The following is a 72,089-nucleotide window of genomic DNA, read 5'->3' on the forward strand; positions in this document are numbered from 1 at the left end:
ATGGCATGATACAGCATGTTCAGACTTATTCAGTGTGTAGATGTGAGATTCTGATCTTATAGATAATTTCGAAAGTGGAAAATTGGTTCTAAGGTTATGGGCTAGTGTGAATTGTGAAATTTCAATTATGTTGTGTTATCGGACCAATATGGGATAGGGTGACGTGGGATCACCCCCGAGTATGTGCATGGTAAGGTTACACAGCGATTTGATGGTTTTCGGAACAACTCTGGGCACGTTTGAGGACGAACGTATGTTTAAGTGGTGGAGGATGTAACGACCCAATCAGTCGTTTTGAGCATTTGCATTTCGCTCGGTTGTTTGAGGGCATGAGTATCCCCGTATGATGTATTATGACTTACATAAATCGTCGGTTTTGGTTTTCAGGATAATTGGAATAGATTTGGAAGAACAATTCTCAGCTTGAAGCTTTAAAAAATTTGAAAGGTTTGACCAAGTTTTGACTTTTTAGTATTCGATCTCGGATTTGGATTTTTATGATTTGGTTAGCTCCGTTAGGTGATTTTGGACTTAGGAGCGCGTCCGGAATGTGATTTGGAGGTCTGTAGTAGAATTAGGCTTGAATTGGTGAAATTGGAAATTTGGCGTTTCTCGGTCGGCAGTGAAAATTTTGATATCGTGGTCGGAATGAAATTCTGGAAATTGGAGTGGGTCCGTAGTGTCATTTGTGACGTGTGTACAAAATTTCAGGTCATTCGGACGAGGTTTGATAGGTTTCGGCATCATTTGTGGAATTCGGAAGTTTAGGAGTTCTTAGGCTTGAATCCGAGGGTGATTTGGTGTTGTGATGTTGTTTTGGGTGTTCCGAAGGTTTGAATAAGTTTGAATAGTGGTATATGACTTGTTGATATTTTTGATGGAGGTCCCGAGGGCCTCAGAATGATTTCAGATGGTTAACGGAAAGCTTGGAAATTGGTTTGAGCAGCTGAAGCTGTTGTTTCTGTCATTTCCGGACCTGCGGATTGGGGGCCGCAGGTGCGAGGTCTACAGAAGTGGAAATGGACCGCAGAAGCGGAGAAGGACCGCAGGAGAAGAAGTTGGACCGCATCTACGAGGCCGTAGGTGCGAGGCCTGGGGCGCAGGTGCGGAAGCTAGGGATTCTAAGTGAAAGGCACAGATGCGGCGTTTGGACCGCAGGTGCATGATTTTGGCCGCGGATGTGGAAGTGCTGGGCAGAATGTATTTAAAGGCTCCTTCGCGAATTTTTGGTCATTCTTCACCATTTTTGGCCGGGATTTGAGCTTTGGGCAGTGATTTTCAAGAGGAAACAAGGATTTTCAGTGGGGTAAGTTACTTAAACTTTATTACTTGTGTTTATGATGATTTTCTCATTGTTTAATCATGGTATTAGTGGGAATTAGGAGTGAGATTGAGGGGATTAGGGCTTGAGTTTTGGAGAGTTTTGATCGAGGATTTGAAGGACCATTTGAGGTCGGATTTTGATGATTTTGGTATGTATAGACTCGGGAGTGAAAGGAATTCCTAGTTTTGTAACTTTTATCAGATTCCGAGACGTGGGCCCGGGGGCCGGGTTTGAGCAAATTCGGGAATTTGGGTCTAATTTGATAATTTTCGTGTGGGTTTCATCCCTTTGCATATATTGATGTTAATATACTGATTTTTGGTAAGATTCGGAGCATTTGGAGGCAGAATCAAGAGGCAAGGGCATCGCGGGTTAGAATTTTGGCTTGGTTTGAGGTAAGTAACACTTCCAAACTTGGTTCTGAGGGTTCTAAACCCCGAACGTTGTGCTATATGATTCGTATTGAGGTGACGCAAATGCTAAGTGACGCGCGTGTGAGCGTGTACCGTGAGAATTGTGGCCTGGTTTATTTCATGGCACCACTTAGTGACTCTTTCTTGCTGATATCTGTGTTGTGATGATGTGATTAGGTAAAAGAAACTGTAAATCATGCTAATTATCATGTTAGGGTTTCACGCCAATACTGTTGAGACCCGAGTGGTCGTTTCTTGCTGTCATCTCATTAGTTTCATTGATATGTACTCAGTCTTGTTCATCCATATCATATATGTCTCAGTCTCGGTTGTTATCATTTGGCACATCATATTATTGTTTCGGGCTAGTATTATGGCATTGTGAGCCAGTGTGTGTGAGAGACTGGAGAGTGATGACTGAGTGAGGCCGAGAGCCTGGTTATGAGTGACAGTTATGAGATCGGGCTGCACGCCGCAGCAGACTATTGATTATGCCTTCGTTGGCTTGTTATAGCGCTTGGGATGTAGGAGCCCTTCCGGAGTCTGCAAACCCACAGTGGGCGCGGTTGATTATATTCAGGGATGGATCTTCCCTTGGTATGGAGATGGATCTTCCCTTGGTATGGAGATGGATCTTCTCCATGAGGCTGGATTGGCATGTTCCTCGGTACTGGAGACTGATGGCCTGTGATGTGTATATATATATTTCGGGATGGATCTTCCCTGGACCTTGTGAGCCATATACAGTACCGAGTGATTGTGAGGTTGTTATTATTATTATCTGGAGATGGATCTTCTCCATAGGTTGGATTGGCCTTCCCCGTACTGAGTGACTGCTGTCAGAGATGTATATATATTCTGAGATGGATCTTTCATGGTCTGTATGAGCCATATACAGTACTGAGTGGACAAGCATTTGAGATTGTGGGCACATGAGGCACTCATCATGGTGCATTTTATACAGCATGTGCATTGGCATGTAGATGTAGCAGAGTTTTACTTCTTTACCTTGCTCATACATGCTCTGTTTTACTGTTTGAGTTGTGTATTTAACTGAAAGCATGCCTGCGGTTCTGTACGTTATTTCTGCTAACTTTAATGAGGTTGAGTTCATCACTACCTATCAGTCCATAGGTTGAACTTGTTACTTAGTGAGTTGGTGTACTCACGTTACCCCTGCACCTTGTGTGCAGATCCAGGTGCTTTCAGTCCCGGTAGCAGTCACTGATTGAGGTTGCAGGCTTGGGAGATTGTTGAGGTATCTTCATGGCGCTCGCAGATCTTGACCCTCCTTCTCTATTCTAGTTGTGTTTCAGTTGTATTCAGTGAACTTTGTAGTAGACTATATTATTTCTCTAGACGCTCATGTACTCCGTGACACCCTGGTTTTGGGCTGGTTGAATTGTGTTATGGATTTTGCTTATGTTATGAACAGTTTGTTTTCTTATATGATAAAAGTATTCTTCCGCAAATATTCTAAATTTTGGTATTTTGGTTGGTTTTTTTCGTTGAGTTGAGGCTCGCCTAGTTCCACGGTAGGCGCCATCACGACGGGTTGGGCTTGGGTCGTGATATTTATGTATTTATAAAAACTTATCATTAAAGAAATATAAAAATATGATATTCTTTTTTAGGTGAACTAATAAAAATATAGTATTAACTAAAGTGAATTCTTTTATTTAATTCTAAAATTGAATTAAATATTAGTGGTTTCTCGCTCTTCTATCTCGGCGTAAGATAGTGTGTTACTAACATGCGGAACTGCCAGAAATGTCGAGAGGACGGCCAGGAGGAACGCAAATAAGATTGCAGTGTAACATAGGGGAAACCACAGGCCGAAAAATGGATACCAAAATGCTGGGAGTGGGAAACATTTCAATGGAACAATGGCCGATTTTGAGCAAAGAGGTGATGTTTACCACACCGAATCAGCTAGTCAATCACGCTTCCACGAACAAGGGGGACAGGATAATGGAGGCAATTCATCTAGAACAAGACCTGGGGTTACTGAGATCAGAAAAATCCCAAAGAATGCACCCTAGGGTATGGGTGAGGGGGGGAAAGCGCAAAGCAGTACTGCTGGTTCTGCTGATAAATTGAAAAATGCAAACCCTAAGAATGGTGAAAATGAGCTAGTAATGGGTGATACTGTCAATCACCAACAAAATCAGATCAATATTGAGGCGATGAGGCAGAAGAAGTGGGCAAATTTGTTCACTAGGAATAGGCTAGCAGCAAAGGGAATGACGTTGAGCTTCATTGCACAAACAATTAGGAATGGGGAGACAATAGTTGAACTTTGCAAAGAGGAAATAGAACAAGAGACTCAAAAATGGAGACAAGTTGTAATTATGTACGTGGTGGGGGAATCCCCTACTATTGAATCTATGGAAAGGTTCATCGCATCGCAATGGAATTTTGCAGCAAAGCCTAAGGTATATTTCCATAACGATGAGTACTTTATTGTCAAATTCAATAGTATAGATGACCGAGATTAGTTTATGTACTCTGGACCTTACATGATGAACAATAAGCATGTTATTGTGAAAGTCTGGACTGCTGATTTCGACTTTAATAAAGAGGTTCTCCAAACTATTCCAGTGTGGGTGAAGTTCCCAAACCTACCTTTGAATTGTTGGGGAGCCAAATCGCTAAGTAGAATCAATAGTAGACTGAGTGTGCCAATGTATGCAGATAAATGTACATCAGAAGTGGATAGAATTTCATATGCAAGAGTTCTAGTTGAGGTTGATGTTACAAGAGAGCTGCCAAAATCCATAAAGGTAGCTGACCAAATGGAAAAGAATTTACACAAGTAGTCGTTTATGATTGGATACCAATTTTTTGCTCTAAATGGATGCTAATAGGGCATAAATGCACCACTGATGAACATCAAGCACCAAAGCCAAGACCAAAAAATCAGAAGTAGAAGCAAGAATGGCCACAAAAGCCAATAGTTATTGGGAGGGAAGTGCAATCAGCTAGAACCAATGAAGGTAAAGGGATGGAGAAAGTCACTGCTTCCCAAGCTACAAAATCAGTGGAACTACCAGATAGCCGAGGAAATAGTGATGAATGGCAAAAAGTTAAAGGGAAATCAGCTGCTAAAGGACCCCAAAAAGGCATGCAAGATGCACACGTACTCAGTACTGCCAATGGCTTTACCATACTAAATGAAGCAAAATCAAGTATGGCAATTCAAGGTGCAACAGCAGAAAGGGGACAATGTAGTTATGTAGTGGAACCAGGGTCCTCCCAATCACTCTTTATACTAGTATGAAACTAGTTACTTGGAACATTCGGGGCCTAAACAAAGTCTATAAGCAAAAGGAGATGAAGTTGTTTATTAAGAAGAATAAAGTAAGCCTAATGACTATCTTAGAGCATAAAGTAAAAGAATGCAATATAGTGCAGGTTATGAATAAAATAGCTCATGGCTGGTGGTGGGAAGCTAATTATTTACATAGCAATAGAGGTAGAATTCTACTACTATGAGATGGTAAAGATGTCGCCTGCAATTTATTGGGAATGTCCAGTCAATGCATACATACCTCAGTTGCTATCAAATCTCTGAATATAAGATTTACTCTTACATCTGTCTATGGGTTACACACAGTGGAAGAGAGGAGGTAACTTTGGAGTGAGTTGAGAAGTTGGCATAGTGGACAATAAGATCCATGGATATGTATAGGAGATTATAATGCAATAGACACTTAGATTGATAGAGTAATTGGAAGTCTTGTTCAAGAATGAGAAATCAGAGACTTTAATAGCTTTATGGAAGAAACTGGGATGTCTCAAATGAAGTCAACAGGACAAAATTATACCCGGACTAATGGGCACACTTATAGTAAACTAAATAGAGCTCTAGTCAAAACTGAATGGATGCTATGTATGCCTCATTTAGAAGCATTAGTAATGGAGCCTGCTTGTTCTGATCACTCTACTCTTAGTATCAAGTTGGAAGTTGAAGAGGACATAAGATCTAAACCTTTTAAGTTTTTGAATCACTTGGGTGAACACAAGGATTTCCTAGAAATACTAGTTGGGGCTTGGAATGGTAATTCAGGATATCAAACTATGAAAGCAGTCTGGATCAAACGTAAAAAGGTAAAGCAGGCAATGAAGGCTTTGAATAAAGCTAAATATAATGGAGTGGGAGATCTGGTGAAACAATGCAGGCAATAGCTCATAGAGCTACAAGCAGTGGCGGATCTACATGTTATTTTTGGGTGCTCAAGCATCCATTATCTTTGACAAGATTTAGTAAATTTGTATAGGTAATTATAAAAATATTTAGATAAATATTGAGTGAGCACCCATAATTAAATTCCTTTTCCCTCTTCTTTCAATATTTTTTATCAGTGAGCACCCACGACTTTAAAATTCTGAATCCGCCACTGGTTACAAGAACAAATGGGAGAACCAGGCCAACCTGAGAATATGATTGAAGCTGAAAAGGAGATGAAATTGCAGCTCGAAAAATGGGTGAACATTGAAGAAAGCATATTGAAAGAGAAATCTCGAGTTCAATAGTTGAAGCTGGGGGATACTAATTTTGCCTATTTTCTTGCAAGCTTAAAGCAAAAAAATGCCTAAAATAAGATAAAGAGTCTCGTTAATAGTAACGGGAAAGTACTACAAACGAATGAGGCCATTGAAGGGTAATTGGCTTCTATAAGAAATTATTAGGCTCAACTACAGAACTATTACCTGCAATCAATCCAACTATCATGAGGGATGGTCCAGTCTTGAATAGAGAACAACAACTGTAGTTGATTGGCCCTATAACAAGTGAGGAAATATATCAAGGCTTGAAAGACATCAGTGATCTCAAAGCACCTGGGTGTGATGGATTTAATAACTTGTTCTTTAAGAAAGCAGACCAATCTCTTGTTGTACATTGTTATACAAAATTATCTCAAAGGTGCTTACTAAGAGGCTGCAGAAAGTTATGGACTGGGTAGTGGATAAAATCAATTTGCATTTATCCCTGGTAGAGTGATTAATGACAATATTATCCTGAGCCATGAATTGGTCAAAGGATATTGTGGGAAGGGAGTGTCGCTAAGATGCATGCTAAAAATAGACATGAAGAAAGCTTATGACTCACTTGGGATTACCTGGAGCCAGATTTTAGTATGCTTACAATTTCCAGCTAAATTTGTTGAGTGGATCATGAAATGTATCAGGACAGTGTCATATTCCATAATAATCAATGGACATCCAACTGCTCCTTTCCCGGCCAAGAAAGGATTGAGGCAAGGAAATCCCCTCTCACCTTTCTTATTTGTTCTGGTAATGGAATACCTCACAAGGCTCTTGAAGCAACTAAGGAAGAACCCTGACTTCAACTATCACCCAAAATGCTCTAAGATGAACATTGTGCAATTAAGCTTTGCTGACGATCTTCTTTTGTTCTGCAGAGGAGACACAATCTCAGTACAGATGTAGTATGCTAACTTTCAGGAGTTCTCTCGAGCATCTGGTTTGGTGGCAAATGCAAAAAAAAGTTCTATATATTTTGGAGGAGTAAGTAGTGAAATTCAACAACAGATACTGCACTTGCTAAGATTCTCGCAAGGCTCACTCCCTATCAAATACTTAGGGGTACCCCTCAACACTAAATGAGTATCAATATTGTTGATACCCAATTTTTCCCTCATATTTTTAAATTGTATATATATACTTTCAAAATAGTATATTTTTATCATCGTTTAGTTCATAAACCTATACAGGTATTTTCTATAATTTTTAGAGCTTTAAATTGATTTTTCTGCATTTTAATTACTTGAATAATTATTAATTATTCCTTCAAATTATGTTGTGATGACTTAATCATTTAAATTACTATTGTGCATCCTCATATATGTTTTATAATTTTTTTTACTTTATTTCGTATAATTATGTTTCCCTTTTTTAGCTATTTACCTAATTTTGCAATAATAGCCTATATTCATATATAATTGTTTTTTATCTATATTATTTGTATCAAAATAGCCTTCTATATTTTTATAATGCTAAATTATTATTTTTAATCATTTTATTACATAAATAACATTTTTATTTATTTATTAAAGCATTTTTATAAATTATTTTGTTAAATTTTGTGTATTTAAACAATAACCCATTTTTTAAAATCAAATTCGGACCTTAAACTACCCACCACTTAATACCCTAGCCCAAATAACCCCCAGCCCAAATCAATTAGCCCAATCCCACAACCCGGTCGGTACCCATTTTATTTTAACCCGCCCCGTCCATTTTTAAATCCCAGCCGTTGATCTTTCAACGGCCCACATCCCTTCTTCCCTTTTTAATTAACCAACCCCCCCCCCCCCAAAACCCTAACCATTTCATCCAACCGGCCGCCTCATATGCTCTCATCCTTCTTCTTCTTCAACTAAACCCAAGTCGTCTTCCACTCAAATCCTTCTCCTAATCCCACCAAACATAGGATTCGACTGTTATTGCTTGCCATATACGGCTTCCTCTTGGTACTGGTTCTCTTATGGTGCTTTCCTAAACATGGCAAGAAAATCTCATCAAAATTGAACCGTAATCGGTTCAAATCCTTGACCTTTCTGCTATTCCGTCTGTATTCATCCTTTGTTCTATTATGGGTATGAATCTCTGTGTATTTTGTTGATTCTTACTTACCCTAAAACTAGGGTTTTCAGATCTCTTTAGATCGAACCAAAATTGATTCGATTCTTTGATTTTGGGTAATATTTTGTCTATATTCGTCCTATTCTGTTTGGTGTTTGATTTTTATTTTAGATCTGCTGATTTTTTCACTTCCCCTAAAATTAGGGTTTGAAATTTTTCCCTTTTCCTTACTGATTTTCGATTGCATGTGATATCCTTTCCTTTCTCGTGTTTGATTGATGATTTTCCTTGTTTGGGTGTTTAATTTCTACTACTATATAAACCCCTCTCCATTCCCCTTTTTGAACAGACCTTAATTGATATAATCTCACTAAAAACTTGAGGTTTTGTTCTGTGAATTCCTTATTATCTCGCTCTTTTTTTTGTGGTGGCCGGCTGAAAGCCAAGGCCACAGAGAATCTACTGTTCGAACTCTTCTGGACTCTTGTGGATCTTTTGTTTTTGTTTGTTGTTCGTTTAATTGGTAAGCTACTAGACTCTTGCAGTTTCATCCCTATGTGTTCTTGATTTGCGTATGTTCTCACCTCTGAAATTCTTGGCTTAATATGTTTTCTGGATTACTTTTGCAAGTGATTCTATTAATTCTACCTTGTTCTAAGTCTTTTAGCATCTGACTCCCCTTCTAATGCTACTAGTTTTGTGTTTACCCAAGCCCAATTTGGGTAATCTGAGTGCAAGGGTGTTTGGATGTCTCCCTAATCATGCTTGTTTGTTAGAATGTCTGTGTTAATTACGACATGTTCACTTGTTATTTTGTCACTCAGCATGCTCACTTGAACCCCATACCCCATTAGTAACTGATTGAGATCTTAACAGTTACCTCAACCTATTTTTCCCTGCCCTGCTTGAACCTTTTGTGACATGATTTAGATCTTCTCTAGTTGTTTAGTATATTATGACAATCCCAGAATACCCATATGTGATATGAGTTTGCTATCTTACATTGTTCTAAGTCCTTGAATTATTTGTTCTGCATATACAATGTGTTGCAATTTGTATTAAAACTATTTGCTATCGACTATGATCCTGCTTCTATACTAATATGTTTTCTAGTTTGTCCCTTGTTCATTTGATACCTTGTTTCTTCCAGTGTTTATCACAAAATATGTTCTCCACCATGCCCAAATACTGATTAGCATGGCCCTAGAATGCATGTTTAGCTTAATCTGAACCTCTTAAGTCTCAATTGGTTTAGTGTCATGACTGCTAATCCTGCAAACTTGTTTCTTTCCCCAACTCTTTAAATGTGTGGCTATCTATGTGGTGTTTTCCTATGTGTTGAAATCCTGCTGAATCTGCTGGCCCGTTTGATTAGTTGCTCTATATGGCTATGTCTGCTTTAGGTTATAAGTGTGTTCCCCACTTCTGTCCCTCAGCTATTGTCCATTCTCCCTCATTATCACTTATGTTATTCTGAAATCCTTATTCTTAGCCGGCTGAAAGCCAAGGCTATCAAGGCTCTTGCTACTGACCTCCCTAGTGTGAGCACTGCTCGGGGTCCATTTGAGGCCCTTGTGAACTCTAACACACTAGGATTTGGGTCTTTGATCATTCCCCCTGATACTGAAACCTGCACTATCCCTGAATCTCCTCTAATAAGCTCCCTAGTGTGAGCACTGCCCTGGGTTCTTGAAGCCCTTGCGAACTCTAACGCACTAGGGTCCAAGGTTCTTTGCCATTTTTTCCTCATTGCTCAACTTTGCCCCTTTCTACTTAATAAATAAGCCAATGGGCTTGTGTTCATGGATGTTTTCTTAATCTTTCATGGCTACTGGATCCTGACTATTTTCTGGGCTGGTGTGAAACTATGTGGATTTGAAATTGAAGGCCTGGCCTAGCCGGTATACTTTGGGCCCGTCTAAGGCCTACTATAGTCATTTTATAACTTTGTAATTTATTTCATTCATTAGGCCTGTAATAATTCTGTAATAACAATTTGGGTGTTAGTGAAATTGGAAAAATGGGTTTACTTTAATATTTAACGGGTAGAAATCCTGCCTATAGGTGTTTAATTTGCTCGAACATATTCTGCTTCTATGTGTGTTAGGTAACCTGCCTATAGGACTTCAATGTTCAATTCGTTCAACATATTCTGCTTCTACATGATTGCTAGATATCATGCCTATAGGAAATAAAATTATCAATCTTTCGATTGCAGCATATTCACTAGATACCATGATCATAGGATTATATTAGTGCTACAAATCTGCATTTTTAGAAATCATGCCTATAGGGTCTTAATTGTTTGATGTGTTGTTATTATAATTACTCTTTTAGGAGATATGCCTATAGGAGATAAAACCAGTTTTAATCGCTAATTGTAGAAATCCTACCCATAGGAGAATCCCACTCGCTTTTAAGTGTTAATATTGAACTTTCAAACACTATTTCGTTGCTACTGTTAGAAAGCATGCCATAGGATCAAACTAAGTAATTCTGAAAATCTTCCATGGTTATCACTGCCAACTACTGCAACTAGATATCACATCTATAGGTTTAAACACTTATAATCTGTAATTTTAGTAATCAGTACGCAATACTAAACTCCCTGAAATATATAGTTATTCAGAAAGCATGCCTCTAAAATAGCACCTTACATCTGAAACTGCCAGCATGTTTGAATTCCAAGTTCACATAGAAACCATGTCTATAGGGCTTAATAACTTTAACTCGTCTCAATTCTGGAATTGTCAAACACTTAATTTTTTTCGTGCATTTGTTGTCTAAGTGTGGAGGCTAACTTGAGCCCTTAACTGCTTTTATGTGAGGTCCAACTTGTTTTGTATGTCGCTTAGTTTTCTCATTTTGAGTAACCTAAGTTAGGTCTAGAACCACCCAAAATAGAGGTCCAAAAGCCTCCTGGACCATAGGCATGGGATGGGTAGTGCACGCATAAGGCACGATTTAGAATCAACTAGTGCGCTTTATGTAATAACTTAAAGATAATAATCAGGTAGCAGGAGATGATAGTTTGTGCCCGCTGAATAATACGAGTAACACCCCATCTTGAGGGAGTTACGAAGTATTATTTATGTTGCACAGGGTGATCCTTTAGGCTAAAAAAGTTAGGACACCCCACCCCCATCCCACCCCATCTTGTCTTTAAATCAATTATTTGTGTTTAATAATGAACTTCCCAAACTCCTTGTTTTCTTTGTCTTTGATCCCATAGACTAATTTATATAATTCTAGTTCGGCCGGGACCCACAATTGTGGACCTCAAAAGTGCCTAACACCTTCTCTTCGAGGTAATTTCGAGCCTTTACCCGATCTTTGGGGACGCAAACTGGTTAAACCTGAGTAATTTGCAAATAGGTGCCCTAACGCACCTCAAACCCGTTAGGTGGTGACTCTCTCTTTTAACACCTTCCTTAAAAGAGTTGTCACGTGTCGAAACCCAATTTCACGAGAAAAAGGGGTGCGACAAATATCACAATGCAAACCTCTGATTGATAAGATGCTAGGGAGGATTCAATCATGGACTATAAGGTTCCTACCGTCTGCTGGTAGAATCCAATTGATCAAAAATGTTTTGTTCTCCATCCAAGTTTACTGTTCTCGGATCTTTACTCTACCAAAGAAGATCACTAAACCGATTGAGTCTGTGAGTAGAAGATTTTTATGGACAAGAGGTGTTGAACTGTCAAAAAAGGCATTAATTGCATGGGACAAATTGTGTTTTCCTAGATCAGCAGGGGCCTTAACATTCTTGATGTAATCACATGGAACAAGGCAGCTACATGTAAACTCTTGTGGAACTTATATAAGAAGAAAGATAAGATGTGGGTGCAGTGGGTTCATATTTACTATGGGAAACAAGGCACAGTGTGGGGAGCATAACCAAAGCAAGCCTCCTAGATAGTACAAAAGATTCTAAAGGCATGAAAATACTTTAAGGCGCTTGGCTGGACAGAGGAAGAGGTACAAAGAATTGAGATGTTTTCCATTAAAGATATCTACTTGAAGTTAAGGGGAGAATTTCAGAAGGTCAACGGAGAAGGTAAGTATGCAACAATGCTGCCCCTCCAAAATGGATTTTCAGTCTGTATCTGGCCTCCTGGGGCAGGTTGCTTACCAAGGAGAGGCTAGTAAAGTGGGGATGCTTAGATGATATGAGCTGCTCTTTATGTGATGCTTTAGTAGAAAACACTGATCATTTATTTTTCAACTGTACCTTTTCTGCACAAGTTTGGAGAGCAATGTTACAATGGCAAGGCATACAAAAACAACCTATGAGCTTGCAACAGGAGATAGAATGGGCAATCACACATTATAGGGGAACGAATGCAGCAGCTGAAGTCTACAGAATGAGCCTAGCAGGATCCATCTATCATATATGGCAGGAGAGGAACCTCACGATCTTTCAAGCTAAGAGTAGAAATGCAACAGTGTTGATCAGAGCTATTGTTCAAGAAATACACTGTAGAGGAGAACTGAAGCAAAAGCTAGCAAGACGACTGCAAGAGTTAGATTACTATCCGTGTGCTTAACTGATGTATGCTAGTATTTGAGCTACTCCTGATAGTTAAGGTAGGGAAGTGAAGTCGATACACCTGGGGTTGTATGTCTAGAGTGTGTTCTCTATATTTTTCTTCTGGTTTGTAAATAAAATCTTTACTTAACCCAAAAAAAAAAGTGAAACGAACGGATAATTTAGCATAAGCATTTGTATTTGATCTAGCTTAGTGATCTTTTCTTTCACCCCCTAGTCTCCAAAATCACATTTTGCTCCTCAGCATAATTTTTGGCCTCAAGAATCCAAACCACACTAAACATCAAATGCAATCCAAGAAAATCGAACTTACAAGACTTAATAAAAAGGAAACACATTCGACCACTATCCTATTTAAAAAATAATTAAAAAAAAACTGAGAAAGATTACAAAAAAATAACAATAAAAAAGTTAAACTGAAATTTAGTATAACGAATCCTCCGCGACAAACTATTTTGAAAGTTCACAGTTTTTTTCTGAATAACTTGCCTTCCAATTGAAAGAGATGTATTTTGAAGTTAAACAACAAACATAATATTAACTAGTAAAAGCACATGTAGTCTGCTGCTGTTGCCCTCACTCCTCACAGACAACAATATATTCATTTCCTTTCACAAAAACCATCACAAAATAATAAAATTTACAACCGAATACATGAGAGTTTCAAGAATGACTATCAGTAAAAATTTGAAATTTTAATACCCCGGAAAATTGTCGCCTAAAAAGTGAAACAAACGTCGGATCCCGATATATCAAGAACTACAACATGCTTTCTTTTCTGGGATAACTTGTCCAGGACCAGGTACAAGAATCTTCTTTCCAGTTAAAGATGCAGGATTGCCATTGGATTGATTCTCATCTGCAGCAAGATTCTTCTTGTTCACAATGTTGAAGATCTCTGTCAAAACAGTCAAGAATGCATCCTCCACGTTTGTCGCTTCCATCGCAGAAGTCTCCAAGAAGAATAATCCTTCTTTCTGGGCAAATTCTTTAGCATCCTCGGTAGGGACAGCTCGTTGGTCTTCAAGATCTGTTTTGTTTCCGATCAGCATGATCACGATATTCCTATCGGCATGTGCACGCAATTCTTCCAGCCAACGGGGTATGTGATCAAAGGTTTGGCGTTTCGTTATGTCATAAACCAACATAGCTCCAACAGCTCCCCTGTAGTATGCACTTGTAACAGCTCTATATCTGATAATGACAAGTAAATGACTAAAGCAGTTACACAATTGTTAAGTTTCTACTCCATTTATCGAGTCTAAAAGATATCTTACACAAGGAAAAGCCTTAAATGCGGAAATCAAGCTATTCGGATCCGTAATGTGATATCAATATGACAGGAATGTAAGATCTGGTAAGAAGTAAGATTTGGTAAAACGTATGTATTAGAGCTTCGGAGAATCTAGAAGGGCATACTCTAAATCCTAACTCCAATAGATCATTTGGCAGTGCACTTGCACATAATAACAATTTGATAGTTGTGTAGATGTTTCCTCGGAATAAATACAATGTCGGATCCATAGCAGGCATACTTTGCATATTAGTAAAAAGGAAGCAACAAGCAACCAAAAACACCATAGTTTATCCAAATCTCAAGTGGCATTGATGTTTTTAGAATGTTACCATTCATCCACTCTAATATTAACCAATTTCATTTTAAAGAAGCATCTCAATGTGGCATTTTCGCCCCAAAACTTGGGTTCTTAAATACAATAGAGGAACCTGTAACGTAGGAGTAATTTTAAGAAGCTGAACAAAAACAAGAAGCAGAGGAAAGCTGGCAAAAAAAACTGGATATCTCCTCCAATGCTACACTCGACAATGTGGCTGCTGGTGTGAATTCATAATGTAAATGCTAATGCCCACCCTGGACATAACTTGGTGCAAGGGACAGATGCACCACCAAAACCAAGAATTCAAGCCGCATCAGTGAGCACATACTGAGAACTCTCAACATGATGCTTTCATCTCCGTGTTCATCTTATGAAATGAAGCTGTTTATTAAATAAGAGTTGTGAAATGAAGTTGTTGGTGTGGTCAATTGACTAATTAGGACAGACCTGCATGCAATAACTTGAATGGAAACGACGACGTTTTCAGTGAAAAAATGACACAACACTAAGATCTTTAGGTGAAGTACACGAGAGTGCAGTAGAACTGGGTTAAAAAGAAGGAGAAGATCAAAGATGGGTGCGTAAGGCCCATCATTCTAAACCTGAGATAGATCAGGATGAAATACTACTAGCAAAGAAACTAAAGATGGTTGGATCAATAACGGAGATTCTGGTGACAATAAAAGTTGGTAATACTTTATTTCTTTAAAAACTGAGTGGCCACCGAACATCTTTAAGCAGTTTGTCAGTGAGCCAAAAAACCTTGACTATCCACTGGGGTTGCAATGGTCATGATACTATATGAAGAACCAGTTACAGATAACCAAATAAAGAATTTCTTTTTGGTAATTGAGAGAGAACCAAAATTTTGAGATTGCGCACGATTGCATCAGAGCAATGTCTCAACCTTGCACATCTATATCCATGTTTTATTTACAATGACTTCCACTCCTGTTGACTATGGGATACAATCACTAAAAATGGGGCCTAATTTATGGATAATATCCCATTTATGTTGCACCAGTTAAGTAGTTGTCCAATACGAGTTGTTACCTTAAAAACCCAGACATACTCTACAATCTTGTCCTAGTTTCGTCCTTGGTCCTAGCTTAGATGCAAATGACTTGGCAGTTCCATCAAGACTCATAAGGGCAAAAAAGTATATATATATATATATAGTGGGGGGGGGGGGGGGAGGGGGGGGGGATTTGTGTGATAGGAATCCTTTGGGATACTACAAACATTCGGGATACTACAAACATTTAAAATATATAATGCAACAACTTGAAATAGACTAATTTTTATCACCTATCCAATTTAGGACCAAATAGAGCAGATGAACCTATAGCCTTTTTGTCCAATGATATGATACTTAGAAAATTATAGTTCATGGTCATCTACAAATTCATCAATATACACTTTTCAATAGGTAATCTTAAAAAGGTTGAATGAGAAAAATACTAAATTTTCACATTATAGTGAACAGAAAAGTGACCTAGCGGTTCAAGGAATATTAGTGGATAAAGACAAGAACTACTCTACAAGAAAGACTAGTGAAAACCAAAAACAAGAAAGGCAATCTGTCAACCTAATCTACAATATTCAGGGCAGGTATCTTTATATTATACTATATCAAACTATTGCTAGACAAGAGAATACATTTAATAAACAAAGAGCAATAGAAAGCAGGACCCCACCCGCATAAGGAAAAAGTTCAACAAGAAAACAAGAGGTTGACATGCACACAGCAATCCCTGGGTTGCTAGAGGAACCAAATAAAAAGAACTTGGCTCCTTAAGTTTTGAAATTCAACTATCAATACCAAGATATTTGAGACTTGGGCCAGTACTAAATTTTGTTTATGGTGCATAAGCTTGAAGATGAATTTTTCCTACTACTTGGTAGAGTCTTCTCTGGTCAATGCTGAAAACATGATTAAACTAGGCAAACTAGAACTGAGCACACTGCACTTATCAATTAGAAAAGCAAATAAGCAAACTGCGACAAAGTCAACCCGACTCAGTCAGTTCAACTGAGTTGTCAAAAATTTAGGCCTGAGCCTACTCAACATGGTCAACTCAATTGATTTGTCAAGTTTAAATGATATTTCACGATATGATTCCACTCAAGCACATGACTGTTTTCAGTTTGAGTAACTATTTGAAATCAATTTGAAAAGAGCAAAATTTCATTACAATTATATCTATGTAAAAGATAAGTATTTAATGCCAATTGACAACCAAATGTAATACTCATAACAACCCCCCACCCCTGGTTTCAGTTAATATGTCTTACTTTCTTTGTTAGTTTGTTTCAAAAAGAATGTCACCCTTCTATTTTTTTATAATATATCTCACCCTACTATATTTAGTAAGTTTTGAATTCCAACATATCCATTTTACCCTTAACGACATCCCTTATGAATGACATGACATGTTTACCACAAGATTTAAAGGGTATTTTGGTATGTCATTCACACCATTACTTTAAGGCCACAAGATTCAAAAGTCTTCTCTATATTTTTAAACTTCGTGTCCAATCAAACTAAGACATATAAATAAAATGAAATAGAAGAATAAAATTAGTCATGTATAATATATGGTTATAAAAAGAGTAGTGATGATTAACACGTATCTTCTATAATACATGACTAAGTCTTTGTTTTTGTTCGTAAATTTTCGAGTCAATTGAGTCTTTGCCTTAGATAGCCTTCTCTTATCAATTTGAGTGTGAGTTTGAAGTTCACACAAAACTTCCTACTTTATCCAAAACTTCCAAATATCCCATCTAATTCTTAATTGATAATCGCTCTCCAACAACCAAACTAAATCACTGAAAGAAGCTTTTCCGGATTATTTAAGAAACAGAATAATTACAACCTTTTCACCAATTAAGTACTATATCCCAAGTCTCCTACTACATAGAACACTCCTAAGACAGCTGCATGAAAGAGCATAAACTTAATGAATAAACAATTATACAAAAGTTTTATTAGTCGTTATACAAACGGAGAGATCTATATAAAAGGGAAACAATTCAAGCTCCAAATTTCAAGAATATCCCATCCAAATAGCAAATGCAAACTTCTGCATTGTGTATTCAAATACATGTTGGATATTCCCTTCATAATCCCCTTTGAAAATTCAAGTTGCCTCATAAACTCGCAAGAAATTATGACACAGAGGGTAAAATAAAAGGAGCTAACAAACTACAGAATGATCAAAGATTATCACCAACATTTGCTGAACTCAGCTTAAGAATTACTGGTAACCTTATCAAACGAAGAATTACTGAAAAGTATCAAAATAGTTAAAATGCAAAGAAAGCAGCACCCCACAACCATTGGTAACCATACACAGAAGAAATCTTGGAGTAAACCAATAATATACTCTCTGTGCCATTTTCACAACACACATATTATTTCAAGATTCAAACAGTTTTTCTCCTATGACTAAACAGGCAGCCCGGTGCACTAAGCTTCCACTATGCGCAGGATCTGAGGAAGGGCCGCACCACAAATATACCCTGCATTTCTGCAAGAGGCTGTTTCCACAAGGGTCTATAGTTTTTCTCCTATGACTATTAATTTTAAACATTTTATATTATACTTAAAAGCAAAATGAAAATATTTCAATGCACCCAAGAGTACGGCTCAGTGGTCAATGAAGCAAATACAAACTTTAGAGCAGGGTTCGAATATCAATAGAAATAGAAAAGACACTAGGTGATTTTTTTTCCATCTACCTAAGCCTTAGAGGGCTAAGTTATCAGTAAATGTGTTATGATGTAGCAGGTATCCAGTGTGCTTGTGAGAGATAGCAGGAGAATAGTCGCCGCAAGCTGCCTCTGGCACTACCATCATTAAAAATATATATAAAAATATTATACTACTTTTATAGCACTCCTATATTGAATCATCCCTAAAATTAGCAGGAAAGGTGTGACCTTCTACTCTCAACCCCTTCATTCCTTTTGGATTGAGGAATTACTAATAAGATTTAAGTTATATACATTGATGACAGTGTAGTAAATTTTTTACAACATCAGTGTAATTTAACCAATTAAAGCAGGTTACTTATCATTTATTAAAGGTTATCAATCAACCTTATTAATAGATTGTCTAAATACCATCAGTGCTACGGGCAGATGTAACCTTTCAGCTACGGGTTGAACCCATAAATTTTGACACGGGCTATAGATTTGTACGTACAAAACTACTAAAATCATAACAGTACAATAAGTTATCTTAAAAGTTGAACCCATTAAATTTAAATCATGGATTCTGATTATTCAGTGCATGCAACTTAAACTCATATACAACAACAACAACAACAACAACAACAACAACAACAAAAGGAGAAATGGAGTTTGCTGTAATTCAAAAGAAGAATTGAAGAGTCAAAAATATTGATACCGTTCTTGACCAGCAGTATCCCAGATCTGAGCTTTAACAGACTTGTGTTGAATGACTAGGGTTCGTGTCTGGAACTCAACCCCAATTGTGGCCTTAGAATCCAGGCTAAATTCATTACGAGCAAATCGAGCCAGTATCTGTGACTTGCCTACAGCTGAGTCACCGATTAACACCACTTTGAATACATAATCTATCTTCTGGCTCGCATCCCCATACCCACTCGCCATTTTTTTTTAAAACCAGAAAATTAAGCTTCTGTATAGTCAATCAGCAGCTGAAATTTAGAGAGAGAGAGAGAGAGAGAGATTGGAAAGAGAGGAGACGCGGATCTTGGCTAGTCTTTGCTGGGATATTGCTGTCTGAAAATTGGTTTACATACTTTTCCTTTGGACTGCTGTCAAAGAATTAAAAGAAATATTAATAGAAGGGATCAAGGAAAAAGGTTATTTTTCTTTATTTAATTTTTGGGGTCAAATTTTTTCTTTAAAAAAAATGAGATTTTTGATAAAGGGAAGAGGATTGTGAGGTTTAAAGTAAGTAATTTATGTATAATAATGTTATTATTACTAATCATTGTATGATAATTTTTTTATTATTAATATCGATATAAATAACTCATATATGCATAATTAACAAAACAATCTGTTAGAGATATGAGCGGAGCTAGGTTGGCGGAAGGGGAATCCCCTTGATTTCTTTGTATGTTTACTTTTTTATTTTCTGAAATCTCTGTGGTAAAAATCCCGACTTCGCCGTCGATTATATAAAAAAGGATTTAAATTTTCAAGGATGTCAATAATTGTAATAATGTGCTGACATAGACTTTTATCGGTCCAAAAAATGTTGTATGGCTTTGTTGTTTTCCTTTTTTCTTTTTTTGTATGATCATTATGGTGCATGTTAATTTGTTAGCAAGCATAATTACCCAACTATTTTTGCGTTTGCTTTAATTTGAATGCATAAATGCCTAAGGTGTAATGTCATTTAGAGAGTAATGAATATCTACCTGAGTGTTATAAATAGAATTTTATTTATGGTGAATGTAGAGAGATTCTAGGGATTATTACTTGGTGGCTAAGTCACTCTTTCCCTATAAATAGAGGGTTTTATTCCATTGTAATTCATCTCCAAAACAATAAGAATTTTCTCTCTCTTTTTTTGTAATATTCTTCTTTTATTATTTTATAACACGTTATCAGCACGACTCTAACCAATCGAGTAGAAGCTTTGGGATTGAGCATAATGATTGTCAATTGTTCCATGAACTTACTTCGTGATTACGTTCTGGATTTAAGGTATGTATTTTACCGTATTTTTCTCTTTTATTCTATAAAATAATTTTAAATACAAGCAAAGATAATAAATTTTGATTATAACTCTAATGGACTTAGTAAGAAATTATAACCACTCGAAGTGGTAAAATTTCTATGTCTTGCCATGATCAAAGTCATGTATGATCGTGAGCACAAGAAGTCCCGTCCCATTGAATTTGCTTCATTCTCATTCCCTTAAGAGAATGTGGTAGCAATATGTAATAAGTGTGAAAGAAGACAAAATTATTATCGTGAAGGTATCAATGGATGTGGACGTGACAATAGACAAAATTATAATCATCATCATTATGGTAATGAGATTCTCAAAATAATCCTTCACTCTGTGAAAATAATATTTGTCATCGATTTGACATGAGATTTTGTAAAGCACATATCAATGATTATGGTCCATTCATAATGTGATGTGACAACATGTGATTTATGAATACATATTCATTTTTGGAAGAATATGAGTGTGGTAGTGGTATATACCACACTCACCTCTAGATGGAGGTTTGAGAAGAAATAAGAAAATAATGTCATTATTGTGGCATAAATGGTCATTGGTCACGTACTTATTGTACGCCAAAATATTTTGGCATTGTGATTATTAAAAGACAACGGTAATGTAAGAAACAGATCTTGCATATAATTTTGACCATAACCATAATGGTATGACTTTCTCTTTAAAAGAGATATTCACCATATGGATGTTGATGAATATGTGGTACTACAAAATTAATTGAGAACTCTACAAGAGTCAATTATACTATTTTGGAGAAACACAATTGATTACCAATAAGGTATTGTGCTGTAGTAAGTCTCAAAGAAACTTATTCAGTTTCCAAAGTATACGTGAAAGCGGTTGATTATATTGAGACTATAAATAAATAAAAGATTTAATCTTCTATTACTACAACTTGTAGAGGGGTAATATGTATGTGAAAAGCTACCCGCTTTATTTTCCAATTTGTACTACATAAATAAAAGAATGCCACAATAAAGTAGAAGTTTATTGATATAGAAACCATATCATAATAGATTTGGAGTTTATTGATAATTGCACATGTCATGTGTAAACCTGAAGTTTATCAATATTGATAATTTATCTAGTCGGCATAATTGATTTAGCCATATCAATTTAAGTATGATGTGCAAAAATAAATGAGAATTCACATGGGTAAATATTAAAGAACTAGGAAGTTATTTACCAATTCTCTTATGTTGCTTGTTCTTATTAATTAATAGACCAACTAAAATTGGGATTGAATCCCATGAATGCTGAAAATATCAAAGGTGAATATGGGCCCATTCATATGCCATGTATACCACATAACATGCATCTATGAGATGGTTACATGTGTGATTATTATAAACCCGCAACCTAGCCGGTGTTTGCGAGGTAACTTGTTCAGTAATTTAATTTCGAGCATAATTTCCAGATTTTCTATTTAAGAAGTTCATCTTGATAAGTTGGTTTGCATCACAGTTGGTTTAGCAAAATAATTTATTGAGTGCCTCCACTTAATAGCTAAACTATTGCTTATGAGAACAAAGTTATCTATATCAGTATGATATAGGTTATATACGAAAGTACATTACATTCTCCCCTCACAAGTGGTTCAGGATATGGAACCAAATAATTTCATCTTATTATTATTGATGTGCGGTGCATGTTTTGATTAACACCATAGCGCATAAAGATGGGTTCTCAGAGTTGAGGAAACAAGTTAGTTTTTCTAACATGAAGGGGAGAGATAAACAGTTGAGAAAAAGTTACGTGGAATGAATTATCATTTGTACATCTAGATCCTCGAATAAGATAATATGAACTTGAGGTTCATAAAAAAGATAATTCATTTGCAATATATTGCAAAGCATGCCAGACGCATTTGATGACCCAAAGAAGGTAATTATATTCTTATTGAAAATGTTCATATTAACTCCTAGAAGGACTAAGTTTATGGTACGCCTAAAGTGTATAGACAAATTGGTTTCAAATAAACTTCTTGATAAAGAAGATGAGCAATTGATCTAGATGATCATAATAAAGGAGGCAAGTTATCTAGAATGTCACATGACATAACACTTCATAAAATCTCATGAGAGATTCAGGTACCTGAATATATGAATGAAGAGATCTCTATGTTATGTCTTATGAAAAATAATGAGGTTGGAACCGATATAAAATGTATGTCGATAACATCTATGATAGCACTAAATATATATGAGCATCTTAAGTCTAGAGAAACGATTCAAGTAGAATTGGTTTCATATGAAAGACATGTTGTTTTGGACATGCAGTTCAAACACTTGAAAGTATAAAGTCAATGGTGTGTGCAAGCACTTTTATTTATCTTATATGTCTAGCATCACATGAAAAGTTGATATGCATCTAAAGTCTATTTAAATGACTTATTTGACTATACTTATATGACAATCCCCAAAGGATTTAAATTGCTTAAAGCATATACAATTCTTGATCTTAAAGTACCACATCCTTAGTGCAATTTGTGCACAAATGTATCCTGCTATAATTATACGCATGATAATATGATCACATGAGTTTTTGCCTCTATGTGATGATATTGAAATGACGATTCTAACAAGATCATATGAAGACAATACATCTCTATCAAGAATGATGATTTCAAGGTGAAACAAATTCATTCAAGTTAATATGGCTGATTTATTTATCAAGTCTCTACCAACGATCTTTTGAAGATGGTGCACAAGATTGGAATGCGAAGGCTCAAGGATGTGAATTGATGCTCTCATCAGAGGGAGTTAATACACATTGTACTCTTTTCCCTTACAAGGTTTGTCCCACTGGGTTTTCCTTGCAAGGTTTTTAACGAGGCAAACAAAAGGCGTATTGTAGATATGTGTACTCTTTTCCTTCTCTAGAATTTTTTTCCCACTGGGTATTATTTTAGTTAAGGTTTTAAGATCACGCCCAACTATGCCTTATAAAAAGGACTAAGCGGTCGTTGCAAATATAATCCGGTTTACAAGTCCCGAGTCGAATCCCACAGAGAACTAAGGCTTAGCTACAGCTGTTCACTATCACCAAGAAGACAAGCTTGAATAATTCCTAACTTATAGATATTAAGGTTCTTGTGTTTAACTAATTAACTAATAAATTAAAATAGTAAATTAACAACTAAAGATACTAAGTATTAGAGACAAGACAAAGGAGGTCTAGAGTTATGATTTTCCCAATTGTCGGAATCCTTCCCACTATATCTTCTATAATTTCGCCTAAGTGTTCTCTACCGATCATGAGGGCTCTGCGTGTTGTAATTCTCTCCCGAGTAATTACGACAATTTACTAGACATACTCTCCCAATCTACGCTAGCTGGCTTTAATTACAGCTCACTTAGATCGCACCCAAGGTTTCGTTATCACTAATCCCACCTTTAAACCCTTGGTTATTGATTCCTCACATACGTCAGGAGTGATGTTGTTCAACAACTACCTAAATATGCACTCTCTCCCGAGTAATATATACTAAATAGGCACAGCTAATTGAGGGCCCTTCAATCAACCACAAGAATAATATAGTTGAACAAATAGAGAAAATACTACGACTCAATTATATAAAAACATAACAAGAATTTATCCTACAAAAGGTTCCATCAAAACTCTAGATAACAAATTAGCTATTCATAATAGTATATAAATCTACAATACTAAAAGTCATAACCAACAATGAAAAATAGGAAGAGGAAGGAAAAACTCGTAGAAGAATTTCCCGCCTTGCTCCTCTTGTGTCTCTGCCTCCTTAGGTTGAATCTGTGTCAAAAATTGGTCTCCTCCCCTCAAAATACCATTTTTCCATGTATATATGCCAAGTAGGGTCGGGCCCAAACTATTATACCTTCTCCTACGCGAAAAAGGATAATTTTTTCAGGTCTGGACGCCGCGGTCTCGGTCAACCGCGGTACGAACGCGGTATGTGGCAAGTATACTGCCTCAGCCCGCCTCAGGTCCGTGGTCGCGGTTTCGACCGCGTTTTTCGCTCTGTTCCGTTTGGAAATCGGAAAAACGTAAAACATGAAAGTTGTAGCCCTTAGAGTTAGCTTTCCAATAATATATTGTGGAGCCCAAATGGAGTTCTGAGAGAAAAGTTATGTAGATTTTACTAAACAGTGCGCAATATGCCTCCTCGATTCTTCGTTTTGTTGCTCTATCATCCGTTGCTCCCCGAATACGATCCTGGCTTAATTCCTTGGGCTTTTACTCGAACTTCAAAGCTCCAAATCACTTGAATTTATTCCATAACATCTATGTAGCTCGGAATCACTCCTACAAGGCATAAAACACACAATTAGTGCAAGACACTATCGATTAAAGCTCAAACTCAATTAAAGTGCAGTAAATTTGAGTGTAATAAGCGAATAAAATACGTAATTATAGCCTATCATCACGAGACACATTATCTATTGAATAGACATTCTAGGGGGAGTGTTATAAATAGAATTTTATTTATGGTGAATGTAAAGAGATTCTAGGGATTATTACATGGTGGCTAAGTCACTTTTTCCCTATAAATAGAAGGTTCTAATTCATTTCCAAATCAATGTAAATTTTCTCTCTCTTTCTTTGCAATATTTTTTTTTATTATTTTATAACACTAAGCATATTTTAATATTTCTCTCGCATTGTATGTCCTATCTACCCTTTCTTTAGTTAATAACTCTCGTACCTAAGCATACTTTAATATTTCTTTCGAAAGTTGATGTAATATCTACGCTTTCTTTAGTTAACTCTCATATTGTTACTCACTCTTTTTTAGAATCATTAACAGGAATTTCTTGCAACAGCAGAAACTGAAAATATATGGGACAACAAGCGAGGACCAGAATGAAGGTAGCGGAAATGAGGATGTTGAAATGGATGTGTGGGCATACTAGGTTGAATAGAATTAGGAATGAAGTTATTCGAGATAAGGTGGGAGTGGCCCCTGTGAAGGCAAAGATGCTAGAGGCAAGGTTGAGATGGTTCGGACATGTTAAGAGGAGAAGAGCAGATGCCCCTGGGAGATGTGAGAGGTTGGCCTTAGGAGGTGAGAGGTGAGAGGAGGAGTAGAGGTAGGCCAAAGAAGTCTCGGGGAGAGGTGATCAGGCGGGACATGGCGCAACTTGAGCTAACCGAGGACATGACTCTAGATAGAAGGGTGTGGAGGTTGAAGATTAGAGTAGAAGGTTAGTAGGTAGTCGTGCGTCTCCCATTGTCTTCTCTAGCTCGATAGTATTAGCACTAGTACGATACTCTTTTTTCCTTAGTTTGATATATTCGCATGTCTCGTTTCGTTGTTACTTGCCATTGATATTTCCGTAGTTTGCTAGCAGTTCTTCGTTCATATTCTCGTCAGCTGCCTTGGGATTAGTTTTCTAAATATGTTATCTTGCTACTACTTGTTATCAGTGCCCCTTTCATATTATATGTTGCTATCTTCGATTTAGTTTTCTAATTATTGTCTTGCTATTACTTGCTATCGGGGCTTCTCTCACCTTCTTTAGCCGAGGGTCTGTCGGAAATAGTCTCTCTGCCCTTCCAGGGTAGGGGTAAGATTGCGTACATCCTACCCTCCCCAGACCCCACTTGTGGAACCACACTGGGTTGTTGTTGTTGTTGTAAGCGAGGACCAGAATATGAAAAATGCATCTAATTTAACATTCAATGACAGGGCAGCCTGGTGTACTAAGCTTCCGCTTGCTTGTGGTCTGGGGAAGGGCGGACCACAATGATCTATCGTACGCAATCTTACCCTTTATTTCTACAAGAGGCTATTTCCATGGCTCGAACTGTGACCGTCTGGTCACATGGTAGCAACTTTATCACTTACGCTATAAAGTTGCGCCAAGCCTCCCCTTCCCTAATCTAACAGTTAATGGAATTTTTTTCACATATGTGAGCAGACTGAACCAATTCAAGCTTCGACTGGTATTTTTTTTCACATATGTATAGAATGTTTGATATTGGGAACTAACAGAAAACAGTGGTTAAAAGGTTATTGAGATTCAAACTCGTGACATTACCGTTCGAATTGTAACCTCTTATTTTATAAATTATTCTTTGGAACATTTACATATCTATGTGAAAACTATAGGTGGCTAATGTTTTTTTTACGTTTGTTTTAGTAATTTATCATTTCTCTATATATATATATATATATATGTATATATATACTTTAAAAGCAGGAAGCCCTTATTTGAAAGTTAAATTACTTTTTTACCCTTCTTATTTTAAAAACATAATTATGTACTTACTGAAAAAGATCGGGCGTGCAAAAATCCCCCAATTAGATCCGAATCGATGTGTTCATTCAGACTTCAGAGAATTCGTTACATATCCATGTGATGGGATACGCTCCTTCAGAATACCATAACATAAATTGCTCATGGAAAGCAACTTTACTCGGTCTAGAAGGTCGCCCCTGTTATTTGCTTCTTCAACCCGATACGTTGCACTATTGCCGACTTACTGGAGAAATGGGAATAAGGATGCACCAGTAACGATTTGTTGATAACAAAGGCGGACATTATATTCCAGCGCCACTTCAATCTAACCATATCAGTTATCTCTCCACCACTACTTGGCTTTCACTGCAAAGAGACTTTCGGCGCATACAAATTTCTTATGCTTCTCCTTTGCTTGGCTGTGTTTCTCAACTGATTTACTAATCTACTTTTACATTTTGTTATTGAGTTGACATATGTGCTGCGAAATGGTTATATATTTTGGAGATGATTACAGGAGTAACAATTATTTGCTACTTTAACGATGTACTGCTTGAATACATAATACTTCTAATTAAGCCTACACTTGTGTTCGTCCTCCTGTAATTTTTGGAGACTGACTGTAGTCATCGCTTTGTGTTTGTAAGTGCTTTGTAAGGTTATATATTGCGAGTATGGTTGCAAGTTCTTAATATGTTTCCTGTAATTTTTCTTCTGATTAATAAGTTCAGTATGTGCATACCTGAAAATTATTTATGATCTGAATGTGTACATAATAATATTGTATCCTAACAAGAACTTTAGAAGTGATTATTCCACCAATAAGTATTTATCAAAGGAAACTGACCCGTGGCACATGAGCAGTACATGAGATTCTAATAGCTTGTTGAGTTCGTGTTAAATACCCATATTGTTTGATGGGCTTGCTAGAAGTTTAGGGTGTTCTAGGTGAAGATAGTTGCTTTTAATGTTATGCATTGGCTACAGAGATGAGGAAACATATAGTACTTGCAATCCTAGGAACTCCCAGAAAACTGAGATTAGATCAAAGACAAATGAACTTTTCATCCATTATATGAGATGCACAAGCATATAGCTTAGAGCCTAGTGAGCATCATCATAATAAAATAAATTTTCTCTATGTCATCTAAGTATCTAATTCACAAAGATATGAAGTGGGCAACATTTAGGCACACGTTTCTTAATATTACACTAGCTCTTCCCATCTCTGATAGTTTTATCAACTAGAAATTAGAGTAATATTATCAAATTCTACGGTATTATAGGAAGAAAAAATGTTTAGAATATAGTAAACTTGTGTGGCAGAATGACTCCTAAACAGAAATCTTGATCATTTTAATGGTACGAAGGAAGATTTCCCAAGGCAAGCTGCATATTGGGCTTTAAGATATGGCTACAGAGCAATTAGACATTAACGAGTAGTAGAGCACTTGAGCAGCAAGTACTTATCAATACGCAAATCAAGAATGAAAGTAGAGAAATCACTTACAATGGGATGCAGTCCAACACGTGGAGGTGCGCAGGGTCAAACAATCCGCAATGTTGGATTACATCTATCACAATATATTTTCTCACAGTCAACTACATTGTACTCTATCAATATCGACAATAAAAGTTCTGGTTCTGACAAAACAATTGAAACACATGAAAGGGAGAAACATCAAGAATAATCTATAAGGAAGTATTAGGTGACATACTTTTAATTACATGTTTGTACCTTATAAAATCATAATAAGTAAAAAGAATGATATGTATCTAACTAAACCTTGATCATTCATCTTAGAAGGTTAGACGATGTCCAATCATCATGTATAATTATTTGCTCAAAATTTTATTTAATAATATTAATATTATTTTATAACAACGTATACTACATGACTTGGTATATATATACACGTGCAACGCACGTGCTGAGAGACTAGTGTGTGTGTGTATATATATATATATATATATCTTGCGCTTTCTATTACTATCATCTTTTCCATCTTTAATAGCATGTTAGAAATTTGTGTTTTCTCTAGAGAAATTAGGGTTTTTTTGCGTAGAAACTTTAACCTGCCAAGAGCTTTTGTTCTGTAGGTGTTTGAAAAAATTCTTCAATGAATTGTGCTTTCTACTACATTTCCTATGTATCTCACTGTATTTTTCTATTGTCTGCTGTAGTTTTTGATTACTGGCTCTGTAGTGTTACATTGAGGCTGAGGTATTAGTTTCTCACCATGTCCAACTCTTTTTCCCTGTGTCTTCATCTCTGCTTTATTGAGTTGCTTCGATTTTCTGCACCTGTTGATATTTGATCTTCTTTCGTCGTTGATTATCTGTTGAGGTGAGCTTCAACTTTGTTCTTTTTGTTTCTTTTTTCACGGTTATTTTTGTTCATCTGAGGTATCTAAGTGTGTGTTTGCTTCTACTGATAGTACTAATTTTGTGAAGGTTTGCGTACACACTACCCTCCCCAGACCCCACTAATGGGATTTTACTGGGTTGTTGTCGTTGTTGTTACTCATTTTGTGAAGTTCTTTATGAGTAAGGTGAACAAACCTTTTATTGGCTCTAAATTCCAACAAGATTGGAACTTTTAACAGAGCATACAGAAGATATCTTTTAGGATAATAATACAGAGTTGTACTTACTTGTAGAACATCGAAAGAACTGAATTCAAATGGGAAAATAAAATAAAAATCAAAAGTCACTATGTTGTCTTAGAATTGAGAAGACTGCAGAAAGAAATAAGGGTGAGAGTTGACTGATACCAAAAGTTTTAGTGTTATAGGACCAACTTCAGATTCACCTGTAAGTTATGCAAAGAGCAAAGTTACTAGGATCTAAGGATACGTAGTTAATTGAAGGAAAAAAAGAGAACTTTACGTCTTTCTGAAGATATCAGCTATGGTGTGTATATTAGTAATTGTTTATCGATATACAATAGTAACAGACATTCATGCATATTGTATGGTATAATAAACCCTGGGGTAGGTTTGGGGGTAATACTTGAAATTGACATCTAGCCTTGAATTTTTGGTATTGATCTAATGCAGATTGTTGAAGATTTACTGCATGACTCTGGGTTTAAAGCATCCACATCCGAAAGATTCATTCTGGGGTTGATTTTGATCTTGGATATGACTTTGAATTGGCTTTGGACTGTCACCAGCACTGGCTTGGGGAGAAGTTGTTTCAAACATCTGCAGCTCAACCATTTCCTTGCCTTCACATATTATCTTGACCTCACAGAATTCAGGTGCATTTAGTAATATCTCATCCGCTGTTCCGCCACCTTTTTTCGACTTTAGTTTCCTTAAAACCCATCAAAAAGAAATAGTTAAGAACAGTGTCGTAGCCAGGAATCTCGACAAGGGAGTTCAAACTCTAAAGAAATTAATTTTTTCGATGAAGGGGTGCACCAAATTTGTTAAATCTAAACAATAAAAACACTTGTACTAGAACTATAAAACTATAGTATTTTCACAAAATTAAAGTTTTAAGAGCTTTATATTGAGAAGTTTTTTAGAGTGAAAAAGAGTCCAATAGATCACATATTGTGGTCTCCGTTTAATGAAAACGTTTAGAATAGGGACTTGAACCCATGAAAAGCACCTCTCTTTGAACACCCTAGACCACTAGACTACCCCACTCAACTATGTTGAATGCATGCAAGATGTAATATATATACTCATATAAAGTAGTATTTAAACTATATACAGCAATATAATTTTTCAACGAACAGTGTTCGCTTGACCACCCTTGAGATAGTGTGACTACGTCACTGCTTAAGTGGGAAGTGAATTAAGATTAACAAGATTCAGAAATGAGGATATATATATAGCTAGGAGGGGACAATGCATTCTAAAATTTAAGTGAATTTCATACTTGAGATTGGCTTTAGAGGTGCCCAAGATCAGCCTTCTTATGTTGCAGATAGGAATAAGGTCCAGTATTGCTTTTCCTTCTGTATCGCTCTCTATAAGTATGGTGTCAACTTTAACCTGTTGTGAATATTGCTTTTTACATGGTTAGCCTCAAGCCTTACATCTATGTTGCGTGGACTCTACAAAATATTGCCGCCTCGTGTTGGATTCTCCAAAAATGCGCTACTTTTGGAGGATCCGACATGCACCCGACAACATCTTCGGAGAGTCTAAGCGACATAGCCTTACATAGCCTCATGCTATCTTTGTTTATCAAAATAATGTGTACCTTTGTAGCAGCACATGCATCAAAAAACTTTTGAAGGAACTGCCTCCTCTTGCCTCTTTCTTGAGCCATGTGGTTCTCCTTCTGCTCAGCACTCACTTGGCTTATTGGAATCATTCCCACTGGTGTAATCATCACAAGTAACAATTTGTCAATGTTGAAGTCTCACCTAGATTACAACAAACTAATCCAATCCAAAATCAGATGTCTGCTCTCCAGCATGAAATGAAAGGAGATTCTGGACTAAGAAGAGCTTTTTTTTACTTTCGGGCACAATTGTCACAAAATCCGCAGGCCTTAGAGCCATGATAACTGGCAGCCCAGTGCATAAATCATCCTGCATGTACTGCGTCCGGGGAAGGGGCCCATCTAGAGGCGGACTCAAGATTTGGATGTCGGGGGTACCATGACATTCAATATTAAATTTATCACTACTCATAAAGATTGTTACGGGGGTCTATGCTAATATTTGACTATTGTATGAAGATATTTGCAAGCATACATGGAGTTTTAGTGGAAATTTTCGGGTGCCAGTGGCCCCTCAACTTATAGTTTGCGATTGCTTCTAGCTGCATCCCTAAGGGTGTAATGTAGACAGTCTAACCTAATGCAGGCATTAGTATCTTGAGTCATGATCTGTGCCAAAATTCTTGCCGGCGGTGCTGTATCATGTGCTCGATTGAGCAAGTGAGTTCATAGGCAGTAACTCATTCCATCAGTTCCTCGGGTTCAATTATGATTTCATTGACAGAATATCAATTTTTAACTAAGCAAAATCATCATTACAAACTTGGCTTTTGCATCAAATATATCAATCTAACAATCGTATAACCATTCCAACCTCAGTTGTTGACTTTACAAGTCAACCCAATGAACATATACAATAGGTAGAGATAGACAAGATAACACAATAACAACAACAATAAACCCAGTGTAATTCCACGAGTAGGGCCTGGGGAGTGTAGTGTTTACGCAGACCTTACCCCTACCTATAAAAAGGCAGAGAAGTTATTTCCGGTAGACCTTCGGTACGGGAACAACAACAAACCCAGTGTAATCCCACAAATGGGGTCTGGGGAGGGTAGTATATACGCAGACCTTACCCCACCTTCAAGAAGGCTGAGAGACTGTTTCCGAAAGACCCTCGGTACAGGAAAGATATGAAAACTAAAGAGAGAAAATGAAGGAGAGGGAGAGAGAGCTTACAAGGAGAAGGGATGTATTTGGTCTGAGGATAGATATGAATGAGGAAAAGAATGGTAGAAGAGGGATCAGCCACAACATGTTTAAGAGTCCAAAGAAGAGCATCCATACTTGACTCTTTGCTAATCTTGTTGTTATCTCCAACAGCAACATAAACAACAGTATGATCAACATAGTTGTGGAAATCAAAGGAATATAAGCTACCTTCTACTTCACCTTCTTTAATGGAGGCTAACCCTCCTCTGTGTTCATTAATCTCCAACAACTCAGTTGCCACAACATAACCACCATTTATATTATCATCTTCTATTTCTTCAATCTCATTCCCTAAACTACTGTTGCTGCTGCTGCTTCCTGGTATATCATAACTCCCATTAATGTTTCTGTTGATGCTGTTGTTGGCAGTGATCATCTTTGTATTTTGTCTTTGAGTTTATTGTATCTTAACTCTAGTAAGGTAGAGGGTTGAAATTTTTCTTATTGATAGAAGAGAGAATCAATAGAGTCGAACCACATAACAACTCACAGTTCGATTTGATACTTGGAAAAGCCACATTACTTGTTTTAAGTAATGTGAAAATTGATTCAGTTCCTCCGGGTGTTAACTAAGCATTCAACCAAGTACATCATTTATTCCCTTTAAAGCATGAGTGCCGGCAAATAATATTAGATCAATTCTAGTAAATATATACATAAAATACCTAGTTTGGCGGAGAGACTATGGGTTCACGTGCCCTATAAAATAGGCTATAAATCCGCCCCTGGAGGATAGGCTTGGAGCAAGGGTAAAGTTATATCCGTGTGACCTATAGGTCATGTTTTCGAGCCATGAAATCAGTCACTATGATTCATTAGGGTATACATTGCCTGCGTCACACTCTTGGGGTGCGGTCCTTCCCGGCTCCTACATGAATACGGGATGCTTCGTGCACTAGGCAGCCCTTTAATCTCGCCTACGGTATAAACATATTGTAATTTCACACACTTTGGCTCCTTTTCGGACATCTCAATGTACCAGCCTAGCCAGCCACTTTGACTTTTCCATCTGCGTCGGTTTCATTAATTCATTATGGTCCACCGATTAGTTTTTTCATTCTCTATATTCTAGTCCAAGACAAGAAAGGAGAGGTACGTGATAAATTAAACAATTCTTGTAAAAGAAAAAAAGTTAAACAACTCTTGCAAACGGTCATATGCAGTTTGTTGGGCTTTGCTAATTTTTTTATTTGTTTCTACTACATTATTTCCTGGCAATAATGGAAATTGGCTTTTGATTCATACATTAACACATGTACAATGATGCATAACGTCGTGAGGATAGTCAGAGGCAGACCCATAATTTTAACGCAATAGGGGCACCAATATTCTGCTTAACCAGTACCCTCTAAATACTTTTAGTGTTCAAATATCAAATTATTTAAATTAACCATTTTTAAGAAATACGCATATAAATATACAAGATTTCTATCGGGGTTTACGGGGTTCGGTAACCCCTCAATATCAGGGGCGGATTTATAGGCAAGATTATGAGGCACCTGAACCCATGCTTTCTCCGCAAAAGTAGATATTTTATGTATATATTTTCTAAAATTGGTATAATATTAACTGACGACACCCATGCTCCAAGAAGATTGAATGATGCAATTGATTAAATATTGAGTTATTTACCAAGAATAATAGGGATCAATTCTCACTTAATATATTTTTTTCTCCCTATATACTAAAAATCGTAAATCCGCTTCGGCTCACTGTTATACATAAGTTCGCCTCTATATGAAATATATATTAAAAGATAGTTTAATGTCGGAAGGTCGTTGTATGGGAGGAGAATATGCGAATACGTGAGAGTATCTCGGCGCCCATCGAGCGACGTAGTCCAAGTCTAAGGTCAAATATTTGAGTACAAGAAAAGTGATCCTATAAAATAATCCTATATATAAACATTTCTGAATTTTATTCACATATCTTTTCTATTAATTTCTTTATTGCTATCTCTGAAAAGTATAGCATAACTAAAACGCCGTTTAAAATAGCTAAAAAAATCAAATCTCCCCAATTTCTCCCACACAAGTCACAATTAGTATTAAATGTAAAATAAGAAGTCTGCCACTTCAATAACGCTTGAACTAACTTTTAACTTTTTTCCTTTTCACATTTCCTTCTTTGATTTTTCGTTGTCTATTTTTGACGGGGTCGTTGCAAAAATAAATAAGCAATAAATACGAGTAAGTTAAACTTATGGATTAAGAAATAGCAACTAAATATGCAAAAAATTTGAAATAGAGTTGGCAATTACTTATAAATATATCTTTATTTCTCTCTTTTATTCAACAAAGAAGTTACAAAATGCAATAGAAAGTTTAGGTTGTTTTAATTTGTTCATTTTCACTTTGGCTTATATTCCATAGACATAAGAGTTCTTCCTCTTTTACTCAAAGCTTAGTTAAGAGTTGATGGACTATTAATACTAATAAAGATGGTGTAGGAGTAATATGCATTTTAGTATTAAAATTATAATATTAAAGTGTATTACAATCAACTTACTATTGAAATAAAATTAGTTTCTTGCTATCAAGGAAAATCAGTGTTACTAATCATCTTTAAGTTTTCATGAAATTGGGAGTTTCTGCACACGAGTTCATTCCAGCTGACATTGTCATTGAATCTCTGTTTACAATTGTTGTTACTACTTAAAAAGGGTGATGACAATGATTTCTAAGGTAATGTGAAGGGATGTAAAGAAAATTTCCTTTTCATTGAATGAATTTTGTATTTGTACAGTGTCCCGTTATATACAACAAAGAGAAGAATCTCTATAACTAATTTTCTCCACGTGTTCTTCTCTTATTCAGCTAAGCCTAACAAACTAATGAAAGAATAATAAATGAAAAATATATTTATAATATTATTATCCAGCTAATCTGGTCTAGAAGGTTGTGGTTTCTTCTTATTGTGGAAAACATCTGTACTCAAATTAACACGTGTAGGTCCCAGATGAAATCCCTTATTTTGTGATGGAGGGCTCTGATTGATTTGTGCATCCATACGTGTGTGATGTCGCCCAAGTTCACGCCTCAAATTGGGGTTATGAAGCGGACGATGCAATTATAATTCCCTAACTAGGAGTCGGGATCGATTCGTCATGGAACGTAGATGGGATTAGGTATATACTCGGACTAAGCGTATAATGTGTCCAAAATGCACTTTCACATGCTTTGTTGTTTTTGTCTACTTCAAAATTAAGCTATTGTTTGCAAATATAAAACTAGAGAATGATATTTTTGGTGTTGTTTTTCAAGTTGTAAAAGATCTAGGGTTGTGACTTCCACCTAGGTGGTTGCCTAGCAGGTTGTGGGCTTTAGAGCGAGTTTCGTTGGTCGGGGCGTAATATAGCAATCAACACACAATTACCCACTCAATACCTCTCGGTAATAGATTAATTTTGCCCAATTTGGCTTTCTCAAGCCCAAATGGGTAATTCACAAATTAGTTGATAGATGCCCCAGTCGGGTTTTACTTCTCTAGATTCAACCATTTAGTTGGGACTATCAATTTCTTGAGTTCACCCCAAATTCTTGTTAGCCAAGTTTTCCTAGACTCGATCTCTCTTTCTCAAGTAGAGACTAAGTCAAGTAGGCATGAATCAATGTTTACAACCATTAATTCTTAAATTAAAGCAAGAACTAGGCTAAATATCACACACCCAACCTTAAACAAGCCCTAAATCAAACACCCATTAGGTACCCATACTAGGGTTGGGTCACAACCCTAGCTAGAAATTTAGCTACTCATAGATAAAAATAAAGAAATTAAAGAGGAAATGATAATTAAACTCATATTGCAAAATTAAAAGACAAAAATCTAATATTTAATCACTAATGTAAGCTAAAGTTACTAAAACCAGTAAAGAAAGATGGCTCTCTACTTTCTGAAGTTCAAACTTAACCTAATTTTGACAAAAAAGACTATTTATTCACAACTGAAAAATTCGGACAAAATTGCCCTTTCGGAGGTTCTGCGGCCGCACAATTCTGTGTGTGGTCCGTACTTTGAAGCTGAGCTTGACAGGAGGGACTTCTGCAGCAACACAATTCTGAATTGCGACCGCACTTCTTCAGGTTCTACGGACCGCACATTTCTGAGTGTGGCCGCACTCTGGACTTCTGCGGCCGCACAATAATAGTGCGGTCCGCACTTCTCGATGGACTTCAAGTTAGAACTCTCTGATCTTTCTCTTCTGCGGCCGCACAATTCAAAGTAGCACTGTCAAAATTCCTTCACATTCTGCGGCCATAGACAAAATTCTGTGGTCCGCACTTTGGCACTTTTTGCTTGGTTTTAGTCCTTGTCCAAAAATACTCCTTCTTGAGTTGAATTTCATCACGTTGGCTCATTTTTCAACACTCCTGCAAGAAAGCACATTTTATCAAATTTTCGGAATATTTTTAAGCATTTTGAGCTAAAACGAAAGTAAAAGGGTGCAAATAAGTAGTCAAAATACCTACTTATCAGTGTGAGAGGCTTAGAGATTGGGTCTTTGTGTCTTTGCTTCATTTCATTTGTTTGGCCTGATAGAATAAGCTTCTCTTCTCTCTCTGAGCCCAATCTTTCCATCTTCTATAAATGGGTCTCTTTAGGATTTTCGGTGCCAACACCCCCCCTCAAGTTGGAGGGGTGAGGAAGCACACCCAACTTGGGAAGAATGGAGTGATGAAGAGGTCCGGAGAGCGGCTTAGTGAAGACATCAACGATCTAAGATTTAGAAGGAACAAAAGTGAGTGAAATCAAGCCGGCCAAGAACTGTTGTCGAACAAAATGGCAGTCCAAATCTACATGCTTAGTCCTTTCGTGAAAATGGGATTTTTGGATATGTGGATTGCAGCTTGGCTATCGGAATGAAGGGAAACGGGCAGTGACGGAGAAATTGATAGATCTGCAAGGAGCCGAACAAGCCATGTAATTTCAGCTACTAAAATACACCCCCCGTAGATCGATATTCGGCCTCAGCGGATGAAAGAGATATCAAAGGTTGTTTCTTGGACTTCCAAGAAATGGGAGAACTACCGAGACTGATGTAGAACTCACTAACTGACCGGCGCGAATCGGGGCAAGAAGCCCAGTCAGAGTCACAAAACGCTAATAATTGTAGTGAAGGATCCGAGTTCAGGAAGAGTCTTATATCAGGAGTAGAAAGTAGATATCGGACACAGTGAAAGGCTGCATCGAAATAAGGTCGGCGAGGACTTTGCATGTACTGACTGAGGTGTTGAACGGCAAATGAAAGATTTGGCCGGGTATTGGTAAAAAAATTAAGCTTTCCCAGTAACCGGCGATATACAGTTGAATCCGGTATAAGCTCACCAACATCTCTCCTAAGATTTGAGGATGGATCGAGTGGAGAAGAAGCCGGCCAGAAATCAAAGCATCCAAATTCAGATAAGAGCTCTAAGGTAAACTTTTTCTGGCTTACAATCATTCCACCTTTTTCTCTGATAATTTCAAGTCCAAGAAATTAACTTGCTTCACCAAGATCTTTAATTCTGAATTCCGAGTTAAGAAAATACTTGAGAGAGTTTTGTTCAATAGGATTATCCCCTGTGAGAAGAATATCATCGACATATACTGCGACAATAGTAATATCAGAATTTGTTTTCTTAAAAAACAAGGAGTAATAATTAAGCGAGCGAGAGTAACCATTGAAATTGAGTGCACCAGTGAGCCTTGTATACCACTGACGTGAAGACTGTTTTAGACCATATAATGATTTTTCAACCTGCAAACATGATTAGGACTAGGTGGAATCATACCAGCTGGAAATCTCACGTAGACTTCCTCATGTAGGTCCCCATGTAAAAATGCGTTATTGACATCTAATTGAAACAGTTTCGAATCCTTTTCATAGCAATTGTGAGAAGACACCTAACCGTGGTCATTTTGACCACTAGGGAGAATGTCTCGGTGAAATCTATTCCTTCTCTCTGAATATCTCCTATAATAACAAGTATGGCTTTAAATCCTACATGGTAGAGGTTTCTTGCCCTTAGGTAATTCAACCACTTTCCAGGTTTGATTGGCCTCTAAAGCTTCAAATTTCTTGCCCACGGCTTCCTGCCAACTGGGATGTACAGATGCTTGAGTGTAACTGGTTAGTTCAATAATATTGAACATAGAATGTAAGTAGCTCTGATTGGTAGATGAAAGAGTTGAAAAAAGTAGAATATTAGGAGTAATGGGATCTGCAAAACAAGAAGATGTTAGATCAGTCAAATGTACATCATTGCATACATAATCTGCCAGATAGGGTGGTTGGTTGTGTTCTCTAGTGGATCTCCTTAAAGCTACTGGTGCAGGAGTTGGAAGAAAAGGTGAAGGTATGTTTGAACTAACTGTAAGTGTAACAAAAGTAGTGGATTTACTAGGGGAATGGAAAGAAGAGGTGGAAAGATTTGTAGGAGTAGGCAAAGGCGAAGAATGATTAGGAATAGGAACAGGATGATCAGAATCTTTAAGTGAAGTAGTTTCAATAGGAAAAATAGGTGTTTTTGGACTATCAGAGTGAAAATGAAAGGTATCCTCATAAAATACTACATCCCTTGAAACAAAAATTTTCCTGGAGGTAAAAGCTTATAACCTTTCTTCCCAAAAGGATAGCCTAGAAAAACACATTTCACTACTCTAGGCTCAAGTTTAGATCTAAGATGAGAAATAGTAGAAGTATAACAAAGGCAACCAAAACATTTAAGAAAATCATAGGATGGAGCTTTCCCAAATAAAATTTCATAGGGAGATTTGAATTTGAGAACCCTAGATGGGAATCTATTGATAAGAAATGTAGCAGTTAACAAACAGTCCCCCAATATTCAATAGGCAATTTGGATTGAAATAATAATGCTCTGTATGTTTCAAGAATGTGCATATGTTTTCGTTCGGACACTCCATTGCGGTGTTGAAATACAAGAAGTTTGATGCAAAATTCCTTGGGAGGATAAAAAATTTGAGGTTGTGATACTGGTACCTAATTCTAAAGCATTGTCTGAACGAATGACCTTTACTCTAATGTTAAACTGCCTTTCTACTAAGGCAAGAAAATATTGCAGAACAGAGAAAGAATTGCTCTTAGTTCTTAACAAATAGGTCCATGTTCCCCTGCTATAATCATCCACTATAGTAAGGAAATACATATACCCTTCATTAGTATCAACCTTATAGGATCCCAAAGTGTCAATGTGAATAAGTTCAAAAATAGATTTAGTGGTAATGCTGCTTGAATGAAATGGCAATTTAGCTTGCCTGCTTGAGAACAAACGTCACAGGGATCATTATAAAAAGACAAAGATTTGAATTGAAATTGTGATATATTTTGCATACTAGATAATGGCATATGCCCCAATCTTCTGCATCATAGGCTTACATTAGAGTTGACTCTAGCTGAACAAGAAACTAAATAGGATACAATGTCTTTCCTAAGATTATTACAAGCAGAATAATATTGAAAAATGGTTGATTCCCTGAATCTAGACCAGAGATGATAGAGGCAGAATTGAGGATGTAGAGACCTTCCTTGACTTCACCAACTACCACTTGCCTCTTCATTGAAGGGGCCTGCAATATTGCACCAAAGGATGAAAAAAGTAAGAGACATTGAAGCTGTTTGGTAAGTTTTTGGACTGATAAAGATTGAATTTGAAATCTAGAACAAACAACACATTATGTATGGTTAAATCTAGCAGAACATGCACACTACATGTTTGACTGACCTTTACTTTATAAGAGTTTGGAAGATTAACATAAACAGATTTAGTTGAAGGTTTGATGTTGAATAAAAGTGAATAATCAAAGGTCATATGCTCTGAGGCTCTTGAGTCTAGAATGCAGGAGTTAGAATTGTTGTGAGAAAAACATGAAAAACAGTTCAAATGAGGAAAGCAAGAGAAACAATTTACAAAGAGTTCAGCTGTACCAGCACAATTGGCAGAAACATTTGCCTCAGAGATTTGTTCACCCTGTTGCCCAATCTTCACATGCTGAAGCAGTTGAAAAAGTTGAGAAAACTGCTCTTGTGTTACTTGTTTTCCTGTTGAATTTCCTTCCATTCCTATGATTGATTGAGTTCCACTATCATCAACTACAGTTGCAGCACTGTTGTGTGTTCCTCCCTAGTACCTGTTGCGGCCAAACGCACACGCAAGTATACGCGGTCGTCAAGTAATAGAGTGACTAAAAGTCGGATGTCGAACCCACTAGGACTTGTGATTAACTATTAACTAAATTAGACTATCCTAATTATCTAAACAAGGATTAAACCAAAAGTAGTGATGCTAAAGTAATTAACCTAAAAAGAAAATAACTAATGAACTTTATAGGAAGAGCAAATTTTTGTATTATCAATGTGATGAAAACGATCTAGGGTTACAGGCTATCTAACATTCCTATTGTATTATTCAATTGAATTAACTAACTAATTTATCTAGTTTATTGGTTGACAGGGTTAATATTGCTCATAAGAATCTATCGAGTTCTTACTTGCATATTCAAGCTAACCTAACGCCTATATGTCTATGGAGTTAGAATCAACAAGAACGCATTTATAATTCCTGTAAATCAACCAAGCAAAGCAATTAGGTATATGTCTATCCTAAACACGAATCCGTTCCCCGATGCCCGGGTTCAACAACTTGCTCTACTCAATCCTATATGGAATCTAGAATTCCCACTTTCGAGTTCAACTCTAGATTCGTAGATAGTATTCAATTGGTGATCAAGCAATCAAATAATTAAATGCAAGATTGAATAAATAAACCAATATGATAAACTAAGAAATCAAAATCAGTATCCTAATAACAATAGTCATGAAAGAACCACAACCCTAGAACGTGAGTTTAGCTCCACATAGACATGGTAGCCAAACAATAAATCATACAAAGAAACATAAAATTACAAAGTTTGGTGAAAGAAAATATGAAACACGGCCTCCACGGCGGCTCTGTGCTTGTATTTTCCTCTCAAAAACATCCTCCTTCAAAATAGGTTTAGGTTGGCTTTTATATCAGTTGGGGGCGTCCTAGGGTTAAAATAACCGAGTCCTAGTCGAAACAGGACAACTTCACGTTCCGAGCGTCCAGGGCAGCGTGGGGCGCTTGTAACGATCCGGCCGGTCGTTTTAAGAATTAACGCCTCGATCCCTTATTAATTGCTTTTCCCGTGCTTATTTCTGCTATTGTGAGTTGTTGGGAGGTTTCGTTTTGAGTTTCGGAGTGTTTTGGGACACTTAGTCCCTAAACGAGAGTTTAAGCTTCAGATTTTGGACCGTAGTCGGAGCAGTGAAAACGCCCTCGGAATGGAATTCTGTTGGTTCCGTTAGCTCCATTGGGTGATTTCGGGCTTAGGGGCGTGTTTTGATTGTATTTTGGAGGTCCGTAGCTTAATTAGGCTTGAAATGCCGAAAGTTGAAATTTTGAAGTTTTCGGTTCGATAGTGAGATTTTGATAAGCGGATCAGAATGGAATTCCGGAAGTTGGAGTAGGTCTGTTGTGTCATTTGGGACGTGTGTGCAAAATTTCAGGTAAATCGGGCAAGGTTTGATAAACGTTTTGATCAAAAGCGGAATTCGGAAGTTTTTAGAGTTCTTAGGCTTAAATCTGTGGCTAATTTGATGTTTCGATGTTGTTTTAGGTAATTTTATGATTAGTACATGTTTGGAAGGTGGTTTATGACTTGCTCGTGCTTTTGGTTGAAGTCCCGGGGGCCTCGGGGTGATTTCAGATGGTTAACGGGAGTTTTTGATTTGAAATTGGCGACCGCAGATGCGGGCCCACAGAAGCGGAAAGGAAGCCGCAAATGCGGTCAAGAGGGAGGTCAGGCGGGAGCCGCAGATGCACGTTTTTGGGCGCACCTGCGATGGCGCAGGTGCGACTATTTGACCGTATGTGCAGTTTTGCTGGGTCAGAACCTATAAATTCCACCCTTTCGCGATTTTGGACCATTTTTTTCACAATATTTCATACGGGAAGAGGCTTTGGAGAGCAATTTCAAGGGAGATTTTCAGAGGGGTTCAATGAGGTAAGGTCCTTGGTCCCTAAACTCATTATTATGGTGATTTTTATCATTGTAAGCATGAAATTTGAAGGAAAATCAGTGGTAAATTGGGGGTTAGGGCTTGGTTAATTGGAGAGCTTTGAGTGGTGATTTGAGGAACCATTTGAGGTCCGATTTTGGTACTTTTGGTATGATTGAACTCGTGAGAGTGTGAGGATTTCGAATTTGTAAATTTTACCCGATTCCGAGGCGTGGGCCCGGGGGGCATTTTGGTCAATTTTCCTAGTTTCGCGTATTAGCTTAGAATTAATTAGTTCAATTAGTTACTTGAGATGATATTTACATTATGCAATTACTTTGAATAGATTTGGGCCATCTGGAGCCGGATACTCGTGGAAAGAACGTGGTATTGAATTGATTTAGCTGGTTCGAGGTAAGTGGCTTGTCTAACCTTGTGTGGGGGAACTCCCCTTAGGATTTGGTACTGTGATATATGAGATGCCTTGTACGTGAGGTGACGAGTGCGTACTTGTGCTGATTGTTGAAAATTCGGTTTTCCATTAAGTAACTACAATTGCGTATTTCTTCCCTGTTTACACTACTTGAGTTTTTAAGCCTACTGTTAGCTTAGGAAAAACATGTCTAAATGACTAAATTGTTTACTTGTTCAAACTATTTTCTGAAATCTGTGCAGCATGCTAGGTTATAATTACCTGTTTACCTTGGCTTGAAATTTGGATTGAATTGATTGTTCTTCCTGTTGCTGATGTGTGTTTACTTGGGACTACGGGCGATATTTCGGTAGATCCCCGACGCACTATGAGTTGGACTAAGAGACGACACCCGAGAGATCCACTGGACATTTACTTTTGGGGGCTACAGGACGGTATCCTGGTAGATCTCCGGTTGTTGGATATTTACATTTGGGAGCTACAGGACGATATCCTGGTAGATCCCCGGTTGCCATCACTATGTCGAGTTGTATTCTTCTGTGATGTTTCTCTCTGTTGTAATTGTTGTAATTATTTTTATTATCCTGTGTTGCTTTAAATACTGCTTCATTTCATTATATATTTATGTATATGACCGGTAGGGCCCTGACCTTCCTCGTCACTACTCGACCGAGATTAGGCTTGGCACTTACTGGGTACCGCTGTGGTGTACTCATGCCCTTTCCTGCACATGTTTTTACGTGTGCAGATCCAGGTACTTCCACTCAGTCTTATCACCCTTGAGGTGAGGCGCTTCTATAGAGACTTTGAGGTATATCTGCCGCGTCCGCAGACCGAGGAGTCCCTTTCTATTCTCTGTACTAGTATAGCCCTTCTGTATCTTCCTTGTTGATAGACATTTCTGGAGTTAGAGCCTTTTATGTACTCTTAGCTTGTGATTCATGGGATTTCGGGTTTTGGGAGTGTTCAGTTGGAAATCTTGTATTGTTATATGCCGGGCGACATCTTAAACACTGTTATATTTTGTTATCTTGGTTTTTATTAGTTTCTTTCCGTAATTATTTCTTTTTTCCGCATTTGTTAGGCTTACCTAGTCGTAGAGACTAGGTGCCATCACGACTGTTCACGGAGGGCGAACTTGGGTCGTGACAAGTTGGTATCAGAGCTCTAGGTTCATAGGAGTCATGAATCACAAGCCGGTTTATTAGTGTCTCGCGGATCGGTACGGAGACGTCTGGGCTTATCCACGAGAGGCTATTTAACCGTTAGGAAAATTTCCATTTTATTAGATTTCCCTGTTGCGAGAGATTTTTGACATCACAATCCTAAACTTCTGCCTTCCATTCTCTCACAGATGGTGAGGACACGTGCTACTGGAGGTGACCAGACACCCGCGCCCCTTGCGAGAGCCGTCATAGGTCGGGGCTGGGGTAGAGGCCGAGGACGCGCACGCGGTGCAGCGAGAGCACCTGTGCAAGCTGCTACAGAGGAGCCGCCAGCAGTTCCAGCTGGAGCCCAGGCGCCTGATAGGCCTACTGCTACTACTACTCCAGCACTTCAGGAGACCTTAATATAGTTCCTGAGCATTTTTGGTACATTGGTTCAGGCAGGATTGATTCAGGTGGTACCAACTACTTCACAGATCGGGGGAGGGACCCAGACTCCCGTCGCCCCCACTCCAGAGCAGCGAGTTTGCATTCGTCAGGTTCTAGGTGTTATGGCGACACAGCCTATGGTCCCAGTTCATCGGGTGGTAAGAATCTCTCGCCGAGTTGAAGGCAGGTGGGTCCAGGAGAGAGAGGACAGGCGAGGTCAGGAGAGACATTATAGGGAGGCGAGGTGACCTTGTAGACCGGAGAGATCCACTGGCCCTTATTTTGGAGGAAGAGTTCGGCATGGTAGAGGTTTTGTGGGTCAGCCAGCTCAATTTGCGTCTCAGACTTCGCACAGTGTTCAGGTGTTTAGGGGTCTCAGAGTACCCGTACTGCACAGTTCCCACTGCCACGTCAGGCGCGAGGTTGTTTTGAGTGTGGTGACAAATGCCATGTGGTGAGGTATTGCCTTAGACTAGGGAGGGGTGCACCTCCACAAACTTCTCAGCCACAGCGTGCTCGCAGAGTTTCCAGGCTATGATTTCAGCACCAGTTGCTACCCCACCAGCCCCGCCAGCTAAAGGTGGAGGTCGGGGAGGTAGAGGTCGCCTTAGAGGGGGAGACTAGGCCAGATACTATGCCCTTCTTGCCCGTACCGAGGCTGTCGCCTCCAATTCTGTCATCACAGGTATTATCCTGGTCTGTCATAGAGATGCATCGGTTCTATTCGATCCAGGCTCCACTTATTCTTATGTGTCCTCTTATTTTGCCCCGTATTTGGGCGTATCTCGGGATTCCTTGAGTTCTCTTGTTTATGTTTCTACTCCTGTTGGAGATTCTCTTGTTGTGGACCGCGTTTATCGATCGTGTTCGATTGCTCTTAGTGGTTTTGAGACCAGAGTCGATTTATTATTGCTCAGCATGGTAGACTTTGATGTTACTCTAGGCATGTATTGGTTGTCGCCCCATTATGCTATTCTTGATTTTCACGCAAAAATCGTGACGCTGGCTATGCCAGGTGTACCGCGAGTAGAGTAGAGGGGTACCTTAGATCATACTTCCAGTAGAGTTATTTCATTCCTTAAGGCTCAGCGTATGGTTGAGAAGGGGTGTGACCCGTATCTAGCTTATGTGAGAGATGTCAGTATTGATACCCCTACAGTTGATTCAGTTCCAGTAGTACGGGATTTCTCTGATGTGTTTCCAGCTGATCTTCTGGGCACGCCGCTCGATAGAGACATTGATTTTGGCATTGATCTGTTGCCGGGCACTCAGCCCATTTCTATTCCTCCGTACCGTATGGCTCCTCCTGAGTTGAAGGAGTTGAAGGAGCAGTTACAGGAATTGCTTGATAAGGGTTTCATTCGACCCAGTTGGGGTGCTCCTATCTTATTTGTGAAGAAGAAGGATGGTTCTATGCGCATGTGTATTGATTATCGCCTGTTGAACAAGGTTACAGTGAAGAACCGTTATCCTTTGCCTCATATTGATGACCAGTTTGATCAGTTACAGGGTGCTTGTGTATTTTCTAAGATTGACCTGCGTTCAAGCTATCATCAGTTGAAGATTCGGGAGCCAGATATCCCGAAGACTGCCTTCAGGACTCGGTATGGTCATTACGAGTTCCTCGTTATGTCATTTGTGCCGACCAATGCCCCAGCAGCCTTTATGCATTTGATGCACAGTGTATTCCGCCCATATCTTGACTCATTCGTCACTGTCTTTATTGATGACATTCTGGTATATTCCTGGAGTCGGGAAGATCATGAGTAGCACCTGAGGACAGGGCTTCAGACTTTGAGAGAGAAGAAATTATATGCTAAGTTCTTGAAATGTGAGTTTGGTTGGATTCCGTGGCATTCTTGGGTCACGTGGTACCTAGGGAGGTGATAAAGGTGTATCCGAAGAAAGTGGAAGCAGTGCAGAGTTGGCCCAGACCATCCTCAGCTACAGAGATCCGTAGTTTTCTTGGCTTGACGGGTTATTACGGTCGATTTGTTGAGGGATTTTCACCCATTGCAACACTTATGACCAGACTGACCCAGAAGGGTGCTCCGTTCTAGTGGACGAAAGAGTGTGAGGAGAGCTTTCAGAAGCTCAAGGCAACATTGACAGCCCCAATTTTGATATTGCCTACCGGTTCGGGGTCTTATACTGTCTATTGTGATGCCTCAAGGATTGGGCTTGGAGCGGTATTATGCAGGACGGTAGGCTTACGCGTCCAAACAGTTGAAGGTTCATGAGAAGAATTATCCTATCCACGATCTTGAGTTAGCTGCTATTGTTCACGTCTTGAAGATTTGGCGTCATTATTTGTACGGTGTGCCTTGTGAGATTTATACTGATCACCGGAGTTTGCAGCATCTGTATAAGCAGAAGGACCTTAATTTGCGTCAGAGGAGGTGGTTAGAGCTGCTAAAGGACTATGATATCACTATTTTGTATCACCCGGGCAAGGCCAATGTGGTGGCCGATGCTTTGAGTCACCGAGCGGAGTGTTTGGGGAGTTTGTCTTATTTACCAGCAGTAGAGAGGCCCATGGCGATGGATGTTCAGGCCTTAGCCAGTCAGTTTGTGAGATTGGATCTTTCGGAGCCTAGTCGGGTCCTTGCTTGTGTGGTTTCTCGGTCTTCCTTGTTCGATCGTATTCGAGAGCGGCAGTTTGATAACCTTCATTTGTGTGCTCTGAGGGACCGGGTTCTGCAGGGTGATGCTAGAGATGTGACCATTGGTGATGACGGGGTATTGAGGATGCAGGGTCGGGTTTGTGTACCCAATGTTGATGGGCTTCGAGACTTGATTCTAGAAGAGGCCCATAGTTTGCGGTATTCCATCCATCCGGGTGTTGCGAAGATGTATCAGGATTTGAGACAGCACTATCGGTGGAGGCGGATGAACAAAGATATAGTTGGTTTTGTAGCTTGGTGCCTCAATTGTCAGCAGGTAAAGTATTAGCACCAGAGACCCGGTGGATTGCTTCAGCAGATAGAGATTCCGGAGTGGAAGTAGGAGCAGATCACCATGGACTTCGTAGTTGGGCTCCCACGGACTTTGATGAAGTTCGATGCCATTTGGGTGATTGTGGATTGGCTGACCAAGTCCGCGCATTTCATTCCTATGTGTACCACCTATTCTTCGGAGCGGTTGGCGGAGATTTATATCCGGGAGATTGTCTGTCTGCATGGTATTCCAGTTTCTATTATTTCAGATAGAGGTACTCAGTTCACATCACGGTTCTAGAGGGCCGTACAATATGAGCTGGGCACTCGGGTAGAGTTGAGCACATCATTTCACCCCCATACGGACGGACAGTCCGAGCGCCCCATTCAGATTCTTGAGGATATGCTCCGTGCGTGTGTGATGGAGTTTGGAGGTTCTTGGGATCAGTTCTTGCCACTGGCTGATTTTGCTTACAACAACAGCTATCACTCCAGCATTCAGATGGCACCGTATGAGGCCTTGTATGGTAGGTTGTGTAGGTCCCGGTGGGTTGGTTCGAGCCGGGCGAGGCTAGATTATTGGGCACAGACTTAGTGCAGGATGCTTTGGAGAAAGTCAAGGTGATTCAGGATAGACTCCGTATAGCCCAGTCCAGATAGAAGAGTTATGCGGACCGAAAGGTTCGTGATGTTTCCTATATGGTTGGAGAGCGGGTTTTGCTGCGGGTTTCGCCTATGAAGGGCATTATGAGATTTGGGAAGAAAAGGAAATTGAGTCCGAGGTTTATTGGCCATTTTGAGATATTGCTACGTGTTGGGGAGGTTGCTTATGAGCTTGCCTTACCTCCCAGTGATCCGGAGGTATCACGGTGATCCGTCGCACGTGTTGGATTTAAGTTCAGTTCAGTTGGACAGGATCTATCTTATGTTGAAGAGCCAATGGCGATACTGGACAGGCAGGTTCGGGAGCCGAGGTCAAAGAACATTGCATCAGTGAAGGTTCAGTGGCGGGGTCAGCCGGTCGAGGAGGCCACTTGGGAGACCGAGAAGGATATGCGCAGCCGTTACCCTCATCTTATCACTACTTCAGGTATGTCTTTATGCTCGTTCGAGGACAAACGAATGTTTTAAGAGGGGGAGGATGTAATGACCCGGCCGGTCGTTTTAAAAATTAACGCCCCGATCCCCTATTAACTGCTTTCCCCGTGCTTATTTCTGCTATTGTGAGTTGCCGGGAGGTTTCGTCTTGAGTTTCAAAGTGTTTTGGGACACTTAGTCCCTAAACGAGAGTATAAGCTTTAGAATTTGGACCGTAGTCGGAGCAGTGTGAAGACGGCCTCGAAATGGAATTTCGTTGGTTCCGTTAGCTCCGTTGGGTGATTTCGGATTGTGTTTTGGAGGTCCGTAGCTTAATTAGGCTTGAAATGCCGAAAGTTGAAATTTTGAAGTTTCCGGTTCGATAGTGAGATTTTGATATCAGGATCATAATGGAATTCCGGAAGTTGGAGTAGACCCGTTGTGTCATTTGGACGTGTGTGCAAAATTTTAGGTAAACCGGGCAAGGTTTGATAGACTTTTTGATCAAAAGTGGAATTTGGAAGTTTTTAGAGTTCTTAGGCTTGAATCCGTGGCTATGATGATTCGATGTTGTTTTAGGTAATTTTATGATTAGTACAAGTTTGGAAGGTGGTTATGACTTGCTCGTGCTTTTGGTTGAGGTCCTGGGGGCCTTGGGGTGATTTCGGATGTTAACATTATGCTCTCACTTAAATGCATTCCTTTTTTTTCATTTTACGGGAAAACAACAAGGAAAGGGGCTAAGATCCTCGTTGACGGCAGCTGAAGTTTATTGTTGCTGTCATAACCGCACCTGCGACTTGGGGACCGTAGGTGCGGGCCCTCAGAAGCAGAAAGCAAGGTGCAGATGCGGCCAAGAGGGAGGTCAGGCGGGAGCCGCAGATGCGCATTTTTGGGCGCACCTGCGATGGTGCAGGTGCGACTATTTGACCGCAGGTGTGGTTTTGCTGGGTCAGAACCTATAAATTCCACCCTTCGCGATTTTGGACCATTTTTTTCACAATATTTCATACGGGAAGAGGCTTTGGAGAGCAATTTCAATGGAGATTTTCAGAGGGGTTCATTGAGGTAAGGTCCTTGGTCCCTAAACTCGTTATTATGGTGATTTTTATCATTGTAAGCATGAAATTTGAACGAAAATCAGTGGTAAATTGGGGGTTAGGGCTTGGTTAATTGGAGAGCTTTGAGTGGTGATTTGAGGGACCATTTGAGGTCCGATTTTTGTACTTTTGGTATGACTGAACTCGTGAGAGTGTGAGGATTCCAAATTTGTAAATTTTACCCGATTCCAAGACGTGGGCCCGGGGGACGTTTTGGTCAATTTTCCTAATTTCACGTACTAGCTTAGAATTAATTAGTTGAGTTAGTTACTTGAGGTGATATTTACATTATGATATTACTTTGAATAGATTTGGGCCATTTGGAGTCGGATACTCGTGGCAAGAACGTGGTATTGAATTGATTGAGCTGGTTTGAGGTAAGTGGCTTGTCTAACCTTGTGTGGGGGAACTCCCCTTAGGATTTGGTACTGTGATATATGAGATGCCTTGTACGTGAGGTGACGAGTGCGTGCTTGTGCTGATTGTCGAAAATCCGGTTTTTCATTAAGTAACTACAATTGCGTATTTCTTCCCTGTTTACACTACTTGAGTTTTTAAGCCTACTGTTAGCTTAGGAAAAACATGTCTAAATGACTAAATTGTTTACTTGTTCAAACTGTTTTATGTGAAATATGTACATCATGCTAGGTTAGAATTACCTGTTTACCTTGGATTGAAATTGGATTGAATTAATTATTCTTCGTGTTGCTGCTGTGTGTTTACTTGGGACTACGGGCTATCCTGGTAGATCCCCCTTGCTTGTTTATTTGGGACTACGGATGTGGTATTCCGGTAGATCCCCCTGCACATTTACATTTGGGGACTACGGATCGAGATTCTGGTAGATCCCTGGCGCACTATGAGTTGGACTACGGGACGACACCCGGGAGATCTACTAGACATTTACTTTTGGGGGCTACAGGACGGTATCCTGGCAGATCTCCGGTTGCTGGATATTTACATTTGGGGGCTACATGACGATATCCTAGTAGATCCCCGGTTGCCATCTCTTTGTCGAGTTGTATTCTTCTGTGATGTTTCTCTCTGTTGTAATTGTTGTTGTTATTATTATTATTACCCTGTGTTGCTTTAAATACTGCTTCATTTCATTATATATTTATGTATGTGACCGATAGGGCCCTGACCTTCCTCGTCACTACTCGATCGAGGTTAGGCTTGGCACTTACTGGGTACCACTGTGGTGTACTCATGCCCTTTCCTGCACATGTTTTTGCGTGTGCAGATCTAGGTACTTCCGCTCAGTCTTATCACCCTTGAGGCGAGGCGCTTCTGTAGAGACTTAGAGGTATATCTGTCGCATCCGCAGACCGAGGAGTCCCTTTCTATTCTCTGTACTAGCATAGCCCTTCTGTATCTTCCTTGTTGATAGACATTTCTGGAGTTAGAGCCTTTTATGTACTCTTAGCTTGTGATTCATGGGATTCCGAGTTTTAGGAGTGTTCAGTTAGNTAAGTTGGCTTTTTTGTCAGTTAGGGGCGTCTTGGGGTTAAAATAACCGAGTCCTAGTCGAAACATGACAGCTTCATATTTCGAGCGTCTAGGGCAGCGTGGGGCGCTGGCCCTGGCGCCTAAAATATTTAGGTTCTGTAAATTGCGCCATAACCAGCGCCCCACGCTGGCTGTGGCCCTCAAATTTCACTTTTTGCTTTTTCTTCCCAATTTCGCTCCAATTCGCGCCATTTCGTCCCAAATTGCATCCGAATGATTCCTACACATAGAAATATCACAAATGAGCACAAATCATCATATTATACATCTCAAATCATCGAAACATGAGCAAATGTGAGGTGATATATGTCAAAATATACATACTTTAAGCCGATTATCAATACCCCACACTTAGACTCTTGCTCGTCCTCGAGCAATGGAACTATATTAATCCCCCAAAACATACTTATCACGATGAAAGAGCACTTTACAATTAATTTAATCAAACACCCTACCTTTTGATTATGACCGATATCAGCAATTAATCATGAACATGCGAATTTCACATTCTTCCCGTTTTTAAACTAGCCCAAGTATATATATAATGCTATTCAACCAACTCAAGCAACCTCTCTACAACCATCTTACCTCAAGAGATGACTCGTTACACTAAGCATCCTCAACTCACGCACTTACCAAACAAACGAAAGTGTACAACATCACCAATCCGTCATGAGACCAAGTGCCCTCACCACAAACAAAAGAGTGAATATCAAAGTCCACACATTCAAATATGTCATTGAACATAATTTAAGGACATCACACGATTGAACAAAATTCACTCACTCTCACAAAGAGTTATTGTGCATCCCGTGGTCATACGATTAGCTTGCTCGTAGTGTATATCTCTACTAATCTAAGCTAGCCAAATCTAGGATCAATTAGGACTTCAAGGTTGTAATGTAGGCTAAGGGACGGGTAGGATATATTTAGGTATAGTGACTAACCCTCCTAAGCACTTTAATACACTACATTCACAAATCAAACATCTTTTCTTTTCTACCCATTCACTTGTCATACACCATATATAACATAACACTCTTTTCAATTAAGCACCTCTATGGATTCACTAGCACGAGTGAGAAAGATTAGGAGGTGTGTATTTTTTTTTTTCATTATTTGGACTTTTATTTTCTTTTTCTTGCAATTTTTTTTCTTTTTCTTCACACACTCCATGCATTGAAGTTCATAAGCTAGTGACTTTTATTCACAATTTTAGTGCACCTTAAGGGCCCTTCCATGGTTCCACTCAAAAGTAGCTCCCCCAACTCTATACCCTTAGTTCTTTTAGTGACTAAGTGCCTTAGGAGGTAAAGGTTCAACAATCTCAAATCAAGAACAAAGTAAAAGTACGGCTTGTAATGTGGGTGCCAAGGGAACGGTCTATAGGCTCAAAGGGGCTAGCAATGGGAAAATTCTATTTGTCAGTGACAAGCACCTTCATGGTCAAGCAAGAAACGCCTACATCATCTCCTAGACTAGCATAACTTAATGATTTTGCGTTGATTAACACACGGGGCAAGTTCTAGACTGCACAGGATATCACAGAATATCAAAAATCCTTACACACACATGGCACTTGACTCACTCAAGACGGTTATGTGCAACTCTCAAGTCAAGCAAGCATAGCAAGTTGAGAATTTTTAAGCAACAATGCACTAGGTGGCATACAAGTCAATCAACTGAGAAAAATGCGTCACAGAGTAGGCTACTTACTTTACTTGGGCATTACAATTTAAATCATATATATTCACATAATTCCTAACTAACTCCACTTCAACTATAAAAAAGATTTAATTAGAAGGGAAANAGCTACACCCTTGGAAAAGACCGACTGCCGAAAGAAAAACCAAGGGTATAGCTTCCTAACTACCTAAAAAAAAAAAATACTTTTTGGTATTTTTAATCAAACTTTAATCCCTCAAGAAAATTGTCCAACAAATCCATCGTCGGGAAAAGTCCAAGCTTTTTCAAGTTTTTTTTTCTGATCTAGCTAATTTAAACTATGTTAATCATAAACTAAGCTAAAAGGTGATAAAGAAAAAAAACAAAAACAAAACAGTAATACTAAAAAAAATAAAAGTTTATACAACTACAGCTCAAAGAGTATTCCCCCACCCCACACTTAAATAATGCATAGTCCCAAATGCATAATAAATTCAAAAATAGAGTACGGTGGAAAGAAAGAACTCCCTGCTAGTCGGAGTCTGCCTCCTCAGAACGCCCACCAGCTGCGGCAATGGGCTCATCATCATCTCCTAAGGGTACCAAAGCCATTGGCCCCATAACGTCATTATCATCCGCATCCTCTTCATGAGATTCCTTGTGAGTGTTTTCATCCTCAGAGGGATGAATGGGACTACCTGGTGCTATGCCCAACATCTCCTTGGATGAATTGGGGAGCTCACTTCATAATTGCTTGCGCTCCTCATCTGATACCCCTAGCCTGCTCATAATAACATTGACGGTTTTGTAAAGATACCTGTTAAAATTTTCGTCCGTCTCATTCCTAGCAGCTTGGGTGAGCTTTGATGTGGACTCTAACAAGGATGTGATGTCTAGAAATTCCTTGGGTGCCTCCACTACCTCATCATAGCCTGGGTACTCCGGTACTCCAAAAGATAGCATGTATTGTGTCAGGATGTTGCCATAAAAGAACCTTTTGATCCTCCCTCCAAAACGGGTGCGAGCCATCTCCCCAAGCATGAGCTCACCCAAATTTATGGGGCGCTCGGTCATCATAAAGTAGATCAAGCACACTCGAGCTCGAGTGCACTCACTATTATGCTCCACGGGCATTAATCTAGCTTGCACAAAGTTCTGCCGAACTTTAGCCATCTTGTTGAAGTCAAACCTAAGCATTTCAAGGTGAACATCCCCCTTTGTCCTCGTCCACTTTGCATTGGAATCAATGCCACAAAGTGTGTGACGTATTGCTTGGTAGCGTGGGCTTTTGACAAACTTTCTAAGCCTTCGCGGGTTCGGGCTATCAACTCCCAAAAAATGACACAAGGCCTCCCTATCCATTGGAATGTTCTTTCCTCTGACACATGACTCATCCTCTATCTTGTCCCAGTTTGCATATAATTCTCGGACCATGCTTAGATTTGCAGGGCCCGGACATTCGAGGAACTTACCCATCTTCTTGTCGATCAATGTAGCAAGTACATCGTGGAAGCTTCGTTCTAAGGCCTTCACATTTATCCCCATCTCAAAAACATACCACCCATATGGAACAAAAGTATCATGCCATTTCTTGGCGTCATCTCCTAAAAATTCCAACCGAGGCCGTGATTGCTTCGTAGACCCGCTAGCCACTTGCTTTCCCTTGGCTTGTCGGGAAGAGCTCTTGCATTGCTTGCGTTTCTTTGGAGGGGAGCAGTAGTGGAGGACTTCCCCACCCCTTTTCCTTTAGCGGCACTTTCACGAGCCATAGCAACCTGCACATGACAAACACAAAGATGAGAGTGAATCAAGAAATTTTGCCTAAGGTCATTGTGAGGGGCAAAGAGGACCCCACACTTAAAACCGAAGGCTATGCATAATCGAATCACAATATTGGCTCAACATGCATCAATGTGTCATCACAAGGCTATATGTACTCAAGACTTCCCTATGCCATACAATTCAATTAGTCTAACATGGTCGTAACATAACTATGGTGCAAGCATAACAAAGCTAAAGTCTACATTACTACACAAATTTAGTCTACTAACTAGGACTTACAAAAATTTACAACAAGATACAACGCTCTCAAAACACCCCACACTTCGCCCAAACTCAAGTACAACTACACTCGGCTACTTAGACTTCACCGGTGCTCAAATTTACTCTCTTAAGCATTATGGCAAACACCTTGTGGGCATCAATTTTGTTCTTTTATTTCAGCAATGGTGGAACAAGGTGGCCCTCCCGAATTTACATGAAGTAGAGGGAATTTTAGTTTACTACTTCAAGCACACATTCACAATGAATTTTTGCACTAATTTTCGTGTATATTAGGCTACCATATCAACAAGATATATCAAAGAAACCTATGGTATTTTGGGGTTGTTTGAGAAAGAAGACTAAACTTACCCTAGAAAAATTCAAAATACAAGAAAAGAGATACAAAGAAGAACATACTTATGGGTCTTGAGATGGAATTGAGCAAGAGAAAGTTGAAGAATTTGATAACTTGAGAGACAACAAAACAAAAAAATTTGAAGAAGAAGAACCAAGAGAGAACGTGCGGAAGAGCTAGGCGTTTTTTTTTTTGAGGTTTTAGCTATTTTAATTTAAGTGGGAATGGGTTTGGGTAGTTGGGTATGGGTTAGGTTGTGTGTGTATATAGGTATGTGGTTAGGTTATTTGGGTTTGGGTCTTTTAATTTAACAAGAAGAAAAAAAATAAAAATAGAAAAAAATAAAAAAAAATTACCTTACCTTACCCGCCAGCCCAGCGCCCCACACTGGGGCTGGCGCTGAAATTCTGTTGCTCACTGTAAAGTGCGCCCCAGCCGACGTGGGGCGGTGGCTGGGCACCCATTTCGCTGATTTTAATTTTTTTTTTTTTTTGATAACATCCCGACTACCCAAGCACTCAATACATTACAGACACCCCACACTATCCCCACCTAAGACTTTATACAACTACAAACAAAACAAAAATTTTAGTCTACTCTAACTAAAAGAAAATAAAAACTAAGCTACGAACGCAGTAAAAATTAGGTTACCTCCCAATGAGCGCCTGATGTAACATCGCGGCACGACTCAACACATTTTTAAGCATCGACCAAGTCCACCGAGGTCTTATGACGTGCAATGTCACCATCCGGATAATGTTTTATTCTCTGGCCATTTACCAAGAAGGTACCACTTGAGCTCGTATCACGCAATTCCACAGCTCCATGAGGCCTCACACTTACCACAACAAAAGGACCCGTCCAACGAGACTTAAGCTTTCTGGGGAAAAGCTTCAACCTCAAATTGAACAAGAGAACTTCTTGACCTGGCTCAAACTCTCGATGTTGGATGTGCTTGTCATGCCACCTCTTAGTCTTTATTTATATAATTTGGCATTTTCATATGCGTGCAATCAAAACTTATCAAGCTCGTTGAGTTGCAGCAACCTCTTCTCACCAGCTAAGCCCATATCCATGTTCAGCTTTTTAATTGCCCAATAGGCTTTGTGTTCAAGCTCGAAGGGCAAATGGCATGCCTTCCCATAAACTAATTTATACGGAGAAGTACCTATGGGAGTCTTGTATGTAGTGCGATATGCCCATAATGCATCGTCTAGCTTCACGGCCCAGTCCTTTCTATTTCCACTTACTGTTTTCTCAAGAATCTGCTTTACCTCTCTGTTTGAAACTTCCACTTGACCACTCGTTTGGGGGTGATAGGCAGTGTAAACCTTGTGCTTAACTCCATACTTTGCAAGAACATTAATCAGCAATTTGTTGCAGAAGTGAGTTCCTCCGTCGCTTATCAACACTCTTGAAGTCCCAAAGCGTGTGAAGATGTGCTTCTTCACAAAGCTTGGCACACCCTTTGCATCATTAGTAGGAAGAGCAATGGCCTCCACCCACTTAGAAACATAGTCGACCGCCATCAAGATGTACCTGTGACCATTAGAGTATGGGAACTGTCCCATGAAATCAATCCCCCAAACATAAAAAAGCTCTACTACCAGAATATTTTGCAGAGGCATCTCGTGCTTTTTCGTGATTGTTCCAGTTCTTTGGCATCTACCACACTTTTTAACCAAAGCATGTGTATCCTTAAACAATTTTGGCCAATAAAAACCTGATTGTAGCACTTTTTGGGGGGTTCTATCCCCACCGTGATGACCTCCGTATGGCGAAGCATGAGAGTCATGTAGTATTCCGTTCATCTCCTCCTCAGGAACACATATTCGTACCAACTGACGTGCGTACTGCTTGTATAAGAATGTCTCATCCCATAAGTAGAACCTCACATCATGTTGAAATCTGCTTCTATTATCAGGTGTCAAATCTGGTGGTGTCACCCCACTTGCAGTAAAATTCACATAATATGCATACCATGGGGCTTCACTTGAGGTGATTGCTAATAACTGCTCATTAGGAAATGTCTCTTTGATTGACCCTTCATTTGCTACATGGCTCCGATTTTCTAATCTGGACAAGTGATCAGCCACTTGATTCTCTGTCCCTTTTCGGTCTCGGATCTCTAAGTCAAACTCTTGCAAGAAGAGGACCCGACGAATCAGCCTCGGCTTGGCGTCTTTCTTTTCAAACAAGTATCTGATAGCTGAATGATCTGTGTAGACGATGACTTTGGTTCCCACTAGATAGGATCTAAACTTGTCAAACGCCCACACCACTACAAGCAACTCTTTTTCAGTAATCGTGTAGTTCATCTGGGCTGGATTCAGAGTTTTGCTCGCATAGTAAATGGAGTGAAAGATTTTATTTTTCCTTTGCCCCAAAACAGCTCCGATTTCTATGTCACTCGCATCGCACATCAACTCAAATGGCTGCTCGCAATCCGAAGCAATGATAATTGGTGCAGTCACTAACCTTCCCTTCAACTCCTCAAACGCTTTCAGACAGGCATCATCAAACTTGAAGGAGACATCTTTCTCAAGAAGCCTGCACAAAGGAGAAGAAATTTTTGAAAAATCTTTAATGAAACGATGATAAAAACCTGCATGGACCAAGAAACAATGAATGCCTTTGACTGATGTCGGTGGAGGCAATTTATCAATCGCCTCCACCTTCGCTTTGTCCACCTGCAAGCCGCTTTTGGACACCTTGTGCCCCAGGACAATACCTTCACGTACCATGAAATGGCATTTTTCCCAGTTTAGCACCAAGTTCGTCTCTTCACACTTAGCAAGCACTAAACAATTATCAAAACAACATCCAAACACAGAGAAATCATCCATGAACACTTCCACAAATCTTTCAACCATGTCAGTAAAAACAGCCATCAAGCACCTTTGAAAAGTTGCAGGTGCATTACAGACCAAAGGGCATTCTATTTAACGCATACGTGCCATAGGGACACGTAAATGTGGTTTTATCTTGGTCCTCTAGGGCTATAGCAATCTAATTATACCCCGAATAACCATCTAAGAAACGGTAGTATTCCTGGCCAGCTAATCGATCAAGCATTTGGTCAATAAAGGGGAGGGGAAAGTGGTACTTGCGGGTGGCATTGTTCAATTTTCTATAATCTATGCAAATTCTCCACCCAGTGACAGTTCTTGTGGGAATCAGGTCATTATTTTCATTAACCACTACAGTCATCCCCCCTTTCTTAGGTACACATTGGACGGGGCTTACCCATTTGCTATCAGAGATTGGAAATACAATACCTGCATTAAGCCACTTATTCACTTGTTTTCTTACCACCTCTTTCATGATTGGATTTAGTCGATGTTGTTGCTCTACACTTGGTTTGTGTCCGTCCTCTATGAGGATTTTATGCATGCAGAAAGTTGGACTAATGCCTCTAATGTTAGACATCGTCCACCCAATTGCTCGCTTGTGCTCACGTAGCACTCTCAACAGCTTTTCTTCCTGCAATTTAGACAAGTCAGAAGAAACAATAACAGGTAAAGTGTCAGAACTGGCCAAATAAGCATATTGAAGGTGAGGGGGCAGGGGTTTGAGCTTCAATTTTGGAGCTTCCTCAATTGACGGCTTTGGAGGAGGCCCACTAGGCATATTCAAGGGCTCAAAGGGGTGTATCCCTGCACGTAAGCACATAATGCATCTAGGATATGCATCATATCCTCAACCTTCTCATCAATCTCCAAGCTTTCGAACAACATAAGTGCTTTCTCTAGAGAATCGTCTAGATATACACTCGTGTCAAGAAGTTGCTCATCAACCTCCACAACAGATATCATCGAGGGCTCCTCATAGTGGCAGGGAAGTTGGATTGCTTTGTAGACATTAAAGACTGCTTCCTCATCATCCACCCTCAAAATCATTTTTCCCTCTATCACTTTAATAATTGCATCACCGGTAGCCAAGAAAGGTCGTCCCAATATGATTAGAACCAGTTCATCAACCTCATAATCTAGTATAGTGAAGTCCGCAGGGAATATGAATTTCCTAATTTGCAGCAACACATCTTCAATCACTCCTTCAGGGTATGCTATGGACCTATCAGCCAGTTGCAACATCACATTTGTTGGTCTTGGAGCTCCTAAACCCAATTGCTTGAACAAGGACAAGGGCATTAGATTTATGCTCGCCCTCAACTCGCAAAGAGCACGACCCACATCAATATTACCAATTCGCACGGGGATGGTGAAGCTGCCAGGATCCTTAAGCTTTTGAGGGAGCTTGTTTTGGACCCTTGAAGTGCACTCCTCAGTAAGTGCAACTGTCTCAAATTCAGTCAATCCTCTCTTATGAGCCACTATATCTTTTATGTACTTAGCATACTTTGGAATTTCACGAAGTACATCCACCAGTGGAATATTCAATTGAACGTGGCTCAACATAGAGAGAAATTTGCTGAACATGCGATCATGATTCTTTTTCTGCAATCTCTGGGGGAAAGGTGGTGGTGGCCTTGTAGCCTCCACTGGCTCTGAAGTTGCATCATTTTTCTTTGATTCATGTGTTGCCTTAGGAATCAACTCCCCCTCAGGTACATGCTTGTCTTTTCTCTTCTTTGGCACTTCCTCTAGTTCCCTCCTATTTCTGAGTGTAACTGCATTAACTTGAGGGTTCTTCTCTGTATCATTGTGGAGAGCGCCTGCAGGTCTAATATTCTGATTTGTTGCTAACTGCCCCATTTGTGCCCCATTTGCCTCTCAAGATTTGTGAAATCGGTCATGAGCTGTTGATTGTCAAGCAACAACTTCTTTAGCAAGTCGTTCGTACTCTCTTCCATTTGTTGGGGTGGCTTATGAGGTTGATTAAAATTTCCTTGGGGTCTATAATGATTCTGATTCGGCTGATTTCCACCCCATGAGAATTTGGGGTGATTCTTCCAATTTGGATTGTAAGTATTCCCATATTGTGCATACCGATTTATCGGACCCTGCTCTGTTGCCCCACATAGTATATGGATTCAGGATTCGTGGGGCACATATCACTCATTGACTGTCACCGCATAGTTCGCAGCAAATAGACATTTGTTGTACCTGTTGCATCGGTTGTGTTTGTTGCATTGTCATTCTATTCATCTGATTTGCCAATTTTGCTATATCGGCTCTCATGGCCGAGAAGTAATCAAGCTCAATCAACCCAGCTGCTTTCTATTTAATTGCCCTTCGTGAATCCCCATCTCCTTGCCAACTATGATCATTAGTAGTGAAGTTATTTAGCAAGAGTACGGTCTCGCCATGCAACTACCCCCACAAGCTGAATCAAGATTCATCTTTGATGCATCTTCTAGCCCATCAACAAAAGTGTGACCCAATACCTCATCAGTCCGACAATGATGTGGGCAGCCTCTGAGTAGCTTCTTATATCTTTCCCAAGCTTGACGAAGTGTCTCGCCATCCCGTTGTTCGAACCCAAGAATCTGACTCCTCAATGACTTTGTCTTCTTAGTGGGGAAAAAATTGATTAAGAATTTACTTGCTAGATCATCCCAAGTGTGGATTGAATTCGCGGGCTCCTTTTGCAACCATTCCTTAGCTTCCCCCAGCAGTGAAAAGGGAAATAGTGTCAGCCTAACATAGTCTTTGGAAACGTTCGGATAATTGTAAGTATCCGTAATTTCCAAGGAATTCTGAATGTGCCTCTGCGGGTCTTCATGAGATAGGCCCACATATTGCCCTGTGGACTGAATCAGCTGCACCATATACTGTTTGAGTTCAAAATGCCCTGTGATATCAGGCTTCACAATAGCCTGAGTCATATTAGCAAGATTGGACCTTGCGACTTCAATCACCGCACGCTCTTCATTACCTGCCATCTCTATTGGCTGTGGTTGAACTACGATGTCCAACTCTCCTTCTATTCTAGTTCTAGCTTCGACTTCCCTCCTCACTCTGTGAAGTGTTCGTTCAAAGAGATTGTTTGCGCTTCTACTCCTCCGCATTCAAGAGAAGAGCCTGCGTTACACAAACAAGGTAAACTGAAAATTAAAACTTGAATAAATAACTAATAAAATCTCAATGTCAAGTAGCTAATTTTTAAGTCCCCGGCAACGGCGCCAAAAACTTGTGCGGCCTAACGCACACGCAAGTATACGCGGTCGTCAAGTAATAAAGTGACTAAATGTCGGATGTCGAACCCACTAGGACTTGTGATTAACTATTAACTAAATTAGACTATCCTAATTATCTAAACAAGGATTAAACCAAAAGTAGTGATGCTAAAGTAATTAAACTAAAAAGAAAATAACTAATGAACTTTAGAGGAATAGCAGATTTTTATATTATCAATGTGATGAAAACGATCTAGGGCTACGGGCTATCTAACATTCCTATTGTATTCTTCAATTGAATTGACTAACTAATTTATCTAGTTTATTGGTTAACAGGGTTAATATTGCTCATGAGAATCTGTCGAGTTCTTACTTGCCTATTCAAGCTAACCTAACTCCTATATGTCTATGGAGTTAGAATCAACAAGAATGCATTTATAATTCATGTAAATCAACCAAGTAAGGCAATTAGGTATACTTCTATCCTAACCGCAAATCCGTTCCCCGATGCCCAGGTTCAAGAACTTGCTCTACTCAATCCTATATGCAATCTAGAATTCCCACTTTCGAGATCAACTCTAGATTCGTAGATAGTATTCAATTGGTGATCAAACAATCAAATAATTAAATGCAAGACTGAATAAATAAACCAATATGATAAACTAAGAAATCAATCAATATCCTAATAACAATAGTCATGAAAGAACCACAACCCTAGAACGTGAAGTTTAGCTCCACATATACATGGTAGCCAAACAACAAACCATACAAAGAAACATAAAAAATACAAAGTTTGGTGAAAGAAAAGATGAAACCTGGCCTCCACGACGGCTCTGTGCTTGTGTTTTCCTCTAAAAACCGTCCTCCTTCAAAATAGGTTTAGGTTGGCTTTTATATCAGTTGGGGGCATCCTGGGGTTAAAATAACCGAGTCCTAGTCGAAACAGGACAACTTCACGTTCCGAGCGTCTAGGGAAGCGTGGGGCCCTGGCCCTAATATTTAGGTTCTGTAAATTGCGCCACAGCCAGCGCCCCACGCTGGCTGTGGCCCTCAAATTTTACTTTTTTGCTTTTTCTTTCCAATTTCGCTCCAATTCGCGTCGTTTCGTCCCAAATTGCATCCGAATGATTCCTACACATAAAAATACCACAAATGAGCACAAATCATCATATTAAACATCTCAAATTGTCGAAACATGAGCAAAATGCGAGACGATATATATCAAAATATACATACTTTCAGCCGATTATTAGTACCTCTTAGATTTAGTAAACTTGAAAGTTGAGGGGAAACCAATGATCCTATAACATTTGTCAATTGTATGTCCAGGCTTCTTGCAGTAATTACAGATCTATTTATTTTTCTTTCTTTCAAAAGTTGTTTTGAACTTGCCTTCATTGTTTCCATATCTCTAATAGTTTGACTGCTGGTTTTTCACTAGGAAGGCAGACTCAATTGGATGTTGTGCTACGTGGATCTCCCTCTGCTTCTCATCTTGGATAAGCAGGGAGTAAGCTTGATTGATGCTGGGAAGGGGTGAGATCATCAGAATATTGCTTCTCACAGCAGAGTAGGCTTCATTGAGTCCCATTAAAAATTAGATCAAGCAACCATCTTGAAGGGATTTCATAGTCCTTGTTTTACCTCCACAAGTGCACTCACATGTGCAGTGAACGCAGGTATTCAAAATGTCTAATTCATCCCAAATTCTTTTCACTTTGGTGTGGTCACCTGCTGCATCTGAGGTTCCTTGCACAAGGTCACTCAATTCCTTCTCCAATTAATAGAGTCGAGCACCATTGCATTGCCCAAATCCGACTTTAAGTTATTTCCAGATGTCTTTTGCTGTTTTGGAGTAAAGCACACTCTCTGCTATATCCTTCGAGAGCGAGTTCAACAACCATGAGATGACCATGTCGTTGCAACGATTCCATGGTTTAAACAGATTTAAAGATGGATCGGGTTCAACACAACTTCTATCAATAAAGCCTAGCTTATTTTTAGCTGAGAGTGCAATGACAATGGCTCTACGCCATCCTCCATACTCCTTTCCATTAAACACTGAATTGACAAGCACCATTCCTGGCGAGTCTGAAGGATGGAGATAACATGAGTTAAAGGAATCAGTGATTGCTAGGGCTGGTTGAGTGAAAGCTGGAGTAGCAGTGATAGGTGGAGTAGCAGAAACTCCTGAGTTATCATCTGAAGAGTTTGGTGCCACGAGATGAAAAAAAACGATTGAGAAAAAGAAGATTTTTTTTAGGATATTAGATATCTATTGCTCTGATACCATGAAGAGATGTAAAGAAAATTTCCTTTTCATTGAATGAATTTTGTATCTGTATAGTGTCCCGTTATATACAACAAAGAGAAGAATCTCTATAACTAATTTTCTCCGCGTGTTCTTCTCTTATTCAGCTAAGCCTAACAAACTAATGAATAAATAATAAATAAAAAATATATTTACAATATTATTATCCAGCTAATCTGGTTCTAGAAGGATGTGGTTTCTTCTTATTGTGGAAAATATCTATACTCAAATTAACATGTGTAGGTCCTAGATGAAATCCCTTATTTTGCGATAGAGGGCTCTAATTGATTTGTGCATTCATACGTGTGAGACGCTTAGAGATTGGGTCTTTGTCCTTGCTTCATTTCATTTGTTTGGCCTGATAGTATAGGCTTCCCTTCTCTCTCCGAGCCCAATCTTTCCATCTTCTGTAACGGGTCTCTTTAGGATTTTTGGTACCAACACAATGTATAACAGAGATAAAAGCTTTATTTACGTTGGACCCTGGCAAAGCATGGGCTCCCTTTGCTAGTACTAATACTAAAAAAAATGTGGAATGGAAAGTTAGGGGTAAGTGCACCGATAGCCAATCTTAGGAATGCTATCTAGAGATTAGTCGGTACTTATTTCGTCATGAAATTTTATACTAAAGATCTTAACTTCAACTCGGGACATTTTTGTCCTCAAAATTTGAACTGGAGAACTCTAGGACATACTGGTTAATTCCTAAATAGCACTCCTTTAGAGTGGCTACCTAATATCATTTCTACAGGGAAGTTGTCGTACTCATAAGAAGAATTAACCCAAATAACAGCCCACCTAATCTTTAAACTAAAAATAGTCGGCAGATGTATAATATATATTTAATTCACGCATATTATGCATATAATTATGTATAATCAATGTATATCGACTAAAGAAAGCAAACAATTAATTTGACCGGCTATTTGTGTAACAAGCTCTACTCGTAATGTCCAGTTAAGGTTCATGGGCCGGCATTACTAGATAATGAACTTTGCAATGGGGATCTTTGGCAAATACCCAGGCAGGGGAAATTATTTACCTGTCCCTGTCCATATGATTTGTCCTCTACCCATTTTTTTTAATACTCAATCAAAGTCAACTAAATGAAGTCAAACTAAGTTATTAAATCAAGTCAAGTCAAGTAAAGCCAATTCAAGCCAAGCCAGATCAAGCTAAGCTAAGCCAAATGGGTAATGGGAGAGGGGGGGGGGGGGTAAGTAGGGTTAATTCGTTTTAATTGGATAGGTATATATTATAATATCAGTAGAAAAGGATAATTATTTTAAGCTTGCCGGGTATTTTGCATACATTACTCATCTTAGCCTCGAAAAAACCCACAATTCACCAACAAGGGTTGTGGTGGAGTGGTAAGTACTCCTTCATCCTTAATTAGAGGTCTCGAGTTCGAGCCCCTAGGTATGGAGTCGCCTTTGTTAGGGAGCGCTTTACCCCCCAATGTGGGACTTCCCGGCGCGAATCCGGATTTAGTCGGGCCCCAATGTGGGTAACGGACATCGGGTGGGGAAAAAAAAAAACCCCACAATTCGAACACATACTCTCCTCTACGGTCAATCTTCACAAGAAGTCCAAATGGAACTAGAATAAATTTCATGTTTTTTTATTTATTATGGAAAATAGGCATCTTTCCTAATTGCGATGGTTGATTTAGTTCTTTCTACTCATTTTGTTGTCTGCATCCATTTACTAATTTATTTTTGATAATTTAGGTATTTATCTCTCTCTTTTTACATAGTTAACGAATGAAGAAGGACAATGAAAAAAAAATTGAAGGACACATCCTTTCGTGAATGATGGTAAAGTTCAAAATTCAAACCTTTGAACTAAGATTATAAAAAGATTTGAAATTCAAAAATGTGAATAGATTAACTTTCATTACACGCTTGGATTTTGAATTCCCAAATAAAAAAAAGAAGAAATAAGAAATAAAAAAATGCAGAATGGTCCAAACTGTAAGCTTGTAATGAAAGCTAATCTATTCATAACTCATTAAATTGGTCTTTGCCTACCACACCAAAACTCCTAAAAATTGGCGGCAAAAGTAAAATTATAAGACTGTAAAACAATTAAGTCATTTGAATTTTGTTATTTAAAACTTGTTATATATTAGCTGGTACAACTAGAGTATTATTTTTAATAATTTCCTAAACTAAGAAATAGGAGTATATATTTTTCTAAATAATTTGAAAATATCTGAAACAAAATCGAAAAATAAATCACTTCATTAACTATTTTCTGTTTTACAATTATCTCAAAAAATAGTTTCCACTAAAATCTTAACAAAGTGGGCCCACATCCAGCTTCTCCTCCACTTTTCCTTCTCTTTTTCAGCCATATTTGATATTTACCCGCCAACCGTCACCCCCGCTCTTGCATTAGGCGGGAAAATTTCAAAACCCTAATTTAATTCTTCAAATTAACGAGGGAAAATCAATACAAAATTCAAAAACCTAAAACCTACTTCATAAAGTTGTTTGTTGTGCTATATATACACGCACATCTCACTGAAATCGAAGCAATCCATTCCCTCTGACAACTGTTCGACGAAATTCCTCACTGAAAGAAAGAATCGAGAAAATGTATGTTTGGAAGAGAGATGGGCGTCAAGAAGCAGTCCACTTTGATAAGATCACAGCTAGGCTTAAGAAGTTGAGTTATGGACTCAGCCCTGAACACTGCGATCCCGTGCTCGTATCACAGAAGGTTTGTGCTGGTGTTTACAAAGGAGTTACGACGAGCCAGCTCGATGAATTGGCTGCTGAGACCGCCGCTGCCTTGACTGCTAATCACCCTGACTATGCTAGCGTGAGTCTCTGATTTACTATACTTGCTTTGATGTTTGTTTGTTGGTCTATTTTTAACAATCTGAAATTGGAAATTATAGTAATTAGTTTCAGATTATGGGTCAATTTGAGGTAAAAGATTGGACATGGTATTTATGATATTAATTTAATTTTAGCACCATATTAGTAGTATTGGAAAAAATATACTGTATAGTAACCAGAGGCTGGTGTAACATGGTTGTCATGGTTCAACTGAACCCAAACATTTTTGACACAAATTATATACAATTCTATGTAAAAGTTCCTAAACTAATATTTAAAATTTGGACCTATAATTTCCTGAAGTGCAAAAGGTAAGGTCAACCTCATCAAATTTAATGGGATCCGCCCTTTGATAATAACATTGATTGAAAAAAATGATTTTGATAGAGAAAAGCATTATATCAAAGTTTACAAGTTGAATTAAATGAATTTGAATAATTGAAACTTGTTGGATAATATAGCTACTGGAATTCTGTCAAAACATTGTTAAATGTTCTAAAATAGAAGAAATGGAAAGAATGTCATATAAATTGGGATGGACTAGTAATGTCAAGTTCTCTCCCTCTCTTGTTGTTTAAATAGAGTAAAGTTTCTGCTGGTGTTATGTCTAAAGATGAAATTTTGCTTTAGATGAAGGTGTTTTTTGTAATCCAATTGTTTACATTTATTTATATTGCAGCTGGCCGCAAGGATTGCTGTTTCCAATCTGCACAAGAACACAAAGAAATCATTTTCCGAGACGTAGGGGCTTTAAATTATTATTTATCATTGATGTTTTTTCTTATATGGAAACAAAAGGTGTGTTTAATGATTGAGAATGGAAAGGTGTTGTTTACAATATTTGTTTTCTGATCTCCATAGGGTTAAGGACATGTACAACCATATCAGTGAGAGATCTGGACTAAAGGCGCCTCTGATTTCTGATGAAGTGTATGAGATTATCATGAAGGTATCATTGCCTTTTTTGATGATAGTTTGGTTCTAATTGTTGGTTTATTTTCTAGGATAAAGGCTAGGATACATTATTTAAGATTTTGTGTGAAAGCATGTTCATTGTATTTCATAGTAATGTGTTTTTCATAAAAAATGTTGATTCGATTAGGATACTGCAGAAAAGGTTGTCAGTTGTCCATTTTTCCTGCACATGACATTTCCTTGCTGCCCTTGTTGGAAGGTGTGATATGGTTCTCAGAGAATACCAGTGTGCCTCATTAAGAATTTTGCATCCCATTGTCAGGAAATAAGACCTGCTGCTTTCTGTTTTTTCCCTTTCCTTTATCTATAAGCTTTTGCAATATTTTGGCGCAATAATAACTTGATTAACTGAAGTGTTGTTTAATGTGATAAACCATTTGAAGTTCTATGCTGATGATAATAGTTGCTTCAGTGGTACTTTGGAATTTTAGAGGTCAGTTATTAACAACTTGCCTTTCTATTCCTCAGAATGCATCTCGACTGGACAGTGAGATCATATATGACAGGGACTTTGATTATGATTACTTTGGTTTCAAAACCCTGGAGCGGTCTTACCTCTTAAAGATCAACGAAAAAGTTGTAGAAAGGCCACAACATATGCTGATGAGAGTTTCTGTTGGGATCCACAAGGATGATATTGAATCTGCCATCAAAACTTATCATTTGATGTCTCAAAGATGGTTCACTCATGCCTCTCCAACTCTTTTTAACGCTGGAACTCCAAGGCCTCAAGTATGCCAATTTAATTTGGAAATAGCTCCAGAGCATGATATACCTGATTTCTTAATAGTTTTCTTCTTTGACTTGCAGTTAAGTAGCTGCTTCCTTGTATGCATGAAAGAAGATAGTATCGAGGGCATATATGACACTCTTAAGGAATGTGCTGTTATTAGCAAATCTGCTGGAGGAATTGGAGTATCTGTTCACAATATTCGTGGTACTGGGAGTTATATTCGTGGGACAAATGGGACATCAAATGGAATTATTCCGATGCTACGCGTGTTTAATGACACTGCTCGATATGTTGACCAAGGAGGTGGCAAAAGAAAAGGTAAGCCTGGACTGCTGTGTCCAGCGGCGGAGGCAGGATCTCCACGAAGGGGGTTCAAATTTTTTTTTTGTAGCTAGTGAGAATTGAACCCATGACCTTATGTAGATTTTGAACACCCTTGACCACTAAACTACACTTTTGGATTGTGTTAAGGGTGTTCAAAACATAATATATAGAGGTAAAACACAGATTTTGCCTTATATATACAGTGTAATTTTTTGGCGAAGGGTGTTCGGGTGAACACCCTTGTGCCCCCCTAAATCCGCCCCTGGCTGTGTCTCTATTTGGATATAATTAATATTGGGCTAATGCCTTGTTTTGATTTGTTCTGACAATTTTATGTCATGTGTAGGTGCTTTTGCTGTCTATCTTGAGCCCTGGCATTCTGATGTATTTGAATTTCTGGATTTGAGGAAGAACCATGGAAAGGTGCAGTTGCTATCCTTGACTTAACCATTCCAGTATTAGTCTTGTAGACTAAAATGTGATCTGCTTAATTAAACTGTTCATTCCACTAGAATTTGCGTAATCCTTTCATATGATGGGGCTTGTAATTGTTTAATTGACACAAAATGTCTATCTCTGCAGGAAGAGCATCGGGCCCGAGATCTTTTCTATGCTCTTTGGGTGCCTGATCTTTTTATGGAAAGAGTCCAAAGCAACGGGCAGTGGTCTTTATTTTGTCCAAGTGAGGCCCCTGGATTGGCAGATTGTTGGGGTGAAGATTTTGAGAAGCTGTATACAAAGTATGAAAGAGAGGTAAAGTCTATGATTGTGATTAATTGCTTGCCAAGCTTGGACTAAGTGATGCTTGCCAGCATATGAATACATGATCTTAAGCAATTCCATTTTGTCAATTCAGGGTAAGGCGAAGAAGGTTGTGCAAGCACAAAATCTCTGGTTTGAGATCTTGAAGTCTCAGATAGAAACTGGGACCCCATACATGCTGTATAAGGTGACTTTAATATTGTTTATCTTGTTTTTTTTGTTGTTGTTTGGATGCATTGAAATTTTCTTAATCCATTTTTCTGCCTGTTATCACAGGATTCTTGTAATAGAAAAAGCAACCAGCAGAATCTTGGCACTATCAAGTCTTCTAACTTGTGTACTGAAATTATTGAGTACACAAGTCCTACTGAAACTGCTGTGTGTAATCTTGCATCAATTGCTCTTCCACGATATGTTAGAGAGAAGGTAGTTACAAATGCCATACACTTAAACATCACTTGCTTTTAAGTTTCCTTGTCCTGTTATTATAGAATTATCTTTTATAACTTTCAGGAGGTCCCAAGTGAATCACAACCATCTAAGCTTGTTGGGAGCAGAGGCTCTAAAAACCGATACTTTGATTTTGACAAACTGGCAGAGGTTAGATTTTTTTATCAAATTGAACTTGTCTACTTCTGATGTCTTGAGTTAATTAACTTGGATATTCATCCTTATCTTGTTCTATTTTTCATGTGAGACAGGTCACTGCATTGGTTACTACAAACCTGAATAAAATTATTGATGTCAACTACTACCCTGTTGAAACTGCAAAAAGGTCTAATTTACGACATAGACCTATTGGACTTGGGGTCCAGGGTCTTGCAGACACATTCATATTGCTTGGCATGTCATTTGATTCACCAGAGGTAAGCCACCTGACATCCAGCTTTTATTGTTTTTGGTAAATGAGCTTTTATTGTTTAATTGGTTCAATGGTGCTGATCTTTATATTTTCTCTATGTATAGGCTCAGCAGCTAAACAAAGACATATTTGAGACAATATACTACCATGCTTTAAAAGCCTCCTCTGAATTAGCTGCCAAGGAAGGCCCATATGAGACATATGCAGGAAGTCCTGTAAGCAAGGTATATATTGGAGCTTTTGCTTTAGCTGATGGTTTACTACATGGATGACTTGTTTGGCTGTCCAGGACTTCTGAAAATTGAGCTGGGGTATCAAGTGCCCTTCTTGATAAAGAAAATGTGATTTTGCTGTTAAATGTGAAGATGTCATCCAAGTCAAAATGTGATTTTAAAATGTGCCCAAAATAGAACCTGATATTATCGGGCCAAAAGTTCAATGATTTGTCAGATTTTGTGTTTGATTTAATTTTTATCTATTTCTTACTGGTTTAGCATTGTACTCAATTAAGATTGAACTATTCTCTTCAGGGTATTCTCCAGCCAGACATGTGGGGAGTAACACCATCAGATCGATGGGATTGGGGTGTTCTCCGTGAAATGATTGCAAAGAATGGTGTAAGAAATTCACTTCTTGTAGCTCCAATGCCCACTGCTTCAACCAGCCAAATTCTTGGAAACAATGAATGCTTTGAGCCTTATACGTCCAATATCTACAGTAGAAGAGTTCTAAGGTTACTTTTGCTGCCTGATCCTTTATCTCAATTCTAACTGAGTTAATTTTGCTGTCTTCAGATTTTAACTACCGGTTGTTCTTTTTCAGTGGTGAATTTGTTGTGGTGAACAAACATCTTCTTCATGACTTAACTGAGATGGGGCTTTGGTCTCCTACCCTCAAGAATAGGATAATTTATGATGATGGTTCTGTGCAGAAAATCCCAGAAATTCCAGAGGATCTTAAACTCATATACAAGTATGAATTTCTTTTCCATGTTGTTTGTTTTTCCTGTTTTCATGTTCATTTTACTTCCAATCCCATGCTTATACTATTTATTGATGTTAGGACTGTTTGGGAGATCAAGCAACGGACCTTGGTTGATATGGCTGTTGACCGAGGATGTTATATTGATCAGAGTCAGAGTCTCAACATCCATATGGACCAACCCAATTTTGGAAAGCTTACATCCCTGCATTTTCATGCTTGGTCCAGGGTATGTTTTCCTTTTCACATAGCAGTTTGTTGCTTCAATTGTAGGATGATTGTGATTTCTCATTTGTGTATGCCATTGTGTATCTGATTTTCAAATGTCAAGTGGTGATATATTTCAAACAGCTAGTTGGCATATCCAAATATTTTCACTATACCTAATAGTCTGTCTAGGAGACGATAAAATTGCTGGAAATTCCTATGTGAAGCTGGTCTTGTAGGGTTTTGTTTACACAGGTTACTGAGGTATCTCGGAATGTTTCAACTTGTTTCAGGGTCTGAAAACAGGAATGTACTATCTAAGATCACGCGCTGCAGCTGATGCTATCAAGTTCACAGTCGATACTTCCATGCTGAAGGTAGTAATCGTTATACTTTGTTTTACTTTCTCCTTATCAAATCAATGAGTTCATGCTTACAGAATGCATTTGGGACTTGAATGCAGGAAAAGCCACAGACTCCAGTTGACGACGAAACTAAAATGGCTCAAATGGTATGCTCTTTGAGTAACCGTGATGAGTGTATGGCTTGTGGAAGTTAGTGCTTTATGCAGAAGGATTTTGAACTTTTGGCTTTTGTTATGTATTTCTTCCCTGCATTCTGGGAAAGCTTAGTATCGATAGGCCAAAGTAGGCCCTAGTAGGATATGGCCTGTATTGACGTCCCTGATTAAATCTTGTTTAACTCTTTGTACATATATTAGATTATAGTATCTGCTGTTACCAAGCTTGCAATTTTCTTGTATCAGTAACTAGTATTGCTGTATTGCATATCTGAATATATCAGTGATAAGAATGTGTTAATCTCTGACTGAATTTCAATTTTTGATGCTGTTAATGTGATAAACAGAAAGGGCATGATAAATGCAAGATAAGGCATGATAAATGCAATCTAGTCACTAGTCAACCACTTAATATAGAGTTAAAATTTCATCAATTCCTTCTTTCTTCACTTCTCATATTGGCATATTCCTCTAATAACATTTTAAAAGGAAGTTTTACCTCATATAGCAAAGGTTGATACCTTATTTATTTTAAATAAATACCCTTTTAAAAAATTATATTCCATAGCTATCTTTTGATTTTTATATCCAAACATTTATTTATGGTTATCTTCTAATCTTAAGTCATAAAATACTTTTTGTATTATTTTTCTCCACCCTCACTCTCTCAATGCCAATCTTTCTCCATAGAAGACAAATTCTCAAAGAAGTACTATATTAAAGTGTATCCAACTCTTTTGTCGTTGTCAACCCTCTTTGGCTTCGATTCTCGTTCTCATCAAAATGGCGACATCAAATTTTTATTACGAGAAGCTGC

The 72,089-nt window shown here is 38.7% G+C and overlaps 3 protein-coding genes and 1 long non-coding RNA gene across 4 annotated transcripts; 2 read left to right on the plus strand and 2 right to left on the minus strand.

Moving 5' to 3' along the window:
* Nucleotides 1-13,415: 13,415 nt before the first annotated feature.
* LOC109242223 (ras-related protein Rab11D) lies at nt 13,416-19,328 on the minus strand. The gene is made up of 2 exons (XM_019409078.1): nt 18,929-19,328; nt 13,416-14,092 (listed from the first exon to the last, which is right to left on the minus strand). The coding sequence occupies exons 1-2, from the start codon at nt 19,153-19,155 to the stop codon at nt 13,651-13,653; spliced, it is 669 nt and encodes a 222-aa protein (XP_019264623.1). The 5' UTR covers nt 19,156-19,328; the 3' UTR covers nt 13,416-13,650.
* Nucleotides 19,329-26,539: 7,211 nt separating this feature from the next.
* Nucleotides 26,540-30,796, plus strand: LOC109242225. The gene is made up of 3 exons (XR_002070370.1): nt 26,540-26,824; nt 29,547-29,749; nt 30,717-30,796. It is a non-coding gene; the product is annotated as an uncharacterized LOC109242225 (long non-coding RNA).
* Nucleotides 29,328-32,569, minus strand: LOC109242224. Its single transcript, XM_019409079.1, has 4 exons — nt 31,909-32,569; nt 30,706-30,824; nt 30,379-30,494; nt 29,328-29,805 (listed from the first exon to the last, which is right to left on the minus strand). The coding sequence occupies exons 1-4, from the start codon at nt 32,315-32,317 to the stop codon at nt 29,559-29,561; spliced, it is 891 nt and encodes a 296-aa protein (XP_019264624.1). The 5' UTR covers nt 32,318-32,569; the 3' UTR covers nt 29,328-29,558.
* A 32,857-nt stretch (nt 32,570-65,426) lies between these two features.
* On the plus strand, nt 65,427-71,578 carry LOC109242226 (ribonucleoside-diphosphate reductase large subunit-like). Its single transcript, XM_019409081.1, has 17 exons — nt 65,427-65,888; nt 66,588-66,649; nt 66,770-66,857; nt 67,352-67,615; nt 67,694-67,934; nt 68,287-68,363; nt 68,523-68,693; nt 68,797-68,889; nt 68,979-69,128; nt 69,216-69,302; nt 69,404-69,568; nt 69,669-69,788; nt 70,095-70,297; nt 70,387-70,536; nt 70,627-70,774; nt 71,046-71,129; nt 71,216-71,578. The coding sequence occupies exons 1-17, from the start codon at nt 65,661-65,663 to the stop codon at nt 71,309-71,311; spliced, it is 2,427 nt and encodes an 808-aa protein (XP_019264626.1). The 5' UTR covers nt 65,427-65,660; the 3' UTR covers nt 71,312-71,578.
* The last annotated feature ends 511 nt before the right edge of the window (nt 71,579-72,089 follow it).

The sequence above is a fragment of the Nicotiana attenuata genome, unplaced genomic scaffold, assembly GCF_001879085.1.
Source record: "Nicotiana attenuata strain UT unplaced genomic scaffold, NIATTr2, whole genome shotgun sequence".
Lineage (NCBI taxonomy): Eukaryota > Viridiplantae > Streptophyta > Magnoliopsida > Solanales > Solanaceae > Nicotiana > Nicotiana attenuata.

Excerpts from the sequence above, each read along its gene's own strand:
- LOC109242224 (XM_019409079.1), bottom strand. The coding sequence starts at position 32,317 with ATGATCACTGCCAACAACAGCATCAACAGAAACATTAATGGGAGTTAT. Across the intron at positions 30,825-31,908 it reads CAAATACATCCCTTCTCCTT|TGGGAATGATTCCAATAAGC; the intron begins GTAAGCTCTCTC and ends TGATTACACCAG. Across the intron at positions 30,495-30,705 it reads ATGCATGTGCTGCTACAAAG|GTTAAAGTTGACACCATACT; the intron begins GTACACATTATT and ends TATTCACAACAG.
- LOC109242223 (XM_019409078.1), bottom strand. The coding sequence starts at position 19,155 with ATGGCGAGTGGGTATGGGGATGCGAGCCAGAAGATAGATTATGTATTC. Across the intron at positions 14,093-18,928 it reads GATACTGCTGGTCAAGAACG|ATATAGAGCTGTTACAAGTG; the intron begins GTATCAATATTT and ends TGTCATTATCAG.
- LOC109242226 (XM_019409081.1), top strand. The coding sequence starts at position 65,661 with ATGTATGTTTGGAAGAGAGATGGGCGTCAAGAAGCAGTCCACTTTGAT. Across the intron at positions 70,537-70,626 it reads GATCTTAAACTCATATACAA|GACTGTTTGGGAGATCAAGC; the intron begins GTATGAATTTCT and ends TATTGATGTTAG. Across the intron at positions 70,775-71,045 it reads ATTTTCATGCTTGGTCCAGG|GGTCTGAAAACAGGAATGTA; the intron begins GTATGTTTTCCT and ends AACTTGTTTCAG.